The sequence below is a fragment of the Dioscorea cayenensis genome, chromosome 16, assembly GCF_009730915.1.
Source record: "Dioscorea cayenensis subsp. rotundata cultivar TDr96_F1 chromosome 16, TDr96_F1_v2_PseudoChromosome.rev07_lg8_w22 25.fasta, whole genome shotgun sequence".
NCBI classification, from domain to species: Eukaryota; Viridiplantae; Streptophyta; class Magnoliopsida; order Dioscoreales; family Dioscoreaceae; genus Dioscorea; species Dioscorea cayenensis.
In genome coordinates, this window is record NC_052486.1 from 18361468 (window position 1) to 18433556 (window position 72089).

General features: G+C 35.2%; 1 protein-coding gene and 1 non-coding gene across 2 annotated transcripts; both read left to right on the forward strand.

Annotated features, from left to right (window-relative positions):
* The first annotated feature begins 16500 nt into the window (after positions 1-16500).
* LOC120279691 lies at positions 16501-16607 on the forward strand. The gene has a single exon (XR_005541997.1). It is a non-coding gene; the product is annotated as a small nucleolar RNA R71 (small nucleolar RNA).
* A 26122-nt stretch (positions 16608-42729) lies between these two features.
* LOC120279111 (phosphoglucomutase, chloroplastic) lies at positions 42730-51289 on the forward strand. The gene is made up of 20 exons (XM_039285979.1): positions 42730-43103; positions 43188-43391; positions 43510-43562; positions 44481-44532; positions 44613-44681; positions 45021-45089; positions 46084-46206; positions 46297-46349; positions 47817-47895; positions 47972-48036; positions 48111-48178; positions 49020-49138; positions 49306-49380; positions 49499-49614; positions 49913-50054; positions 50185-50266; positions 50341-50387; positions 50523-50600; positions 50695-50800; positions 50881-51289. The coding sequence occupies exons 1-20, from the start codon at positions 42744-42746 to the stop codon at positions 50946-50948; spliced, it is 2028 nt and encodes a 675-aa protein (XP_039141913.1). The 5' UTR covers positions 42730-42743; the 3' UTR covers positions 50949-51289.
* Positions 51290-72089: the final 20800 nt, after the last annotated feature.

Genomic DNA, 72089 nt, shown 5'->3' on the forward strand with positions numbered 1-72089 from the left:
AACCGTTTTGAACCGGTCCGGTCCGGTTCCGGTTTGGATCGTTTGGACCGGTTTGGTCCGGTCCGGTCCGGTTCAGTCCCGGTTTTTATGAATTAAAATTAAATTAATAGAGTGACCATCTAGTATATAGAGTTAAAAATAAACAATCAGCTTCATTAGCAATAGAAAATTTACATATATATATATATATATATAATTATATATAGAGAGTTTAAGGTAAAAAGATTTAAACAGGGCAACATCAGATTACACTAAATCAATGGATGGAGCCTTTACTTGGGCAAACACTATAAAAAGTTCAAAACATATTTAGTTTTGCTGACTTGAAATGAACTGACAACATTAGAAAAGTTCTAAAAAAAATTCATGGCATGTCAAAAAAAAATAATTTGTACTAATTAGAAAAGTTTTAAAAAATTCATATACATTGTGTCAAAATGATCCTTCAGGGTACTTGTTATCATGGCAATTGGCAAATATAAACCAGAATGTAGGAAATCAATCTCTCGAGTTACTATCTTATCATTATAAAAGATAGCCACTCTTATCATTATTTTAAGTTAAAAGGAACTTTTATTAGAAAAAAATAAAATAAAAGAACCCGAGCAGAGTAATAAAAATCTGCTCCTAATAAGACTAAATAGGCCATTATGGTTCTAACTTCTAACAATTGACTGATAACACACTTTCTCTGGCCATCCTAAAAGTAAAAGTTGGTATTCATCAAACTAATCAAAACACAGCAACAGCCTCCTCAGATTATGCATGATATAGGGCTCTGGGAACAGATAATCACATGGTAAAAGGCCTCAACCATATCCATATATGTCAAATCACTAGAAAATGAAATGAGCTAGTTCGAAAGAACACTAAGTTATCCATTCCTGTAACTGGATTGTATGAACGGGCCTTAACCAATCCAGGATCAACGATTCTGATCCACCAAACGCTGCACAACAGGAATACAAGCTACCATTCATGGTATCTTCTCATTCTGAAACAAAACAGGCAAATGCATTTCATCAGAGTGGCACCGCAAATTTCTGAAATTGATTTACATATATGAGCTTGGTTTGCATTATAAATCCAACATAAACTTCCACAAATTACAATAAAATGCACACAAATCCACTCCGATAATGATAAATACTTTATAATCAAATCACATTTGCCACAACCACTTCGAGAACACTAATAAATCACAATCAGCAAGCGAAATAAATCTGGGTGAGAGCCTGTTCATGCAGTGAATCAATGATGCATTACGTTGTTAATTCGGAAGGAAGGAAAGTAGAAAAGGAGGAAGGCTACTGTAGAACTTTGCCACCAACATCAGGGAATAAGACCCAGCCAGGAAGAGGTTCAACCTCACCATTATCCTTCACCGAAATTGGGTACTTCACAATGTGTAACTTCAATGGAACAACTTCATCAACAGTATATAATGGCCAGTTCTCATCAGCTATCAAATTCACAAATTACACACATTTCAACTCCTCAGGTTCCTCAAAGCTAGGATCAAACTTCCCAAGATGCTCACTAGATAGACTAATCCAGGATCAACAACATATTTGACCAAACTTCCTGATTTCAAATATTTCGGGCCTTGACCAATCCAAGATCAACAACATATTTGATTCCATGGATTGTTACTGATGTCTCAGCAATGTTTGTAGCTAATATAACCTGCAAATTCATTAGATAGACTAATAAACCACAGAGAGAAGTAACATGATAAACATACCTGTGCAGAAAATTCTTCTGATTGCACAAGAAAATCTCGGATGTGATCCTTGAAAATACAATGAATTGATGAACTTCAATCCTTGATGAAAATTCATTAAATATGCTGATGAATCAAGCCCACACAACCACAAACTCATAATGCTGTAAAAATTCAAAAAGCATAGGCGAAGTCCACAAGAAAATAACTAGAAAAAAAAAAAGCAAACACAACAAGATTAATCTGAGTCCCCTTCACTATCATCCTCTTCAGAGATTATGGAAGGTAATCGTTTCCCAAGTGAATGTGAACCGGTTGACATTGCGTCCATTTCTGAAAATTGTTATAAACAGGAAGAAAAAACAAGTTTAAAAGTTTAGTAAACAAAATTATAAAATAAATAAGAATGAGGTTTGAAAATAACCTGCCAAAATTGTTTGAGAATGCAATAAGTTGTCCAACTCTTCTCTGCATTCTTCGTCCATAATAGGTGGAAGACGACTGGCAAGCAACCAATCACGTGAACACATCAACGCCTCAACCATCCTTGGATGTAAAGAACTCCTAAATGAATCAAGAATTCTACCACCACCAGAAAAGGCAGATTCAGAAGAAACTGTAGAAACTTGAACACTTAATAACTCCCGAGCTATGTGCGACAAGATTGGGTACTTGTGACCATTCAACCTCCACCAACTGAGAATATCAAATTGCCGAGTGTATGGTTCACAACTATCATTCAAGTATTTATCGACTTCATGCTTACTTGATGAAGAGTCTTCAGGATCTGCATATTCAGCAAAAAGATCTGATTCTTGTTCCTCAACTTCAACTGGAGCACTTTGTGTATTTTGCTTATCATTTGAGGACTGTGGATTTTCTTTGTTATACAAGCTGAACAAATCCTTAAGCAACTTCTCAATTTTTTGGCACAAAGCTTCAATATAATCTTGTGGTTTTCGACATTTAGCATAAAAATGTCTAAGTAATTTGAACTTGAACCTTGGATCAAGAACAAAAGCCACAAACAACACATCACTAATTTTCTCTGCATCCCCCCAATAGTTGTCAAACTTTTGCTTCATTCTAATAGCCATCATACAATGTGTGGGATTCTCATCTGGTTGATTTATCATCTTATCCAACTTTTGGGAAATATCAAATATTTCTGGAAGAAATAAGTTTGATGTTGTATATGATGACCCACTAAACTTTTTAGTAGCCATGTAAAAAGTCTTCAGAAACTCTGTATATTCCCTTGCATGCTCCCAATCATCATCAGTAGGTGGTTGTTGATCTTCTTCTATGAAATAATTATCATAATTCCCATCGCCAACCATCCCATCAAATGCCTTTTGGAATCTTATTGCTGTATCCAACATAAGATAGGTTGAATTCCACCTAGTGGCCACATCTAAACACAATAAGGCTTTTGTTTCAATTTTTCTCTTTCACAACATTCTTCAAATAAATCTTGTCTCACTGTTGAAGACCGAACAAATTTGCAAGCAAGCCTTATGGAAGAAACAGACTTCTCGATCTCCTTCAAACCTTCATTCACAATCAAATTCATGATGTGAGCACCACATCTTAAGTGTAGAAATTTTGGCTCCAAGACAATAGAACTTGTAGCATAACACAATTTCCTCCTCAAACTGTTTAGTGCTACATCATTAGACGATGCATTATCAACTGTGATAGAGCATAGTTTTTTGATCTTCCATTCCCGCATGCATGTCTCAAGCTCTCTACTAATGGTCTCCCCTTGTGATTTGGAACTTGAAAAAAAGTTGATGATTCTCTTATGCAAAAACCCAACCCTCGGTCAATAAAATGCTGTCTGTGACACACATGTAGTTGATATTCGAATGGATCTCCAAGTGTCTGTGGTCAAGGAAACTCTATGCTTCTTCATACTCTTACACAATTTTGTCTTCATGTCCAAGTGCAGTTGGTAACAATCTCTAGCCACAGTTGCCCGAGATGGTGGCTTAAACTTAGGTTGTAGCTTGAAACAAAATGCCTTGAATGCCACATTTTCAACATGCCTAAATGGTAGCTCCCCGCACACTATGTACTCGGCACAAGCCATTCTACAAACTTTAGGATCAAAATTCACGGTCACCAACTTACCATCAGTTCCATCTACCTTGTCAAAGGCTAGAGTTTTTTTGGCTTTTGCTATCATTATTTGGGTTCTTCGTGCACTTTCCTATATGCTTACGCAAAGTACTAGTGCCATTTTTGCTCTTATCACACTTATAATTCTTCTTGCAGTGTTTACATTCAACCCTATCAGTCCCTTCTATTTCTTTGAAATCTTCCCAAACATCGGACCGCAAAGAAGATTTCCTCTTTCTTGAAACAACACTTGACGCTGTCTCTGTTACATTTCTAGATGTAACTTGATTTTCTTCAGCCATCAAATTTGCTAAACCAATTATAAAACAATCAAGTTAGAAATTAGAAATTAGAAACCAACATAGTGGTACAGTGACCAGTCCAAAGAAGTAAAGTGGAAACATTGCAAATTTAATAGGATTAGTCAGAAATTCAGAATTATACAATATACATGATACCTAGAAATTAGAATGAGTAAATAATCTACCAAAACAATACCACATGTAGTTCCAAGTTTCCAACCAATTGCCTGCATTCCATTCTTTTCTTTAATAATTAAGAGAAGAAAAGATTATAGGAAAGAGAAAAGGTGATAAGGTCCAAGAGAATGCATTTTAAACTTTCAGTGAATATAGAAAACAATAAATCATAAACAGTAAACACTAAACAGTAAACAAAATCTGAAAATCAGTGAATCACCATCACTAAACACTAAACACAAACAGGAAGATCAAGCTTGGATCGATCACCAAAAAGGCAAAACCCCAAGTCCCCAACCTAAATTGCTTAACCAAAGCCAATCGGCCAAAAACACCAAACTAAACCAAAAAAAAAAACAAGCGGAAATCCTTGAATCATCCGTCGATTGTAACAATAACCCATTCAGTACTAAATCAATCATCGAGAAAAGAAAATAACACAATCAAGAGTCAAAAGATACCTTTCGATTGAAATCTTCAACTTTGAAGAAAGAGAGAGAGAGAGAGAGAGAGAGGTAGAGAAAGACCAGAGAGCAATCGCAGAGGAGAGTGAGAGGGATCACGGAGACTGGGAGAGGCCGGAGGCTGATTGGCGGAGCCGGAGATTCGAAGTCTCGGTCAGTCGGTCCATTGGTTTCGGAGGCAGAGAACTCTGAGAAATGAGAAGAGCTTTTACTTTTTAGTTTTTGCTCTCTGAGTCTGAGTTCTGAACCGGTGAAAACTGAAAAGTATAAATTTATAAAACCTAAAAAGTAAAAAGTAAAAAACCATATAACATAATAAACATATTTACAGATTTTAGATTTATAAATAAACCGGTCCGGTCCGGTTTGGACCGCGGTTCCGAAAACTGGAACCGGACCAGACCGGTTTGGAACCGGTTCTAAAACCGGACAGGACCGGTTAATAACGAAACCGGTTGGAACCGGACCGGCGGTTCAAATAAAACCGGTCCGGTCCGGTTTACGGTTTAACCGGTTTTTTTGAACAGCCCTAATTGTTAGGCAACCGGTAGTAGGCTAGAATTTTGAGTTAAAGCCGGGTTTTATTCATATGGTTTAGTAGTCTACACAGTTCAATGGATTAGCCGATGAAGATCCAAACAACCATATTGAGAACTTTCTTGAATTTTGCGACATGCTGGAAATCAATAGGGTTAGGTGTATCCTTAGGAATCTATTATACTTTTAGGAATCTCTAGAGTCTATTGCGGTCATATGTGGTGTGAGGTGTGAGATTGAGCAATTTCTCCACCAAAACCTCGTAGGGGACTGGTATCAGTGGCCTAGAGGCAGGGACCGATTATTCTTGGATTACCTCGACTCAATAAACTCGGTCTAGAAACATATGGTAAATCATGTGCTTCGTATTAGATTTTAGGGGGAGATTACCCGAGTACCTCATTTGTATTGATTGAAACTTCTCTTATTTTTACTTTTCCTTGTTTGCTTGCAATATTCATATTCTTGCGATTGAGTTCATTTTACCAAAACCTTGATTCTGACTAAATAACTTAGAAGTGGTTACTACTGATACTTTCGTTCCCTGTGGATTTGACTACCCGACTCATTGGATACTTTATTACTTCAACACCTATGCACTTGCGGTACATGCACACAAGAGGTGTGTCAAGAAAGTTAGAGGTGTTGCAGAAATTTTGGTTAAAAGGAGGAAGGAAATGAAGAAAAGAAGAGAAAAAGGCTTAAAGTTGATGGGATGGTTAGATGAGATGGGTTGAAAATGTGGCTTGTCTTAGAAGTTGAAAAAAGGTGCATTAGGTGTGGGATAAAAGTGATGATGGGGAGTATAAAGGTGCCTTTGTCTTGGGATGAACAAACAACGAAGGGAAAACAAAATTAGAAGAAATAAAACTTGGGTCATTCATTTTTTTTTTATTTCGTGATCCACGGGTGTGTTTCATTACATAGGGGATGGTTCTTCTTAAATTTCTATCCTCTATGATTTTCCAGGACTGACCTGACAACATCAAAATATACACCTATGTTTTTTAACACAACCCACCTGTGTTTCTTGCCAATTGTAAGTGCTGAGTGTATTATGATTGGCATCATTCAGTCTGTACATCAGAATAAGGGATAAGTTGAAGACAATATTGAAACAAACCTGGACCTGCACAAAATATTCATACTTGAATCAACTATCCTAAATAAAATCAATACACACAAACAATGAAACAAAACGGATAACTAAAATGGAAAAAAGGATAAGGCTTGGAATGTCTCCCAAGCAGAAGCTCATTTAAGGTCCTGAGCTCAACCTCTTTCATTCGTAAATTTAGCAAGTAGGATTAGAAAGGGCATAGGTTTTCCCTTTTCTCAATGGGTAATCCAGCAATGTAGTATTTCAATCTCTGTCCATTAACTTTGAAAGAACCTGTTGCTTCACTCCATACCTCAATAGCACCATAGGGGAAGACTTTAGACACTTGTAAAGGCCCTGAACACCTAGACCTTAATTTCCTGGGAAAAATCTTGAATCTAGTATAAAAAATAGGACCAAGTCCTCTTCTCGAAATTCTCTACTAAAAACCTGTTTGACATGCCATAACTTAGTTCTTTCCTTGTAAGCTTTTGCATTTTCATAAGCATCCAATCGCAGTTCATCGAGTTCTTGTAGTTGAAGTTTTCTCTTTTCTCCGGCTATTTTCATATCAAAATTAAGAGTCTTAATTGTCCAAAATGCCTTATGTTCCAACTCAACTAGCAAATGGCAAGCCTTTTTATAGACTAAGTGAAATGGGGTCATGCCAATAGGAGTCTTGTAGGCTGTCCAATATGCTTATAAGGTGTTATCAAGTTTCAATGCCCAATCTTTTCTTATCGTCGAAACAACTTTCTCGAGTATATTTGATAAGTGCTTGTGTATTAGTAATACGAAGCATTCTTTTTTTACATTGAGTATTACTTTTCTCAGATTTTGTCACTTATACATGTGTATTTATGTTCTTTTGTGCATTTAGGGTTGTGGAGACAATTATGGAAGAAAGAAACCAAAAGTAGACCGTGGATGCATTTGTTGATGAAATCTTGAAGTGAACAAACGTGACGACACAAGTTGTGATCAAAGACATGTGAGTGTGTGCCAACCTCTATTTTGCTCGATCGAACATACAAATTGCAGGGGCACAAAGGCAGTCACACTCATGTGTTCTGACTGTGCAATACAAGCAAGATATTCGTCAATGTGGTTTCAATGAAGATGTGACGCGATCTACCACATGAGTGTGTGCCCATTCATGTGACCTCGATGAAAGAGTGAAATCGGGAGCATTTTGGTGAAGTACTGTAGTAGTTTACTGTATAAATCAATGTAGCAATTACTGTTCATAGCTCATAGGAAATCAACTTCTGAAAAACCACCAGGCCGTATGAAAATTCCACACACCCGTGTGGATTCCCGATTCCAGCAGCTATAAATACCATGATTTCAGACGTTTTGAAGAATCTGTTACCCATCTTTTCCCCAACATTGGAGGCACTCGCAGCTAGGGTTTGCAGAGGCTTTGGCTAGGTCTTTGGAGTGGTTATATGACCTTCAACATCGCTTTCCTTCGGAAGATAGTTATTGGGGGAGCTTTTGTCGGCATTGATTCGGTGAGGTATACCCTAGGCTTGACGAGGGAATCCTTGGAGAAGGTGAAGCAACTCCACAAGACCATCGATACGGACTAAAAGAGGGTTTTATTTATGGATAGCATGCTTTTACTTTTAATTTCATTGTTGATTGTATCTTACTCCATGGAAAGCTAAACTCCTAGTGGGTGCTTGGACTTGTAAACCTTAGGATGATTTTGTTTCATTGACTCTTGTTTTGTTTCTTTAATTGATGTTTTAATTGAGTTCCAACCTTGAATGTTTATTGCATTGATTTTCCATTAGAGTGACACTAGGGTTGAGAATCTATCTTGGTAATCTTTGTGGATGAGTGACACACCATAAGTGTTAGACAAAGCAAGGTTGGCGAGGGTCAAGAGGGTGAGTCGAAGGTAGCGGAACATCCCCTTTCCCTTCCGATGTGATTTATCCTACCTCCAGTTTTAAGAGTTCTTTGTGGTCATGATAGAGTTAAGGGCTAAGAGACAAACTCCGCTGGGGCTTAGTTGCGCAAACGGTAGAGTGAAGCATTGAAGTAATCCTTAGTGCTGGGGCTTAATCGTGACTAGGGGTCTTTCGCCTGGACCAAAGGGTTAGATATATATTAGGGAATAGGATTTATCATTTGGAATCCCTAGAGCTTCAAGTAACCCTACACAGTGTGAGGCATCGAGAGTATCCCTTTCCGCCGGGGTATAGTGTAGGGTTATTCACAGTTGACCTTAGGTTTGGGACCGTGTATTTTAGGATTTCCACGGCTCATTAAACATCAGTTAGGAGACATAATGATTGGTCTTACACTTGAAACAATAGTCCTAGGGTAAGCAATGTCCGGGTGCTCCATCTTCTATCGACTGCCTCTCCTACTATTCTCTTGCGTCTCTTTCTTATTTTCTATATTTCTATTTGCATTGATATTGTTCACACCACTCTTGAATCATCTTCACCATAGTTAGATAGCAATTTTTGTGTTTCTGAGCACTATTCCCTGTGGATACGACTACCCACTCACAAGGGTACTTTATTACTTCGATAACCCGTGCACTTGCGATACACACATGCAAGGGGTGCGTCAAGATTCTTGATCTCTTAATGAATGCATTTCATGTAGATATTTTTATACCTGTTTTATGTATTTATCTTGTCTTTTAGCATTTATTTATTGTGATTTGATGCTACTTTGGGTATTTGTGCTTTAATGTGTAGGAAAATAGATCTTGGGAACTTTAGAAGAAGATTTGGAGCAAAAATTAGCAATGAAACACAACATTTTTAAGTTTCCAGGGCAGGCACGGCCTAAGCGCGGGTGTGCTTATTATGGTTATTCAAAAGATTCATCAGAAGAGAGAAGCAAAAATACTATATATAAATTTCTACAACAAAAGCACTTTAGCCAAACTACTGAAGCAAAGTACTATAGCACACTGGAAAAGAAGCACGGTTTCATAACTCAAAGCACAGTTATGCTTCTTGGAAACATGACCCAAGCATGCCGTGCTTAGGCCATACTTTTCACTGCCTGTAGATTTATTTTGTTATGCTAATTTCTATGAAAAGCACTACCTAAAAATGGCCATACTTATGCCGTGTTGAATCTGAAAATCACCTTTTAAGCTAAATCTAGGTTATTTTAAGGGGCATTCTTTTTCCTCCTCTTGGGGGCAACAGCTGGTCTTCTTTCCCTTTACTTTTCTTAAGTTGGAGATTGATCTAAGGTGCTAAAGCATGAGTGGAGCGGAGCTTAGCCTACGAGAACTTCATCGGAGCACCGTCGGAGTGGTTTGGGAAGCAAAAAGAGGAGTCTTTCATGGATTCTTTCTCTTGTTTACTTTAGTCTATTATAGATTTGTAAAACTACGAGGGGCTAGCCATTCTCCGGTGCCTTGGATCTATCAACTTAGAGTTTATTTGTATTTTGACTTTCTCTTTTGCAATGTCTACATAGTCTTATTGTTTGTTCCCATGTTAAACTTTGTGTTTCATAACTTCACGTGCATGATTTATGTAGTTGTGATTGCAAAATTTTACGTGTATTTGAGTGCCGTAGTTGTAATTGGTATTGTGTGATTGTAGAACTTGATGTATTTGAGTGCTGTAGAATTAACATTGCTTCTAGAGCACACATAGGAGCCATAGGATGTATTTGATAGTCATTGTGGAAGAGTCAATACATGTTTCTCTAGGAAATTAGTCTGGGGAACTGCTCTATCTTTGTATTTCTCACCTAATTTATTTTCAGCCCTTATCTGTCATCTTTGCTCCTTGTTTATGTTTTTAGTCATCATCTTTTCTCAAATCTTTGATCAGACTAGATATTAGAATAGAAATTAGTACTGAGAGTTCCAGTCCCTGTGGTTCGATAACCCTACCCTTCGGAGTACCACTTTATTACTTCTTACGACCTGTGCACTTGCGGAGCATATCATCTCCCTATATGAAATTTCAGCTTGCCCACTTATTTGAGGATGGTATGGCGTGGTTATCTTATGTGTCACACCATATTTCCTTAGTAAGATCTCAAATTGTCATTCAATGAAGTATGATCCCCCATTACTTATAACAGCCTTAGGAACTCCGAACCTTGGAAAAATATCAAAAAGTTAAATCACTATTTTGGCATCATTCGTTTGGGATGGAAGGGCTTCAACCAATTTGGAGATGCAGTCCATAGCCACAAGAATGAACATGTTACACGAAGATAGAAACGGCCCCATGTAATCTATTTGATAAGTGCTTGTGTATAAGTAATACGAAGTATATTTTTATTACATTGAGCATTAATTTTATCAGATTTTATAGCTCATTTGTGTGTATTTGTGTTCTTTTGTACATCTAGGGTTGTGGAGACAAATTTGGAAGAAAGGTAGCACAAGTAGATTGTGGACGTGATGGTTGATGAAGTTCTTGGATCGAACAAAGGTGAAGACACAAGTTGTGCTCAAAGGCATGTGGGTGTGTGCCAACCTCCATTGTGCTCAAGTGAATACACAAAATGGAGGGGCACAAAGGCAGTCACATTCACATGTTCCGACTTGTGTAATATTATTAAGAGCTTCGTCAATGTGGTTTCATTGAAGACATTGCGTGATCTACTGGATGGATATGTGCCCATTCATGTGGCCTCGATGAAAAGAGTGGATTCGGGAGCACTCCGGTGAAGTATTGTAGCAGTTCATGCGACATAAATAAAAATAAAAATAAAAATAAAAATATAAAAAAATAAAAAAATAAAAAAATAATGATAATAAATAAATAAATAAATTAAAAATTAAAAATTAAAAATTAAAAAAATTTAAAAAAAACCATTACCGGAGCTGTTATCGTTCACAGCGCGCAAGAAATGAAGATCTCGAAATCCTCACGGTCGTGTGGAAATTCCACACGTCCGTGTGGATGCTCGATTCCAGCCCTATAAATACCGCTTTGAGAGTTTTATTTGGGGATCTTCTTCCTATCTTTTGCCCATCTTCTGGGGAGAGCTCGGCTAGGGTTTGGAGAGGCTTTTGCTTGGTTCGAGGAGCGGTTCTACGGCATTCGACATCGAGTTCCTTTGGAAGAAAAATATTGGGGGAGCTTTCGTCGGCATTGATTCGAGGAGGTGTGCCCTAGGTTTGACAAGGGAACTTTTGGAGAAGATGAGGCAGCTCCGCAAGACCATCGATACGGACTACAAAGGGGTTTTATCTATAGATTGTATGCAATTACTTTCAATTTCATTGTTGATTGTGTATTTCTCCATGGAGATCTAAATCCCTAGTGGGTGGTTGGACTTGTAAATCCTAGGATAATTTTGTTTCATTGACTCTTATTATGTTTATTTAATTGATGTTTTGATTGAGTTTCGACCTTGAATGCTTGTTGAATTGATTTTCTCTTAGAGTGACACTAGGGTTGAGAATCTATCTTGGTAATCCTTGTGAATGAGTAACACTTCATTAGTGTTAGACAAAGCAAGGTTGAAGAGGGTCGATAGGGTGAGTCGAGAGGTAGCGGAACGTCCCCTTTCCCTTCCGATGTGATTTATCTTACCTCCACATTCCAAGAGTTCTTTACGGTCATGATCGAGTGAACTGCTAAAAGACAAACTCCACTGGGGCTTAATTGCACGAGCAATAGAGTGAATTGTTGAAGTAATCCTTAGTGTTGGGGCTTAATCGTGACTAGGGGTCTTTCGCCTAAACCAAAAGGTTAGATCTATATTAGGGAATAGGATTTATCACTTGGAATCCCTAGAGCTTCAAGTAACCCTACACAGTGTGAGGCGTTGAGAGTATCCCTTTCCGCATGAGCATTGTGTAAGGGTTAGTCATGGTTAACCATAGATTTATGACCGTGTGTCTTTGGATTTTTATGACTTATTAAACATCAGTTAGGAGGCATAATGATTAGTCTTGCACTTGAAACAATAGTCCTAGGTTGAGTAATGTCCGGGTACCAATCTTCCCATCGATTACCTCTCCTTATTCCTATTGCTCAATTTTCTCTTTTCTTTATTTTTATTTGCATTGATATTATTCACTCAAATCACGAAGTGGTACAATTGATAGCTAAATAGCATCACTACTTTCTTCCTAACAACTATTCTCTATAGATACGACTACCCACTCACCGGGATACTTTATTACTTCGACAACTCGTACACTTGCGATACACACACTCAAGGGGTGTGTCACTATTCCCCAAACATAAAAAATTTCTACCTCAAGGATATAGTTCAAAGGCATTTCATGCCTTCTTGAAATGTTCCCAGTTCTTTGACAAAGATTGCAAGCAAGCACATAAAAATCAAGCTCGAAGCACCTGGGCTGCAGTTTTTGAAGAACTAGTGTGACCACCATAAGATGAAGAATGGCAATGAAAGAGGATATTTTATGCCTCATCTTTAGGGATGCATCTTTCAAATATTCCATCAACACATCGCTTGTAAAGTAGTGGTTCATCCCAAAATTAATGTTTCAAGTTTACAAAAAAAATATTTCTTCTGCGGAAATTTCAGATCTAGTGCATGATTCCACAAGCCAGATAGTTTACAAAATCTACATACCATGGAGCTTTAATTGTAGAGATTTTCAGTAACTGTTCATCGGGAATGCATCATTAATGGGCATCACTTTTTCTCCACTCATATTCATATCTTGATGCAATCTTGAGAGATGGTCGGCTACCATGTTTTCTATGCCTTTTTTATCACGAATCTCAAGGTCGAATTATTGAAGAAGAAGAATCCATCTTATTAATCGTGGTTTCACATCCTTTTTGCTCAAAAGATATTTGATTGCAGCATGTCTGTGTATACTATCACTTTGCAACCAATGAGGTAGGATCTGAATTTATCAAAAGTGGAAACAACGGCAAGAAGTTCCTTTTCTGTAGTGGCATAGTTAACTTGGGCTTCATCTATTGCTTATCTTGCGTAATAAATCGCATTCAGTCTCTTTTCTTTCTATTGCCCTAGTACAGCTCCTATTGCATAGTCTCTTGTGTCGCACATGAGTTTGAATGGAAACTCCCAATCAAATGGCGGAATTATTGGTGTAGTAATCAATGCCTTCTTCAACCTATAGAATGCACCCAAATAGTCATGATTAAAGTTAAAAGGAACATTATTTACTAACAAATTAGTCAAGGGTTTAGTAATTTTGAAAAATCTTTTATATAGCGTCAGTAGAATCCCGCATGTCCTAAGAAGTTGGGCACTCCCTTGATTAATGTTGGGGGGCAACATTTTCACAATGACTTCAACCTTTTCTTTGTCGACTTTGATGCCACGGTTGGACACAATGTGTCCCAACACAATGCCGTTACGTACCATAAAATGGCACTTCTCCCAATTAATAACAGAATTTATCTCTTGACACTTGTGTAGCACCTTAGACAAATTAGCTAAGCATTCGTCAAAGGTTGTGCCATACACCAAAAAGTCATCCATGAAAATTTCCATGACTTTTCAATAAAATCTAAAAAAATGGCAGTCATGCAAAGTTGAAAGATGGTGGGGCATTACAAAGACCGAAAGGCATCCTCCTATAGGCAAAAGTTCCATATGGGCAAGTGAATGTGGTTTTGTGTTGGTCATTAGGATGGATAGGAATTTGGTAAAAATCAGAAAATCCATCTAAGTAACAAAAATGGGAGTGTTTTGCCAACCTCTCAAGTATTTGGTCTATAAAAGGGAGTGGGCAGTGATCTTTTCTTGTTGCTTTGTTCAATTTCCTATAATCAATGCACATCCTCCAACTCTTGACTATTCTAGTTAGAAGCAATTCATTGTTTTTGTTCTTCACAACTGTCATGCCTCCTTTTCTTGGAACTACTTGTACCGGGCCAACCCATTCACTATATGAAATTGGGTAAACCACACCAACATCAAGCAATTTGGGTACTTCTTTTCTAATAACTTCTTTCATATTAGGATTTCATCTTCTTTGGTGTTCAATGGAGGGTTTGTAATCAAATTCAAACAAAATTCTATGCATACAGACTGAAGGATGTATACCTTTCAAGTCATCAATCGTGTATCCTATGACCTTTTGACGTAATCTAAGTTCCTTTAGAAGTTTTTCAGATTTTGCACTATTTAAACTAGCATTTATTATCACAGGATAGGTAAAATTAGGTCCATGAAACTCATACCTGAGGGTGGATGGGAGAGGTTTTAATTCTATCTTTGGAGTTTTGCATTATTCTGGTTTGTGGACTACATAAATTGGTTCTAGGATTTTAATCTTAGCTTGTTGGTGCTGCAGAATTCCTTGGGTTGTAACAGTTACACATAATCTCCAATCTCGCCTTCATCATCATCTTCCAACTTATCTTGTACCAAACACAATTAGAGTGGATCTTTGGAGAAGTGCCTTGGCATCTCCTTTTTGATAGCTTATTCAATCAAATTGACCCTACAATAAGAACTTTCAACAAAGGAACACCTAACAGAATTAACCAAATCAAATTCTACTTTTTCTTCACCAATGGTTAAAGAAAGCTTGCCATTTTTTTTGTCAATAAGTGGCCCTACAGTAGTCAAGAAAGGTCTTCCAAGAATAATTGGAATTTTAGTGTCTTCATCCATTTCTAACACCACAAAATCAGTGGGTATAAAGAACTTACCAACCTTAATTGTAATGTCTTCAAAAATACCTATTGGGTGTTTAACGGATCAATCTACAAGTTACAAGGAAATTGTCGCCCACTTCAACTCACCCATTTCTAGCTTCTTACACACCGACAAAGGCATTAAGCTAACATTTGCACCAGGATCACATAAAGCCCTTTCAGAGCTTGCGATGCCAATTTCACATGGGATCGAGAAGCCGCCCGGATCCTTAAGTTTTGGAGGTAATTTGTTTTGGATTAAGGTACTGCATTCTTCCATCAATGCCACCATTTCATACTCCTCCAATTTCTGTTTGTTGGATAAAATGTCTTTCAAGAATTTTTCATATGATGGTATTTGTTGCAAGGCTTCCATGAAAGGAACATTGATATAAAGCTTCTTGAGAACCTCCAAAAACCTTCCAAATTGTTTGTCAAGCTTGGCTTTAGCTAATCTTTGCAGAAATGGTATAGGCGGTGTGTAAGGCTTTGGAGATGTGTATCTCAGTGCTTCATCTTTTTCTGAACTTGTATGATTTGGTTCAGCCATCTGGTGTGGTGTTTTATTTTCTTCAGCTAAGTTCACCCGAACATTTTCATTGTCATCATGCCTTGGCTTGGGATCCTCTAGTTGCTTGCCACTTCTTAGGATTATGGCCTTCGAATGTTGACTTGGATTAATTTCAGGTTTTCCAAAAAAGATGCCTTGGGATCTTAATGAACTTGCCTGTTGAGCAATTTGGCTTTATATCATTTTGTTGTGTGTCACTAAAGAATCGACCTTGGAAGTGAGTTGCCGAATTACTTCATTCATGACTTGAGTTTGTTACTTGAATTCTTCATTTTGTTTATCTTGTGTCACGACAAAATTATCCAATAAAGCCTCCAAATTCGATTTCTGGGCTGGTAATTGTTGAAAACTCTTTGCTGAAATCTTGGGGGATGTCTAGCAACATTTGGACTATTATTTTGATCAACTTGGGTCTGCTTGTTCTACTAAGAGAGGTTGAGATGGTTTCTCCAGCCGAGGTTGTAAGTATTAGAGAATGGATCATTTTGTGTCCTTTGGCTGAAATTATTAAGATAATTCTCTTGCTCCATTGATGGTTCTGATGAGGAAGATGCGATCAACTGATAATTTACAGCCAAGTGTCCTACGTAACCATAGATTTAACACATAACGTTGGCGACACACGCAGTATTCATGTTGAGTTTGTCAAACTTTTGAGCTAGTGCATCCACCTTGGCTACTATAAGGTTTAAGGCATCCACATCATGTCTACCTGCAGCTTTTGGAGTGGTGTTTCTCTCACTTGACCATTGGTGGTGATTGAGTGCTGTGTCTTCAATCAATTTATAAGCGTCATCCACACTTTTGTTCATCAAAGCTCCTCCCATTGCAGCATCAACTGAAATGCAAGCATTATAATTTAGTCCATTATAGAACATTTACACAATTAGCCATTTCACCAAGCCATGGTGAGGGCATAATCTCATAAACTCCTTGAACCTATCCCATGCTTTATAAAATCATTCACTATCTCTTTGAGAAAAACTAGTGATTTCATTCCTCAATTGAGCAGTCTTGCTTGGTGGGAAGTATTTAGAGAGAAAAATTGTAGTAGCTGGTCCCAAGTTGTGATAGATCCCTCTTGAAGTGAATGTAACCAAGCTCGAGCCTTGTCCTATAAGGAGAAAAGAAAAAGCCTTAGCTTAACTGCATCTTGTGGGACTCTATTGAGCTTAACGTTGTTACAATACTAAAGGAAAACAAAAATGTGGAGTTATGGATCTTTTATTAGTGAGCGTCTGAACAGATTCTGCTGAATTAATGACATGAGTGCTGGCTACAATTGGAAATTGTTTGCCTCAACTGGTGGTCTTACAATACTGGAATACAACCCTTAAGCACTTGGGGCTGCAAACTCTCTTATTGTTCTATTGTTGTTATCCATGTTGGATGCTCGTGAAGATTCTTGTACTCTCTTTCTCCTCTGATATTGAATTCTGAAATCTTTTACAAATTCCTTGTCCGACTCCTCTAAATTTTTGAAGCTTAGAGATGTTCGTAATCTTTAAACAAAAGTTAAAACAGTCAAAAAGATCAAACAAAAGGCCTACTCTAGCCGAATTACAATGAATTTGATATCCACACGCAAAATCCTCGGTAACGACGCCAAGAACTTGTTGCTTAATCGCAAGCGTACTGTTTTACCGAGTAATATTTAAGATATCAATCCTATGGAGACAATGGTATTGATTACCAATTAAATACAATTAGAGATTAGCTAGGCAAATATATAATATGAGTGTGAAGATGGTAAAATAAGGAATTGAAGTAAAAGAAATCTACAGAAATTTAAAAGTAAAGGAGGATTAGCTAGGAGGACAATCTCAGAAATTTCAATCCCTAGGATGGGTTTCGCCACAAAGTGTAGTGGAATGTATGTTTTGAATATCTCTCTTGAATCAAAAGATTTACGTTGAAGGCAATTGTCAAAAAGAATGCTTGCTATCCTCTTTCAAGGTACAACAAGAAGGTTAATCTAAACTAATGCTTATTTTCATGGTGGTTAGCCTAAATCAACCTTTAATCAGAGGACAATTCATTAAAACCTCAAGAAATCCAACCTAAAATCTCAAGTTTGGTTCTATAAGGGTCCAACATTCAAGGTTCACCTTTCAACAAACTTGGATCTCTAAAATCATACAAGTAAATTCTTTCACATCGACAAGTTACAAGAATTTATAACCAAATCAAAGCAAGATATTTTAAAATAAAAGAGTATTCCAAAACATAAACATTTATCCACAACCTTGGGCTAAAACTAATCTTAGGCTAAGAGTTTTACTCTTCCGTAACAAGATTACAAACTAAAAGATTAAACCGAAGCATTTTCATCTCAAAATACAAAGATCAAAAGCAAGAGAAAGCTCCATATTCTTTTCTATCCCCCAAAACTCCCTCTGAGGTTCCTCCCCTTTCGTCCCTGGCTTCTCTCCCTCTTTTCACTTCTTTTTTGCTTTGTTTTCCATGTCCAGTCTGGATTTTATTGTCTTTATGTTCCACAACACCTTTGCTACACAGGTGGGTCATGTTTCTTAATAGGCCTTGCCTTTTCCTGTTTCCTAATGTAATACCATGTACTGATTTTTGACCTCATACTCTTTTTAGATTTTTGTGCATGCATTAGGGGCAAAATGGTCATTTTGCACTAGTGGCATCCTTGCATGAGTGCACAGTAGGTTGTGTGTGAAAACCAGCTGAAAACTAGGGGCAAAATGATCTTTTGGACTCATTCTTTCAATTCAATTATAAAGGGCATTTTGGTAATTTCTCCTATTTAAAAAAAACCGAAAAATCTGAAATTGAATGGATAAAGAAGCAACGTGGCTTCTTTCTCTCCTTCCCTTATTCTTTCTTCTTTTCTTTTCCTTTTTCCTTCCTTCGGCCAAACATCAAAAGATTTTGGAAAAATTTCTTCGGCAAGCTATTTCGACAAATTAACGATTCTATTCTCTTCCTCTCATTCTCCGGAGCTTGGTAAGGCTTCGATTCAAGGTTTTCTCCTTGTATTTTCTTCGTATTTAATTTTTTTTGGAAATCCTTGAAACCCTAAAAATCAACCTTGGTTTGAGTTGTTTTTGGACTCAAATCGAAGCCCTTTATCTTGCGATTCATTTGTGTGTATTTGTGAAAAAAATTTCGCTATTTGGAGTTGTAAATCGTCGATAAACCATTGATTAAGGCCGGTTTTGCTGTAGCAAATTCGTGCGTTACTGTAGCACTTCCGAAAACACTGTAGCCCGAAAACCTTAGCCTTTTCTTTTATTTCTTTGGTCCAAATCAAAGCCCTTCTTCCATGGAATTCATTATACTTGTTTTACCTTGATTTGAGGTTGTTTGGGTTCAAAATGACGTCGTTATCCCCTAACACCCTAGAGTTACATGTTTGACATGTAACCTTGCATTCGCATGCATTTTAGTTTCCGTTTTTGTGTTCATTGGTTCTTGGATTCTTTGTGTGACTCTAGGTGGCAATGCTTTCTCCCAGGGGAAGGAAATTGCCGACATGTGAGCACGTGTCAAGGCGAGACGACGGGTTCAATGAATGGTTTAATTGTTATTTGCATAGATTTAATAAGAGTATGATAGTATTTCTTTATATGCTTTATATCATGAATTTAATGCTAAACCAGATTTCATTTGCTATATATGGATATTTTGAGTATGGAGTTATTTTTGCAAAAATTACTCCAATATACTTATACATATGTATTTGAAAGATACATGTTTACATGTATATGTATATGTGTTTACATACAAAGGGAATATGGATTGATGTATATTTCCATATTTAAGCATCGTATGCATGATTCCTAAAGTTGAAATCGGAAAGAATTGCACTATGGCATTCGGATTTTGATGGTGACAGTGGACTTTAGTCCAACATTGCAGTGTGGGGTTCCACGGTCCGGCCTAATGGGAGGCGGCGTGGTCAACCTTGAGTTTACCCTAGTCAAGAGGTGCGCGGAGTCATTGACAGGGAGTTCTTATATGAGAAACCTGCGGTCACCACACGGGAATCTCTGTGGCTAACACCAAGGAAGGCAGTATTGTGAATTTTAAAAGTTTTAAAACACCTTGGTGGTCCTGTAGCTAGTCGCGGCCACGATTAGCTTGGGAATTGTTTAAGGTCAACCTGTATATTGAGCGGTGCTCAATGTGTTGGAAAATGTTATTTACCTAGACTACTTTGGAACTATTGTGTTAACTGTTAATCTGTTGAATACCTGGATCTACTTTTATATGTTATTATTATTATTGTGGTAATTACTATTTGGAATGCTTTACTACTCTGTTATATCTACGGATCTACTAGGCTTGACTTTTGTGTATTGTTCCTATATTTATATTTTCTGGTTGTATTTGGAAACCTATCTGGTTCTGTAGTGGAGATTGTCTCTCTCTTCTATACATTGTGGTAGCGGGTTTGTTTTGGGCTTTACGATGACTAGGAGGGAAAATGTTGTAGGGTCCACTCCTTGTTGTCGTGGCGATTGCCACGTGCCTGGCTAGGGTCGGGGCGTGACAATTTTAGTGGTATCAGAGCTAGAGGTTTAGGCTAATCTTAGTCTAAATCCTAAACTTGTTGATTTCGCTACTAATTAGTGGATCCAATTACTGATTTGCATTTAGCATAAATGCATATAGGAGTTAAGTTTGGAATTTGTTTTTCTTGTTCCTTTCAGCTAGAATGCCAGCACAACGTCCATGTGCGCATCGAGGAGTTGGTATTCCTTTTGAGGAACCTCCTCCTGTCCAACCTCCTTCTCCCTTTAGGCAAGAGGTCAGTTAAGAACATGATCCTGTTGTAGCAGCATGAGTGCATGCTCCAGGTATCCCAGACCCTGAGCCTAATATTGCAACTCTAGGAGTAGTACCACCCCCGGAAGCTCTTCAAGTCTTTAAGGCATATTGGGATGCCCAAGATCGTCAACCGACATACCAGGAGTACCGTGATTTCCTTGGTTATTGGAGTCTGTTAGGGGGACAGCCCCGTACTGAGCCAGTATTTGCACAACCACCACCCTCTCTAATTCTTTCAGTTCAACAAGCACCGATAGAAGACAACAAGATCAGTCAGTGCTTAACCTTATCAAAGTTACTGAAGGAAGTAGTTCAGTCGGTCTTGAGGGTTGAGAAATTGGTAATTGAAGGTAAGCGCCTTCGTGAGAATCTAGCCAAGAGAAGAAACTCAGATATTTTAAGGACATCCAAGCGTAGTAAGGGTGATGACACATTTTCAAATTTTACAGGATCTAGCTCGGTTAAACCGTTGTTCGGACAAGTGGGTAGTCAAAAGAGTACTACATCTGCGAGTAGCAGTTTTAGAGGAACGTCAACTTGAAATGTTCCTAGATGCCGGAACTGCAACAGATTTCATCCTAGTCTATGCTGGGAGCCACGCAGATGCTATCAGTGTGGGCAGACAGGCCACCTTAAGTCACCATGTCTAAAGTTAGGCTGTGGAGCACCAGGGTTGGCATCTCCTGCAAGACGACAGAGTCCATCTAAGGATGTATCACTTACTAGGTTTGCACCAATGGCTCCAACTAGATTAGTTGCTACTAGCAATATTACACCAGATGAAGCACAGCGACCACAGACCCGTTCTCAAACCAGAGTTTATGCAAGGACCAGTGGGGAAGCTGAGGACAGATCCAATGTTATTTCAAGTAATGTATCTATCTTTTGGCATGAGGTATATGTTTTGAGAGACCTAGGGTCAAAGAGATCTTTTGGTAGCACTGCATTTGCATGTCATGCTGATAGTGATCCAAACGCCCCTTGATGAAGAGATTGTTAGAAAGGTAGTTTTCTGAGGATGTTCTATCCAGGTGAAGGGTATAGATTTTGAGACAGATCTGATTCCATTGGAGATGCAAGATTTTGATGCCATACTTAGGATGGACTGGTTGAATAGGCATAAAGCCGCCATTGACTGTTTTCGGAAGGAAATTACCCTGCATACCTCTTATTGATCTAGTATGGTGCTTGAGGTTGAAAGAAAGGTTCTTTCGAGGTGTGTGATATCTTTTGTGAAAGCAAGGAAATTATTGTGTAAGGGATGTAAAGCATACCTGATCCATATAGTGGATAAAAGAATTGTTGCACCAAACTTCAATGATATTCCCATTGTTCAAGAGTTTGAGGATGTATTTCCTGATGAATTGCTTGGATTACCTCCAGATCGAGAGTTTGAGTTTGCTCTTGACTTGCTTCCAGGTACTGCTCCAATCTCTATTGCTCCGTATCTCATGGCATCAACAGAGCTTAAAGAGTTAAAAGTGCAGTTACAAGATTTAGTAGACAAATGGTTTGTATGGCAGAGTGTATCATCTTCGGGTGCACCAGTTCTCTTGTGAAGAAGAAAGATGGCTCTTTCGGATTATGTATAGATTATCGGCAATTGAACAAGGTGACAATCAAGAACAAGAATCCTTTACCCAGATGATTGGTTTGATTAGTTGCGTGGGGCAAGAGTGTTTTCGAAGATTGACCTTTGGTCGGGTTACCATCAGTTGAAGATTAAGGAGAGTGATGTGCCGAAGACAGCATTCCGTACGCAATGCAGGCATTATGAATTTTTGGTCATGCCATTCGAGTTGACTAATGTCCCAGCCGCTTTCATGGACTTGATGTGCAGAGTCTTTAGACCATATCTTGGCAAGTTTGTGATTATTTTCATCGACGATATTTGGATCTACTCAGTAACTAAAGAAGAGTATGCACAGTATTTGTGTACAGCATTGCAAATCCTTCGAGAAAAGAGGTTATAAGCGAAATTCTCCTAGTACGAGTTTTGGTCACAGGAAATGGTCCTTCATGGACATGTGGTACCTGGAAAAAAAAGGAATTTGTGTAGACCGGAGGAAGGTTGAAGTAATCATTAATTAGGGTGAGAAGAGTTCACAAGAGTGGAAAAGATGCCAAAATTCAGTGCCAGTGTTTATACTGCCTACTAGTGGCAAAGAGTTTGTAGTGTTCAGTGATGTTTCACGACAGGATCTCAGCTGTGTATTGATGCAAGATGGAGAGAGATGTTTGATTTAAACTGATCATAAGAGTTTAAAGTATTTGTTCACTCAGAAAGAGTTAAACTTGAGGCAGAGTAGATGGCTGGAGTTGATCAAGGATTATGATTTGGTGATTGACTATCCTCCAGTTCTTCGGGACATGGATGTCAAAATTAAGATTGAGCCAAAAGGGGTTCTGTTGGCAACTTTTGTGGTAAGACAATCGTTATTTGAGTAGATTCAAGAAACTCAGAGAGCAAATGAAGAGTTAATGAAAGAACTACAGAGGTTGGAAAAAGGTAAACCTAGTGAATTTGGGCTTCGCAGTAATGGTATCATTGTATTTTGGGGAAGGATTTGTATTCCAAAGGATACAGGACTTAGAAGTGCTATTTTAGAAGAAGCTCATTCCTCAGTCTAAGAAGTATATCAAAGAAGTACTAAGATGCATCGTATGATCATGGAGAATTCATGGTGATCTTGAATAAATTGCGAGATTGCAGAGTTGTAACATGATGCTTAGTGTGCCAGCAAGTAAAAGCGAAGCATCAACAACCAGCGGGATTATTAAAACCTTCGCCTGTCCGAGAGTGGAAATGGGAGCATATTACTATAGATTTTGTGGTTGGGTTGCAGCGTACTTTTCAGGGGCATGATGTTGTATAGGTCATTATGGACCATTTGTCGAAATCATCCCATTTTTTGGCCATTTATACCCAGTATTCCTTTTAAAGATTAGCGAGGCTATTTATAAGCGAAGTGGTTAAACTCTATGGAGTACTTGTTTCAATTGTGCCAGATCGTGACCCGAGGTTCACATCTCAGTTTTAGCCGAAGTTTCATCAGGCTTTGGGGACCACTATGAGACTCAGTATTGCATACCATCCTCAAACAGATGGCTGATCTGAGCGTACAATCCAGACACTTGAGGAGATCTTGAGGGCTTATGTTCTCGATTTCCAGGGAAGTTGGGACAAGCATTTACCTCTTATGGAATTTGCTTACAACAATAATCTGCATGCAAGTATTGGTATGGCTCCTTACGAAGCTTTGTATGATGGACATAAGCGCCAAACACCTCTTTGTTGGGGTGAAGTCGGTGAAAGAAAGCTACAAAGTGTGGAATTGATTGAAGAAACCACAGGAAAAGTGAAGGTGGTTCAAGACAGGTTAAAAGTGACCCAAGATCGATAAAAGAGCTATGTGGACAACAGGAGAAGAGATTTAGAGTTTCAAGTGGGTGATAGAGTTTTCCTAAAGGCATCACCTTGGAAAAGGGTAATATGTTTTCGTAGTAAGAGAAAGTTAAATCCTCTCTATATTGGGTCGTTCTTGATACTTGAAAGAATTGGGCTAGTGGCCTATAGACTAGAATTGTAGCCAGAGTTAGAGACGATCCATAATGTTTTCTATGTCTCATTGTTGAAGAAGTATGTACCAGATCTATCACATACACTTGAAACAACCCCAGTGGAACTTTGAGAATATTTGACATTGAAATGAGATCTGTTGTATTTTGACCGGATAGAAAAAGTGCTTTGAGGAAAGGTGGTGCTAGTAGTAGAGGTTCTTTAGAAAAGTGATCGGATTGAGGAGTTGAGCTGGGAACTTGAACGAGTCATGAAAGAGAAATATCTTGATTTGTTCAGTGAGTCTGGTGAGCAAAAATTTCGAGCACAAAATTTCTCTAAGGAGGGTAGAGTGTAATACCTTGTCCTGATTTTTGACCTCATGCTCTTTTTAGATTTTTGTGCATGCATTAGGGGAAAAATGGTCATTTTGCACTAGTGGCATCCTTGCATGAGTGCACAGTAGGTTGTGTGTGAAAACCAGCCGAAAACTAGGGGTAAAACGGTCTTTTGGACTCATTCTTTCAATTTTCTCTTATAAAGGGCATTTTGGTAATTTCTCCTATTTAAAAAAAAACTGAAATCTGAAATTGAATGGATAAAGAAGCAACGTGGCTTCTTTCTCTCCTTCCCTTATTCTTTCTTCTTTTCTTTTCATTTTTCCTTCCTTCGGCCGAACATCAAAAGATTTTGGAAAAATTTCTTCGGCAAGCTATTTCGGCGAATCAACGCTTCTATTATCTTCCTCTCATTCTCCTGAGCTTGGTAAGGCTTCGATTCAAGGTTTTCTCCTTGTATTTTCTTCGTATTTAATTTTTTTTGAAAATCCTTGAAACCCTAGAAATCAACCTTGGTTTGAGTTGTTTTTGGACTCAAATAGAAGTCCTTTATCTTGTGATTCATTTGTGTGTATGTTTGTGAAGAAATTTTGCTATTTGGAGTTGTAAATCGTCAATAAACCAATGATTAAGGCCGGTTTTACTATAGCAAATTCGCGTGTTACTGTAGTAATTCCGAAAACACTATAGCACCGAAAAACTTTGGCCTTTTCTTATACTTCTTTAGTCCAAATCGAAGCCTTTCTTCCATGGAATTAATTGGAACTTGTTTACCTTGATTTGAGGTTGTTTGGGTTCAAAATAACGTTGTTATCCCCTAACACCCTAGAGTTACATGTTTGACATGTAACCTTGCATTCGCATGCATTTTAGTTTCCGTTCTTGTGTTCATTGGTTCTTGGATTCTTTGTGTGACTCTAGGTGGCAAAGCTTTCTCCCAGGGGAAGGAAATTGCCGACCTGTGAGCACGTGTCAGGGCGAGACGACGGGTTCAGTGAGTGGTTTAATTGTTAATTGCATAGATTGAATAAGAGTATCATAATATTTCTTTATATGTTTTATATCATGAATTTGATGCTAAACCAGATTTTATTTGCTATATATGGATATTTTGAGTATGGAGTTATTTTGGCAAAGATTACTCCAGTATACTTATACATATGTATTTGAAAGATACATGTTTACATGTATATGTATATGTATTTACATACAAAGGGAATATGGATTGATGTATATTTCCATATTTAAGCATCGTATGCTTGATTCCTCGAGTTGGAATCGAAAAGAATTGTATTGTGGAATTCAGATTTTGATGGTGACCGTGGACTTTAGTCCAACACTGCAGTGTGGGGTTCCACGGTCCGGCCTAATGGGAGGCGGCGTGGTCAACCTTGAGTTTACCCTGGTCAAGAGGTGTGCGGAGCTATTGACAAGGAGTTCTTATATGAGAAATCCGGGGTCACCACACGGGAATCTCAGTGGCCAAAACCAAGGTAAGCAGTATTGTGAATTTTAAAAGTTTTAAAACACCTTGGTGGTGTTGTAGCTAGTCACGGCCACGATTAGCTTGGGAATTGTTTGAGGCCAGCCTGTATATTGAGCGGTGCTCAATGTATTGGAAATGTTATTTACCTAGACTACTTTGGAACTATTGTGTTAATTGTTAATCTGTTGAATACCTTGATCTACTTTTATATATTATTATTATTATTATGGTAATTACTATTTAGAATGCTTTACTACTCTGTTATATTTATGTTGTCACCACTCACTGGGTAACATCTGGTATTCAGTACTCTCTGTTCTTCTTCAGGTTGTGACGTTGGACTGGGTTATGCTGGGCAGGCAGTAGACTGACCTATCTTTTCTTCTTGTCTAGGTTAGTTTGTAGTGTGCATGTAAATTCTATGGATCCACTAGACTTGACTTTTGTGTATTGTTCCTATATTTGTATTTTCTGCTTGTATTTGGAACCCTGGCTGGTTCTGTAGTGGAGGTTGTCTTCCTCTTCAGTACATTTTGGTAGTGGGTTTGTTTTGAGCCTTACAATGACTAGAAGGGAGGATGTTGTAGGGTCCACTCCTTGTTGTCGTGGCAATTGCCATGTGCCCGGCTAGGGTCGGGGCGTGACACCTCAGCTGTCAATTTGTTCTAATTCTTTTCATGGGCCTCTTTTACTCCATCACCATCTCCCTAGATACAAGGAATGCTTAAAAAACTTTGGGCTAAAGAGAAGAATTGCACACAAAAGTTAAGAAGAATGCATGATTATATAACAGAAAATAGGGTCTAATACATGAAAATATACTTCAAAAGTTGGCTACAACAATGTCCATCCTTTTTCTTCCTTATAGTGATTGATTTTGTACAATTCAATCCTATGACACTCACGTTGTTCCCAGTTTCATCATTTTTCTTCATCTACTTCATAAGGAAAAAAAAAACAAAAAACAAAATTGACTATGTATAAATTTCATTTATAAGATTGAAAATTAAGTTTAGATCTTAAAAAGTTCATGACGAGCAACAACAAAAAATTTGGATCCTTGATTATGTGGTGTTTTCATATACAATTTGCTTACTTTTGCTTTTTTAGCCTTTTCCTATAAAAGAACAAGTTGAATACATTCTTGAAATCAAGAAATATAAAAACATATTTTTGATAATGATTAACAAGATAAATGTATGTACCTTAGTTTTATCATATTCCAATAATCACACAAATCCTCCCAATTCTCTTGAGTAATAAACTCATTAGGTTTCTTCTTTCTTGCATACTCATAGTTAGAAAAACTCAAATAGTACTTCTTCAAAGATTGATGATGATCTCTCATTCTATTTTTTTAATATGGTAACTACACAATCAGCTATCCTTGGATTTGTCTCAATGCCAATAACATTTAAATTCATCTAAAAAGTAAATTATTAAAACAACAATACATAAACTGTTTATCTTAGTTAATGTAAACCATTCTTATGCCGAGACGACCAAATGTTGTTTTTGTGTGCTCCTCTCAGTCAAGTTTCTTGATCGATCATGGACAAGGTAAATAAGTCTGAGCAATAATACCTAACTCATTTGATAGCTTTGTTGATTGAACCCCATCTAATGGTCTACCTTGATCTATGTCTATATAAATAGGAAGGTTATTATTTTGTTATTTTAACCAACTTTTGCAAATTACAACCTTGTGCCTCAGCTTTACAATTTTTTTTGTTGCACTAGAAGCTATAAAAAATTCAACATTTATAAATGATGCAATGTATAAAACAACAAAAATAAAACTCACATATTGCATAGGCTTCCAATATATTAAAAGCATCTATAAAATTATGGGCCTAACTGGGACCTCATATTTAAATAAACAACTGTAAGTAATCAATTTCCAACTTACATCCTAAATAGTAAATTTCCATCCGAAAGTTATCTAAGTCATATTGACTAAACCAATCATCTTTGAGCTGAAGAAAACAATAAATAAAAAATAACTCAATTTTAACAATGTGAATAATCTTAATTGCTACTATGTATAAATATGCACTTCATAATTAAAGGCTAACTTAATATATATGGTTAGCCATCTAAAGCGAAAATTGTGGGGGCATTTTGGACAAATAAATATAAGTAGTAGAGAACAAAGATACCACAATCCACACCATTTCTTTGTTGTGGAACCTGTCATTGTGACATTGTTAAAAGTTGCGCCATTATATTAAATAATGTAATGTTATATATAAAGATATATGCTAGAGAATTGTCACATTGGGATCAAGAAGAGGAATTTTGGATATAACTACTTTATTCTCATTTCTTGCCTCAGTTTGACAAATGTCCAATACGAATCTGACATAAGAATATGTGTGTGTGTGTGTGTGTGTGTGTGTGTGTGTGTGTAAATTGACAAATAAACTTGGCTGAATAATGAATTTTGTCATTTTTAATATTGTTAGCAACCACTCTGACTGCATACTCAACTAGGATTAACAATTCACAGTGTTATACCTACTCAAAGAAATTGGCAATATGGCCATGTGCAATATATTTTTTTCTTTGTTTTTTAAAGTCGTGTATGTTTATTGAAAAGTGGCACTAAATGTTTCTGTTAGTCAAACAAAGGAAGTCAAAGCAAAGCATTCAAACATGCCAATTAAGTTGAACACCGCACTGTGGAACCTTGATGTTACTACTAGCATGCTGATTACGCCTTCCTTGATAACTATTTTTTGCTTCTTCACAACTAAAACATGAAGCTATGCATAAAATGATCACAATGTAAAACATTAAGAACCCTTATTTGTGTAAATGAAAAGAAAGATGAAAAAAAGTGCATGCCTTCTTATATCTGGCTCCAACCTCTTTAGATCTACTTGATGGAGTGAATCTAATAGTAACATGAAATGCTTCTTAATGTTTGACTGCCTATTTTCACTAAAGTTGCAAAGGATAAGAGGGCTTCGATTCCCTCTTTAAATTAAAAACACACTCACACACAAACACACACACACATTGAATGAATTAATCCACACCAAGTGAAAAACAAAAAGGAAATTTTTTATATGAAAGAGAGTTCACCAACAAATAATGGGAATGAAAACATATTGCTTTTTAAGTATATTCTTCATTTTGATCTACTTGAGCACCTTTTTCTTTGTCACCTTTCTCTTATACATAAAATCTAGGTATAATACCCGAATTGGTCCCTCTACTTTTTTCTCTTCCCTTTTGGTCCCTTTACTTATAAATGCTCCCAAGTAGTCCCTCTACTCTTGAAAATCATTCTATTTAATCCCTTCTACTTTGAAATAGGCTAATTATTTGGCTGTATTTTTAAGAGTAGAGGGATAGATGGAAAGAGATTAAGGGTAGAGGGACTAAATTGGGTTATTTTCAAGAGTAGAGGGATTAGTGGGCCGTATTTCTGAGTAGAAGGACCAAAAGGGAAGAGAGAGAAAAGTAGAGGGACCAATTCGAGTATTATACCTAGATTTTATGTATAAGAGAAAGGTGACAAAGAAAAAGGTGCTCAAGTAGATCAAAATGAAGAATATACTTAAAATGAAATATGTTTTCATTCCCATTATTTAAAGTGAATGTTTATTAATTTAAAGAAGCTCAATAATTAAATACATGTTTGCTGCCTTTTTGTTTTTTGGTTAATAAGGTAAGTGTTGAATGAAACGATACTCTTAAACATTAAGAAAACACATTATGTGCTAATATAGTATATTAGAGTGTGAGATATGAATATTTTTTATGTTAATATAATTATCATAGTATATATCAACAATTGTAATTGAAAATCAGTTGGCAAGAAATGAATAATAATATGCAAACTATTGTAAAAATTATGCCAACTATTCATGTTACAAAAGTAAATAATTGCCCGGTGAAATTTTGTATTATTTGTGACAAAAAAGGTAGTTCACTTTAATTATTTCCTTTCATAAATTAATTTCACACAAAAAATATATAAAATATGTAATGTAATTATATTATAAAAACTAATATTAATAAGAGCTTAGACACTAATAGAAAACATCAATGTCAAATCATAAATCCCAGCTACATATGGCGGTTCTCTTTCTCAATCATACCTGTTATTCAAGCACGCGTGAATTTAACATAAAATAAACAGATAACAAGATCCTTGATGTAGTAAACCTTTGAATTGTGTGATATCTATATCAATATCAATATCAATTCTTGGATTTGGTGTTAAGTTGGTACTTTGATATAGTTTTATATTGTGTAATTGAAATTATAAGTTGTATTTCCATCGGTTTGGTTATTGCCGATTTCAGCATCACATAAATCTTCAATGTCAAGCTCTACTGACTCACTCTCAATCTTGCTTTATTCTTCTCAATCTCTTGATTCTCTCTCTCCTAACCAACATCTATACACATTTCCTGGATGGATTAAAACATATCTCCTATCCTCTCAAACTAACTCCATAACTGCTGCTCCGCATTATTAATTCACTATATATGTTTCTCTCGTGTTCTGATAACAAATTAACTTTATTAACTTATGCTTGGTTTTTATGTTTAGGTTGGTTTTTTGATATCTTAAATTGCAATTTGTTTATTATTTACTTATTGGAATCATGTTTGATTGTTTTCACATATTTTGAAAGAAATAGTGGGTTGATCCAATTGTTAGACTTCTTCATCTAAAGTGAGAAATCATTATGTTATTAAATTTTTATGATTATAGCGTATGTATAGTTCTCAAAGCAAGTATTTTACTATAGTTAATTTGCAATGTCTTCTTGCAAATCAACTTATTTAAATTGTATTACAACAAATTCTTCCATAGATTATTTAATGACTAGGCCCTGTCATGGTGAAGATGATGCTTTATTACCAGCTATTAATAAAGCAGAGACTACATGTAACAGAATGATATGGATGAAGATTAGAAGTTTTAAGAGAATATAAAGTAGAAAGAAAAAGAAGACCGAGCAACAGTAAGTTTGCTTCAACAGCTTCAATTATCGGGACCCTAAAAGAATATGATAAATAGTGAGAATTTCTTCAATCCTTACCACATCCTTTATTTAGCATTTATTAAAACTAATTACTATATATACATTCTCACTAACAACATGCATTGTATTGTAATTAACCTATTTGGTTTTCAAAGGAGAATGATGAAAAGTGTATGAATTTTGACCTTTGTTTGTTTAATTCTAGTTTTTTGGGACAACCAGTACAAGATAACATATTAATAGTTAATCTCGCATGCTTGGCATTACTTTTGTTATTTGAATTGCTAAACTCAACTAGTACTATATAATATTTTGTAGAGAAATCCCAAATGCTAGAGCTTTAAGATATCAAATTGAAGTATAGGGGAATCTTAATGAGCAACTCGAGGCAAGTGTCATGTTGCCATATGATCTTTTACATATATGTACATGATACTATTAGAATTGAAAATAAGTATTGAATAAAATTCATGAAAGAATTGTCTATTATTTTTCATGTTCAGATTTATACCAAAATTAAACTACTAAGGCACAAGAATTTATTTTATACTATTTAGTCCAATATTTTTATTTTCTAGTGTATTTCATAATATTGTGACATTTAATGTAGTTCACATATCTTCTTATGTTGATTTCTTTCCTTTTTTTTTTTCTGAAGTCTATAATCTTAAATAAATTTTGATTTCATATTCTTGGCAAACATGATTAGTGATTTGTTTTTTGCAAGTCTAAAAAAATGCAAATGAGAATTGAAGCACTATCAAATTATTTGCAAACAATACTACAAAAGGCACAAAAAATTGATTTTTGACATAAACAACAATGAAAATTTAAAAGCCATAAGATCTCAGCTCACAAACTTCAACTCAACTCTTTAAGAATTGATGGGGAATGTGAGCCAAATTCCAAGGCTGCCGAATTAAAGAAAAAGTCCTCTCTTGGTAGTATCAACAGGTCTCATAACTCAGCTTTCTAGCCTTACCAGGATAGTGTAGTAAAAGAAGCACATCATGCCGAATTAATTGTAAATAGTACTTTATTGTACCTGATATAAATGCAAACGAGAGCTAGATTTTGTTGTTATTTATTAATATATGGATATGTTGTTTATAAGTAGGGGTGAGCAAAACCGGGTGCCCGACCCGGTTTTCAAAACCGGATCGGGTACCCGGTTTTTCGGATCAGCAAAAGCTTGACCCGTATCCGACCCGGTTTAAATCGGGTACTAAAAATCGGGTACCCGGTTTAAACCGGATCGAATATCGGATATCCGGATCCAAATTTAAGTTTCATCTCCTCCATGGATTTTTTTTTTTATATAACAACATCAACATTCATTATGAGAAACTTGTAACTTATAAAGAGGATTAAAAACCTTACATTATTCTCCCCACAAAAAAAGTCAAAAAAACATAATAAAGAGTTTCACCAATCTTAGACATAAAGATTTGGAATTTTTTTCCTTTTTACTTTTTAATCCTAGAAGAGTTTAAATTTATTAATATGTATATATATAATATAACTATATATAAGTAACTCTTTAAGTATTTAAACGAGGGATTTTTATTTTTTTCTACTTACACCCTCGTAAAATTTTAAATTTATTAATATATATAATAATTTTAAATTTTATATGGTCTAAAAAGTAAAAAAGAAAAAAATTTATCTTCAATGGTTTAAATGAGGGATTTGGATTTTTTTTTTCTTTTTTACTTTTTAAACCATATAAAATTTAATTTATTATATATCTAATTATCTATCTATATATAATTATATATATAAACGAATATATTAAAAACCGGATCGGTATTCGGATACCCGGTTTTTAATTTCTCCCGACCCGTATCCGATCCAGTTTTCACCTTAAAAATTCGGACCGGGTACCCGACCCTCTTTTTTGGATCGGGTACCTAAAAAATTCGGGTAAAAAAACCGGATATCGGATCGGATCATCAGATTCGGATTTTTTTGCTCACCCCTTAAATATGTAACCTTTATTGTTCTCTATCAAACTTACCGTTATGTTCACTCTATAAAATAGATCATTAATGAGTTTGTTGTTATTGTTTTTTAATCTGAATTTCATTTTGATTATTGAAATTTTTTATTCATGTGCAAATATAAATGTGAATTGATTGATTATATCAAAAATTTGAGTAAAATTTGTTACGCATAAAGATGGAATTGACATGCCAAAATGACAAAATATAAGAAAAGAGCACTAATTTTCATGTATTCATAACCTTCCAAAATACCTTTATTTTTTGTCGTTATGTTTTTTTCTTTTCATGATTTTGTTTCCATTCTCATGCATTTGTAATTGAGCTATGTAATAGGTGCATCAATGAATAATGAAAGTTTATAATTTGTTTTTTCTTGGAATCAAATAAGCATGATTAGAGGAGCAATAATATGTGTTTGTATATATATATATATATAATGGGTTTTTATGCTTTATTATATTGCATGAATGTATCATAACTCTCATTTTATTATAACTAAGATTTCCACTCATTAATATAAAATTAATAAACATGTTTATAATTATTATAAAGTAACACACTCACTACTAATATGAGATTATCCACTATAAACCTTGATTATAGCTCTATGAATGCTCTTAGAGGATTCAATAGTTGGCTTTTTGATATAGGAAATGGAGCTCTTGTAACAATGAGTACAACTGATGGCTATGAAGGTAATTGGATAGCCATTCCGCAAAATCTACTAATTCGGAACCTTGGAGATCCTCTTGCATCCATTGTGAATGTAGTATATAGATCCTTTATAACCAACTTCATAGAAGAATCTTACCTTAGATCCCATGCATTCTGACACCTTATAATGAAAAAGTTGAAGACATCAACAACTTTGTGCTACAATCTATACCAAGATCTGAAAAAATATATCTATGCTCTGATTATATCTCAAACTCATCGACTTCAAGTTCAGACATTGAAGATCTTTATTCAATAGAGTTCCTAAATTCCCTCAAGCCACCAGGTATACACAACCATAAAACTAAGGTTAAAACTAGGATGCACCATTAGGTTGTTGAGAAATATAAGTCAACCTAATGGAATTTATAATGGTACTAGATTGATTTTAGCACAAACATGCCCAGATATCTTTGAAGCTAAGATTATCTCAGGGTCTCATTACTGTTCAAGACCGAAAACTTCCATATATATTGCATCGAAAAGAAATCTGTGTTAGTTGTTATATATTTACCAAAACCTGTTTTTACTCATGGACAACTATATGTAACAATGTCCCGAGTAACTTCCCCACAGGTATGAAAATCTTGATCCTTGATGATGATGTCAAGGCAACAAATAAAACTAAAAATATAAAAAAAATATATAGTGATAACCCCAATTTTATTCTTTAACTACCAATTTGGTGATGTCAATCTTCAAACAAGGTAAGAAGCTTTTAAAAGATACTATTATCAATTATAAATTTGATATAGCATATTTTTTCCCATTAACTGCTTGTCCTTTATTGCAATGGAATTCGCCATGCTCAAAAAAATAAAAATTAAAATTAAAAAACAAAAATTGATTCTCTGCTTTTCATAAGTTTCTAATCTTCTTCATTTAACGTATCATGATCATCATAATGATTCACAACCAATTTTTTGAACTTACACTACCAAGCTATTGATGTTAAAAATAATTTCTGAAATTTTCCATATTTAGTGAAAGGGGAAATCATTCATGATGTATTGCTTGACATTTTTATTGATTTATAATAACTCTCATCTAGACCCCTAGTTGTATCATTTATTTAATTGTAGTAATTTATCTTGATCTTTGAAACCTGATTTATTCACTTATGATTACTTACAAAACAACTATAATGTAATGTTTCAAAATTTAACAGGATGACACAATCCATGTACAAATAAGAGAGTTGGATGTAGAGAGGTATCACACACCAATCTGAAGGCGAACTTTTCAATAAAAACACCTTGATAAATCAAAATCTTGATGATCCCACTCCTTATCCCCACCATTATTATGACTTATTAACAAATAAGAAGCTTGTAGAACTAGCAAACTCTGACAAGCATTTGATAGGTAACATCACATCTTAATCATTTCCTACCTATAGCATCAATCATATCTCTCTAAGGGAAAAAATTACTATTGGCCACTTTTACACTAATCCCTTCAATTTATGTTATATTTACAAATGCAATCGGCATTCTGCTATCTATTAGACCATTTGTTACAGTCCAATTGACCAAATATAATATGACAACTCAAAAAAGAGATGCAATGGTAAAAAGACAAAGGTAAAACTTTAATTTAGCGTAACTATTTGGGAATGTTGTTCCAACAAATTAAATGCTGATGAATTAGCCTACATGTGTCCAAATTCGATATTAATTTATGCAAGAATAATAATTAGAACTTATCAAGGTCTACATCCTCTATTACTCCCACTAACGGACGCTTTCCTACTGGTGTTGGATTTGTGAAAATATGAATATATGAATATATAAGTATGCAAGTACACATTAAAATATTGTAATCAAGTCCGTAATACCGCAAGTGCACGGGCCATCAAGTAATACCTCGTGGATGAACACGAGAGTCATATTTCCCTAGGAACGGTGAGAGGCTCCTATTACTTCTTTTTCGCTCAATCAATAGCCTAACTGTTTAAGTTCTCTCTTTAGTCTAATCGTACAAATTATGGATACAATACAATTGGAGATGTCGTTAAGCACACTTGGAATGAGTGGGAGTATGTATGAAGGTTATCTTGATTTCTAATTATGATAGGCGTTAAGTATCAATTATGTTCTAGGATCGAATATGGAGAATTCAAAGACCACTAGCCCCAACAAGCCATGGCGACTAGGTCTAAATCACTAAAAACTTAAGATGAAAGTCCTCCACCGGTCACTCAGATGGAATCTAATCCTTCTCAGCCCCCTATGTTTGCCTTAAGTACAGAAACCCTACGAGAAGAAATCAATCAAACCCTAAGTCTAAGGGTCAATCAATCCCTAATCCGAAAACCTAGCTATGCCTAACCTCTTAGAACATGCATAGATTTATCATGGCATGGGTGTCATCAATGCGAGGGCATATCCTCCTCATCCACATCAACAAAGATAAACAATTAAAGCATGTAATGATTAAGAAAACTAGAATGATATATATTGATCAATCAAGATTCATAAACAATAACCGAGGGACCTAGATATACAATTCCCCTCGAAATAGGTTCTCATGGACCAAAGAAAGTAAAACATCAAAGTGCAACAAGAGCCACAAGACCAAATAATAAATAAATAAACGTTCAATGTGTTCCTAGACTAACTCCCTCCAATAGTTCTCTAAGGTTGGTGATTAGTGATGCCAAAGTTGCCCGGATGACGTGTGTCACGCGCGCCATCCTCCAATGATGATCATTGATCTTCTCTTGAGAAACTCGCCGGAATTCGCTGAAATATCGATGAAAATTGCCTTAAATGCTCTTGCTCTCTAGAAATATAGCCGCCATAACTCTTTGATAAAAGAATCTCCATGGATTTAGATAAGACTATGGTATTTATAGTAATCAGCTCCGCCACGGCCTTACCACGGGCGTTGTGATGTCCGTTGTGAGTAAGTTATTGCTTGGGCTCCAAGTCCCATCTTGTCATGGTCTTTGGGCGTTATGCGTCTTGATAACGGTCGTTATGGACTTTACAACGGTCGTTGTGAGGCTGTTATGGCTTCTTTGTTGCTGCCAGTAAGCTTATTCTACCACGGCTCGATCACGGTAGTGTTAAGTGTAGACAATGGGTGTGGTGAGTTCCTATAACGCCAGTTGTGAGTTGTGGTATAGCCTTGATTCAGCAACTTGCTTCATTTTGCTTCTAAACATCGTTAAATTTGCTTCTTTCTTCCTAACACAGAAATAAAGGTCGTTGTGAACAAAATAATGAAATTTCGTCCTAATGAGATGCTAAACAAGTACATTTTCATGCTAGATGCAATGTAAATGATATAAAAAATATGATCAATTTAGTACTTATCAGTTATCACCCACCCAAACATTTTTTTTTTACATTAATAACACCTGCTTTAACAATTTTCTTGCCATCTATTTCATTAAAAATACAATGTATTAATTACAAAGGACAACATCATATATATATATATATATATGTTTTCTTCTTTTCATATTGTGTTTAATCTACTTATATTTAAAGCCTTTTTATCAGAACAAAAAAAATAGCTACATGTTCTGATACAAAATTATACATAAATTTAGACATTATATAGACAACAATGTTGCAAAAGATGTAAGTCCAATATTTCTACAAATAGTAGTTGTACAGTATTATGCATGTGGGAAAATAATCAAAATATATCAAATTCATTTCTCTATGTTTTTGTTTTCCTTTTTAGGAATGCATTTGCCATAAAAATATTCAAAAATTTGTTAATGAGAATGTCCATTCTCCTATTCAAAATAATCAATCTACTAAAGCAACAATTGAATTACTTCTTGGTTTTGATCCAAACATCATCTAGGTAAATATCTTCCTTTAAAAAAATTACAATAATAATTTTCTCATTCTTACATCTTATAATTCAATCATATATATATATATATATTGAAATTCTTCCAGAAACTCAATTTCAGTGTGCCATCAAAATTGAAGATGTCGACATCTTCGGTCGTTGGTACTATATTGCTTGCAATGAATGCCAAAGAACTCTTGAAGAATGGGAAGGAAATTTTTCTTGCCAAATACATTGCCCAAAACCCCAAAATTAAGGTAATAACCACCTCTAAAATGCATATTCTCCTATGCCTACTCTCGCATTTAGTTTACATATATACTTACACACGTATGTGTTAATTTGCAAAATTTGCCTTCCATTAATTATTAAGGATGACACTGGAGAAATGCAGATAACTATTTTTCACATACAAGCTGAAATTCTCTCTCACACATCTTTCCTCATTGCCAACTGTTGAAGCAATCTCCAAGTCAAAAGTACCAAAAAATGTAACCCAATTGAAGGACAAGAGATACATTCTTACAGTAGGTCTCTCAAAAAAGAAGTCTAATAAAAGCCCTTCACTATTGGGTCAATGGTGCTAAACAACTAAAAGTAGATCATACTTCACCTTCAATATCATAGCACCATCTTCCGATAGAGCTATTTCCTAAAGAACCTCCACACACACACACACACAAATAAAATAAAATAAAATAAAATAAAAAATAAGAGACAAAAATTATAATTGAATAAATCATTCCTAAAATGTGCATCCTTTTATATTACTGCAAAAATAAACAATTCATTACATTTGTTTCTAAGGAAAAAGAAAAGATGCATCTAAGTCCTAAATCCATGAAGACAAAAACTACTAATTTATAAACAATTATTTACATAAACAATAGTTGTTATTATATATGAATCTTGCTATATTATATTATTGACAAAGTTAATAATATTTAATCACTTATGTTGATGTGAAAATTTTATATGTGCATTTATTTTAAAGCACAATCCCTGCTAAAATGTATTGTTATTAGTCCCTATCCATATTTAGTGACTTTAATTTATATAAAAAAATTATTTATATGTTTACAAGGAAAAAATATATGTGAATACTACTCATACTCCTTTTGCTTATCGAGGAGAACAACATGGAAGTGCTTATTAAAGATGATGGGCAAAAGGACTACATCAACTTTGTGTAATGTGCGCATGTCATCCTCCATCATTGTTAGGGCGTCTTTACCGAGAAGTCTTGATGGGCATAAGAAATGATAGCTGGTGAGTGATTGTGGCCTGCTTCTTTTAGGGATAGAGATTAAAGAGTCAAGAACAATCATGATAAACACGTCCAATGCATCATCGGGAACCATCATCTTTCCCCTTGAGTAGTGTGTAGATAGTCTCAGGTGGTGAATGACCACTCATTCTTCCATATGATGGTCATGTTGGGGAAGTGTAAAGAAAAAAACATAACATAATAAATGGAAAAGAAGAATATTAAGTGGATACCTAACTTAATCAGCGGAAATCTAATACAATAAGATGAACCTAAGCTAATAAGCAAAAACTTAGGCAATGAAGGGGAGACCGAATAGAATAAGCCGAATGTAGTAACATAAATGCTAACCTTCTTGAATAAGAGTATCTTTTTTGAATAAGTGGAAACATGGTGAAAGGTACTTGCTTGTCAATCTTGCAATTGAGATACATGCTTATTGTTGCATGGTCCAGCTTGTCTAGCCTCATGTAACCACAAGATTTATTTCCTTGTTTCCCATGCATGTATTTGAGGATCACAATGGCCTACAATTTGGTCTTTTGTGAAGCCCCTTTGAAAGCAAGATTTGATTTTTCCATGACGATGGTTGGGGCTCAATAGGGGCCATCCTTCAGTTTAGTGACTGTCGTTGATAGTTCAGTAGAAGTGATGGGTAGCTTAGTGAGGAAAATAGGTGGTTCAATTTTGGCGGTCTGTTGTTCTATAGTCGGTGATCATTGATACAATGTCTGTTGTCGGTGGTTCAGTGTTAGATGCTAATGCTACATTGTCAGTCACCATTGGCTTAACATTGCAGATCAGACCTACAGTGCTCTTAGTTGATGGTTCAATGTCATTTTTCTATGGTTCAATGAAAATATCCTCTGGGGTGGCCACATCATCTCTGGCTCTATTGTTTTGTTCAATTTCTTTTTTAGCAACATTATTTAGTGAGTTATTTCTTTGGTTGGATTTTTCGTTCTTCATTTTTATTAGTGATTTGATTATACTTCCAATTTCTGACATTTCATCTTTGTTGACAGTGGATGACACAGCTAGACTTTATTCAACTTCCTTCTTGTGTTGTCCTTATGGCAGTCTTCTTTGATGGGGCTTCGGGGCAAGTGGCATGCACAAATTGAGACCTGGTCATTAGGGTAGTTCGTGCAGTTGATATTCCTGGAGCTAGGGCATCGCATTGTGGGGAAAGAGGCAAGACGCTTGCAAGCAAGTTTCTTCACCTATTGGCCTACTTGGCGGACTACTTACGCAGGGGCTTCTAGATAGGGAGCGATTCTCGACCCAGCTTCCTTACAGTGTCCCTCTCCCCTTTGCTAAGGGGACGGGCACAGTGGTAGGTTTTTCATTTTCCATTTAGGACCATTGATCGTTCCTCTGCACAGCTCTTACAATGACTTCTTCCACTTGAGTGGTGGGAATAAGCTCGGAAAACTGTGGTGGAATAAATGTTATATGTTAGACAGAAACACATGCAAGTAAATACAATCCTCACATATTAAACACTAACCCTTGATAATAAGTGGGAACAACTAAAGTTAAACCAAAATCCATTATAATACATAAAAATGCTTTACATTAAATGACAACATTTCAAAAATAAAAAGAAACCCTGACAAACTATTGAATAAAGAGGAATACATCTTTGTCCTCGAGCTTAGAAAACTGTGGAGGAACAAATGTTATATGTTACATTGAAACACATGAAAATAAACACAGTATTAGAATATTAAACATTAACTCTTGGTAATAATTGGAAATGCCTATAGTTAAACCCAAAAAAATTATAATAAACAGAAGCATGCAATATTAAAAGGTACATTTAAAATTAAAAGGAAACCTTGATAAATCATCAACAATGGTACAATACCTTTTTGCCCTCGAGTGATGGCAATTGGGATCAAGAGATGCTTACTTTCTGAAGCTGTTCTCGACATAACATAAGATCCTTTGTGTCCTCTCAAAATGTATTTTCTTTCAGGTTCCAATTACCTCATAGGACCATTTATTAAGGGTGACAGTGCACCCTCTTAGTTTTCTAGCTTCCCTGAACACCTTGTCTACACTCAGGTGGCTGTCTGAGGGACATCATCCATAAGTCACTTGTGCTTGACCTGCGCCCACACATAGTGGTTCTTTGGAGGTAGGTCATTTGGGTAGTCTGCAACCTAGTTGGTATCGAACTTGAGGTGTTTGGGAACAACATCTTTCCCATGAGGTATATCTTTAGGAGCTTGCTAAAGTTTCCCTCTTCGCCTCATTTCTTTCAAACAAGTTGGAGAAGGTTTTTTTAATGGCATCTTTGTGTTTGTTATAGATTTTGGCGAGGTATTTGTCTTCAAATGTTGATTGTTTATTTTGCTTTTGGAAAACCACCTCGTCTCTATTGCAGTGGAGGCCAAGTATGAAAGCAATGTCTTCAGATTTAGAGGCAGTAGGCTCTCTCAAGTCTTAAATTTCTAATTGCGCTCATTGCACCTCTGCAACAGGACATCGAGCACTCCTCTCTCCTGCAAACCAAGTTTGATCTTCTTCAATGGGGCAAAGGGTGTCTTCTAGATGATTTCCCAAAACCTTTCACTCATATATTGTTTCAACTTGGCAAGAATTTCCACAATTGGAACCAAATAGCAGCTTTTGTGGACTAGATTGACCATCATATTTTCGTTACTTACAACAAGAGCCAAGGTATTATGCAGGATCCGATAATGCTTAAATATAAACTAATGTGAATAAATTGAAACTCCATATTTTAAATAAAAAATGTTTTCTTTAAGTGGTAGGTATCAATGGTAAAGAGAAAATAGGTTTCATGAATGCAACACATCATATGCGTGTATATCACATATACAACAGATTATCTCTCAGTACCCAGACGAAAGCAAAATGATATACAGTAGATAGGCGAGTATAACAAACCCATCCTCATATAATAAATTACAAAGTCAAAAACTCACATAAATGCAACAACGAGATATGCTTCTTCTAGAAATCTACCGACACTACAGACAGAAAACATAGAATGCATTCATGTAAATTTACATAGAAAGGCACATAAACAAACCCGCAAGTGGGTGCTACAACACAAAATTCTGATCGAGTATTGCAGACACAAAATCCAAAAACACACAAAAACCAGTATCCCTAGTTTCATGTTAGGATGCCCCAACAACCCGAGCAACTTAAAAATCACTCACCAATTTTTAAAATCTTTTATCACAAATGCATACAACACACGAAAATCAGGAAGAAATAAGAAAAAAAAAAAAATCAACATTGCAAACTTCGATCTTTTTCTATGGTTCCTAAACATGCCTTTGTACTTTAGCTTCCCCAACCTGCCTTAATCTTTAGGAAGCAACAATAAATGGCAAAGGTCTTCAGCAGACCAACAGCCGCAATACTAGTGGTGTTTAAAAATTATTATTTAAATTTAATAATAAAATATTTTTATAATTCTAAATTTAATTTATCAAATTAATTAATTAATTTTTATGAGAAATATTAGTGGTAATAAAGACAACATCATTCTATTTACATGATAATTATATCTTTTTATTACATCAAACTAAATAATGTAAAGATAATAAAAACATTTTCAATTATAGTAAATTAAACAAATAAAATAATTTTAAATATAATATTTTATTTATATTATATTTCCACTTACAAAAACCTAAACAATCTACAAGAAATTCATCAGTAAAAACAGTAGGATGAATATGATGAATATTCCTCTTTTCTTTCTCGTATCTTATGAGGGGATTATTTATTTTTTTTCAGTAATTAATTTATGCAAAAAAAAACAAGTCAGGAAGTATATCCAAACAACTTTATTGTATAAAAGGAATAATTTCAGTTTTTTCCTAAAATTGGAGACCGTTGCTTTTCAATAAATTAAATTAAGTGTTTATTTTTTTTGAATCAATCAAAATATTTTTGTCCTCTTCATAAGCAGCGGGTGTACTTATTATCTTTTGTCTAAACAACAATAATCAATCATATCCTTTTGTCCTTTCCTATCAAAATAATAATTATTATTAATAATATTTAAATTCAAAATTTCATTTTATTAAAACCAGTTCCTGAAAAATATCATCAAATTATTATTATTTTAAAAAAATAAAAAATAAAAATAGAAACTATGAACTCTCACTAATGAAGTCAGTGACGGGTGGTTCACGGGATCCGGAGCAGATAGAGAAATCGAACCGTGAACTGCGTGCCACGTGGCACTCGTCTTCTTTCCATCTTTCAAGCTTCGCGCCCGTCTCGAGGTTTCATCTTCGGATCCTTCTTCTCTCTCGAAGCTCCTCTGCTTCTCCGCCATCAATGGCGACCTCCAGCCTTCGATTGGGCAGCGTCCTATCCTCCCTGAAGCTCTCCTCCTCGTCCTCCATCACCCGATCCATCCCTGCTAATGTCCTCTCCGTTCCGATCACCCGGAGAAATCCTCGCATCGGCATCAAGGCTTGTTCTTCTCCTTCAACAGCGATCGCCGAGCCTGAAGGTCTCAAGGTTTGTTCGGCTGTGCTTGCTCTCTGGACTGAGAATTTTGGGGTTTTTGTTTCTGGGTTTTTGAATTTTTTTAGGGTTTATTAGATCACTTCGATACCTACTACTCCGGTGGAGGGGCAGAAGACTGGGACGAGTGGGTTGCGGAAGAAGGTGAAGGTTTTCAGGGAAGGGAATTACTTGGCGAACTGGATTCAGGCGGTTTTTAATTCTCTTTCTCCTGAGGATTACAAGAATGGTGTTCTGGTATTGGGTGGTGATGGCCGGTACTTTAATCGGGGGGCTGCGCAGGTGTTGCTGATTGTTTGGTTTTGCTGTGACGTGGTTTTTTGTTGGTATTGAATCCCTGTTGAGCTTAGTTTGTGTTTTCTTACTTGTTTGTCTGCTGTATTTTGGTTCTTTACTTCAGATCATTATAAAGATTGCTGCTGGGAATGGTGTTGGAAAAGTCCTTGTGGGAAGGTGAGCAAGTTGATGATTTTAGAAAGTTTCTAATTTGAAATTCTGGAGAACGCACTTGCTGTATGATATTGTGAGTTTTCTCTTTGTTTTTTATTATGAATATATATAAGTCGTGTCTATCATAAGAAAGGACTGGAATTTGGACGTCTGAAATTATTAAAATAGCAAAGCTGGGGCAGATGTATGTTAAGTCTTCTGCACAGTTTGATCTGATTTTTGGGTGTCTTCCTTACATCGGGGAAAAGAAATGGTAGATGTCCAAAATTTCTCATTTTGATGATAAGTCACTACAGTTTTATGTGCAAAAAGATTAAAAAAATAGATAAAAATCTTGAAGCATTTATTTAAATAAATAGCACATATTTTAACTGAAAGGACTTTGGTCTGTGTTTGTTCTGTGTTTGTCTTGCACCAACGCAATTAGGTTGCAATGCTTGAAGAGGGTTGAAGTATTTAGATTTATCATTTGCGAGTTTCTGATTCACAGTGTAGGCTTCTTTTTAAATACTTATGCTATAGCTTGGAATATAACTTGTTATATTTTTTTCGATGACTGTTTTTGTGAGTAATTTTGAAGATGAGAAATTTTTAGTTTTTTCTGCTCTTTGAAACTACCTTTTGATGGTTACAAGAAGACAGATTTAGTATTAGAATACCAAGCAAGTAAAACAGTTCATTGACAGGTTTGGCTTCATGAAGACATGCTTGTACAGTAATTATCAAGTAATTGCCTATGTGACAATGCGCTATTTACTGATATTTGATGTCAAGCACAATATTTTTAAAGCTGAAGACCTTCCTATAGTTTGTTTTGCATTATATTTGACAATGGATGCCACTTTGGTGTTTAACTTTTTGCCTAAATTTTTATACTTAGGCTTTAGAATTCCAAACCTCACTAGAGTGTTGCAATGACAGGGATGGCATAATGTCAACTCCTGCTGTTTCTGCTGTAATCCGTAAACAGAAGGCATGTATATTTATTCTCCTTTTCCTGTTGATTTATTTTAGAGCTATTCTTGTTATCTAATTTCATACATATTTTGGTAGGCTAATGGTGGCTTCATTATGAGTGCAAGTCACAATCCTGGTGGGCCAGAATATGATTGGGGTATTAAGGTAAATTGTTACTGATTTCACTCCACTTTTTCTATCTTTGTTTGATGATCATAGTTTTACTGACAGTGAAGTAATAATAAACATCAACTGCCTTGTGTGTTCCTTATCTTCTTTTTTATCCTAAACTATGTGTTGGCATGAGAGGTATGAATGGAAGGGAAGGGGGTGGAGGAAGGATGAGTAACTACTATTTTCCTATAATGTCTTTTTCAATTGATTTTCTTCCAGTCCAAATTCCCCTATTTGACTGATTTGGCTCCCTATTATTTTTATTGTCATCGCCATCCAAGTTTCATATCCCTCAACAACCTTGCAGGCTCTAATAGTGTTCACTTTCAGTTTAATTACAGCAGCGGACAACCAGCACCTGAGTCGATCACAGACAAAATTTATGGAAACACACTTTCTGTATGCTCCTCATACTCCAAGAATTTGATTTTTATAGTTTGCTTTGCTATTGATTTTTATTATTTGCTTGACATTATAAAATGCTTTTTTAGCTTTCTTGTGTACCACAGCTTTTGTGATGCTCTACTTTTCTTACTGTTTGGATCTTCTATTTATTAAATTAAACCATATAACTGACAGATTTTCCAAATTTTTTGTCAAAAGAAGCAATTCATGATAGAACTTATGGATAACTTTAGTAAGATTTGTATATGAAAATATTTCTAATGAATAACAAAACATTATGGGAAGTAGTAGAAAATCTGATTTCATAATGTAGATGATGCTAGTGTATGCATCCATGGGGAATCATGTTCCTAAAATCCTGTGTACTCATAGAACATAAACTGTGATTAACACAAATAATTTATACCTGACTAGCATGTTTCTTGGGCTCTACACTTTTCTAGTATATTACATTTATCTTGTATAGATAAGGGGAAAAATTGTTTGTATTATGTAGGTATACATATGAGATTTAATGGGAACATATAATTTAATATTCAATATTCGTTATTGTATTTGTTGTGCACAGATAATTTCTTGCACCTCTGGTTACAAGTAGTCTTGAGTTTCATAATGATGAGTCGTCTTTTGGGCTTTTATGTGATGCTAATTGCTAATTGGCCTGAGAATATGGAAGGCGCTTCTTGTTATATGTACAAGCTTCCTCCAATTCTTCTTATTCATTTTCTTCTATTGTATTAAAAACTGTGAATTATGTTCTGAGAAATGCTAGCAAAGTTCCTGCACTTTACAGTAATTACACTACTGTGTTAAGTCTGTCAAAAAATGGTTTGAACTTTTGATGTTGATTGTAAATCCTATGCCCTCCATATCATAATGAAAAGAAATATTTGGATGTTGTGCATTTTCTTTGACCCATTAAGTCTAACTTTAGATAGTTATGTAAAGCTATGATGCACACTGTATCTGATTACAACTATATCTGTAGGTCTCTGAGATAAAATTAGCTGATATTCCAGATATTGATCTTGCCTGTCTGGGAACTGCCAAGTTTGGAAGCTTCACTGTGGATGTGATAGACCCAGTTTCTGATTACTTGGAGCTGATGGAGGTAGTGTTCAATCTACCCAATGATTTTCTCAAAACATGATGCCTGTGAGCATACTCGTGTGATATGGCTTCTAAAATCTTGCATTTGCAGAATGTATTTGACTTCCAGCTTCTTAAAGATCTTATTTCTCGGCCGGACTTCAGGTATTTAACAAATAAATTTTCATTCCTGTTGTTTTAGTTCTCCAATCACAAAAAATTATACAGCATTCATTTCTACGACGTTTCTTTGATGTGGAAGAATATGACACTTTATCTTGTTCATCCTAGAATGATTGTCACCTATGTCTCCAACTTTCTCCTCTTGTATTAATGTTTTGCAAGCTTTTATTATTATTATTATTATTATTATTATTATTATTATTATTATTATTATTATTATTATAGTTTATTTTATTTTTTAAATGTTAATGTTCAATCATGATAGGTTTATTGCCTTTTGATATATGAAAATTAAAGCCATCCTGGGAACACTTGTATTCAGGCTTCAAGCTTTTGTCATCAACATTCCATAAATTGTTTCGGTATGCATGCATAAAAACTGGATTGGTGATTTTTCTTTCATTTTATTGTGTTTTTCTCAGATTTACTCCTATACATAGTTGATATATAGTTAGAGTCATTATGTTATAGTTCATCAATTATTCTTCTAAGCATTCTTGGTGGTTTTTAAAAAAGTTTTGTCTTGCAAGAAGAGCCAATAATTTTTCCTTGTTGATGGAGGATTCATCATGGTTTGATATGAAGCATTAAATACTATACAAAAAAAATGATATTATTTATTAACAAATAAACTATTAAAAATTTGCATGATTTGCTATGAAGAAGAATTGGAATCTTTTCATTGTTTTCTTTGGATTTAAAATGGTAAAAGGCCTGATTTAGATAGTTTATTTATTAATTTTTTTTACTGCTATTATGTTAGGTTGATTATTGTAAAATTAAGCAGAATATTAATCAAAAAGAATTTTGTGTTTGTCATAAATATTGTATATAGACGTGGGCTTGAATTTGTCAAACTATTTATAATTTGCACCAGCAAACAATGATTAAAATCTCATCATTACCATGCAAGCTACTGATGTACTAAATCATGCTTTTGGGCATCATTGAATTCAAATAAGATAAATATTATTTTTACAACAATGCAACATTACATCTTATTTACCTTTCAACTTATTCTTAAACTCAACCATGGGTAGGTTGATAATTATTATCAGTTACATTTATCTCTTTCATATTCCAAAATTTATTATTGCCTTGTTTTACAGCCTAATAATTGGCCTTTAAAGAAATTCTGTAAGACCATTCAACATTACTAGACAATTATAGTCTATTTTCTAATATATTATATTGATAATTGCAATTGTCTGTCTAAAATGGCATGCCTATAGAACTGCTGATTGCTAGCTCCCCCTAGAGGTCTTATACACACAGACACACACACAGATATATATACATATTTCCACTTTTGTAAATCAAGCATTCCAGTTCAGTACTTTATTGGAGTTGATAACTTTTTGATGGTCAGCATAGTCAGATGATGATCCCTTTATTTGTTTGAATGCTAATTCAGTGACACTAACAGTGTTGTTCAACTGATTTCTCTAGGTTTATATTCGACGCCATGCATGCAGTGACAGGTGCATATGCGAAGCCCATCTTTGTAGATAGACTTGGAGCAAGCCCGGTTTGATTTCAGCTTTCTTATGCCTAAAAAATAAAATTATCAGTCATGCAGCTCTTAAGTGTGCTCTGTTTTGCAGGATTGTATTTCAAATGGAATTCCTTTGGAGGATTTTGGACATGGTCACCCAGATCCTAATCTTACGTATGTGAGGTTCTCCAATATAAGAATTTTCTTCTATGTAATTGTTTATTATATAACAATCCAATTTGGAACAGGTACGCGAAAGACCTTGTTGGAAAAATGTATGCTGAGAATGCACCTGATTTTGGAGCGGCAAGTGATGGTATGATAGAGCACTGCTGTTGGAGCTGATTCAAAATTCACTGCATTAATGTCCTATTTTGAATGATCAACGTTCATTGAGTACCATGACCATTTATCTGGGAGTCTTCTTATAGCACTCAAAAAGCATTATTAGGAATTGGCTGATTTACTGAGTCTATTACGAATTTGGTGATACCGTGTATTAGGTAGAACACAGGAAAATCAAATGGCATCATACTAAACCCAACTTATTTACTTTACACACAATGTGCTAAAATTATGTTAACAGAACATTTCCTTGCAACATCTAATTGCATGTAACTAATTCGTTGCTTTGAGGAGAATGGCCCTATTTATCCTGGGTTGGCTTTTTCCCATTTGGTTATTAGTAGCTGCCTTATTGCACAATACACTATCACACAAAGTTATGTTGAAACTTGGACAAATTGATATTAGATGTTGGGAATTTACTATTAGGTAATAAACCAGGGTAAATGCTGTATCAAGGCTAAAGTTAACTGCAGCACTTCTGTTCTACGACCATGTTTGCAATTTAGCAAGTGGCATTTCTACCCAGTACTTTTAAATTAATGTTAGGAATGCATTTCGAGAAGTCATTCTCTGAATAATTCACATCAACAATAAACTTGATTTTCAAACATCTAATATTAGTGCAGTCTGTTGGTTAATGAACTCTCAGCATTAATTGTTTTGCTATTTTGGCACCATTATGTTGGCTTAGTGTGAAGTTATTAACAATTGTTTTCTATAGAGATCCCTCTAGATATAAATGAGATTGATTCTGTAAAAATGTATATTCTGAGACCATCTTGATCTTGAATAGTTTTACAATCATTTAGGTGATGGTGACCGAAATATGATTCTTGGAAGAGGCTTCTTCATCACACCATCAGACTCTGTTGCAATTATTGCAGCAAATGCACAAGCAGCAATTCCCTATTTCAAGAATGGCCCTAAGGTTAAAATAAAACTTATTTATTCATGAAGTGTCTTTCTTCTTCCCTTTTTATTTTATTTTATTATTTTGTTGGGTGCCTGCACAAAGCCAAAAAAAAAAAATGCCTTGCGATATCAACTATCAATCTTCATGTAGACAGACGTATTAATAATTGGTGGATCTTTCAGGGACTTGCTAGATCCATGCCAACAAGTGGGGCACTTGATCTTGTTGCAGCTAAATTGAAACTCCCCTTCTTTGAGGTATTTTTCCCTATCGGTGCTAAAAAGCTTTCTGGTGCGGCTTGAGGGAAGTTCCTTCAGATGATGACTCTTCATGAAATGTTGGATTTTCATTCACTAAGTTCTCTTCTGTAAACAGGTCCCCACTGGATGGAAATTCTTTGGAAATTTAATGGATGCTGGAAAGTTGTCTATCTGTGGGGAAGAAAGTTTCGGAACAGGTTCTGATCATGTACGTGAAAAGGATGGAATATGGTAAGTGATGGCATAAAAATGGTTACCATAAGTGTGTTGAATATTTTGACTCATTGAGTGCCCAGCATGCATTAAGTTGATTAACATTAGGATGGCATTCCTGTATTTCTGGTTCTTTTCTCTGTGATCTTTGGGTTTGCAGTCTATGTTCAATTTATTTTCCCTTAGTTTTTATTTAATGGGCCTCCCTTGTCATTAAATCTGGGATGGTTAGCATCATTGAATAGGGTGGCAATTTTAGCTTTTTTTGGTCTTATGAAGTGTGTAACAGACTGATATTAGTTGAAATCCTCATCAGGGCTGTACTTGCTTGGCTTTCAATCCTCGGATACCGCAACAAGGACAAGAAAATGGGAGAACAATTGATCTCAGTTGAGGACATTGCTATGGAACATTGGGCAACTTATGGACGGAATTTCTTTTCCAGATATGACTATGAGGTATGATTTTTCCTTCAAATTCAACCTAAAACTATAATTTATTTCTGCCTGTTTCCGGTGTGCACTTCGACTGAAAACTTTGCTTTAAGCTCTTCCCCTCATTTTAATATACAATATAACTCTTATTCAGGAATGCGAGTCTGGAGCAGCTAATCAAATGGTGGAGCATCTTAGAGACCTGATTTCCAAAAGCAAGCCTGATCAGAAATATGGTATGGATGCTTACTAAGTCCTCCTTCGCACAACTTCAGCAGCTTCTCATATGTTGACAATGAACTGATTGCAGGCAATTATACACTCCAATTTGCAGATGACTTCAGTTACACTGATCCGGTATTTCTCTCCATCACGCTATTTCTTTGTATATATAAGAATTTCGTAGAGAATTTCAGATACCTAAATTTGGAAACAATGGGTGCAATTTTGATGGAAAATGGCATGACATATAAATTGCTACATACACAATAGGTTGATGGCAGTGTTGCATCCAAGCAAGGTCTTCGATTTGTCTTCACAGATGGGTCAAGAATTATATTCCGACTATCAGTATGCTTTCTTCCAAATGCTTCACTATGTACTGCTCATTTATTTTCAATTTGAACAACTAGTTCACCATATATGTAATTATCATTTTTGCCAGGGGACTGGATCTGCGGGTGCGACCATTCGCGTTTATATTGAACAGTTTGAACCCGATGTTTCCAAACATAAAATGGATGCACAAACAGCATTAAAACCGTTAATAGGTCAGTGATCTTCTGTGATTTATATTAGATAAATTTTGACTGAATAAAATACTCAACAGAAATTTCTTTTGATCTTCCAGAATTGGCATTGACCATTTCCAAGCTGAAAGAATTCACTGGCAGGGAAAAGCCTACAGTAATTACATGATGTATGACGAGATTGGCACCGGTGAGCTTCTATTATTTCTTTCATTTATTTATAAGAATGGTAAGCCCCGAAACATTTGTGATGTATGATGAGATTCGCACTAGCGAGTTTCTATTATTTCCTTCTTTTATTTATAAAAAATGGCTAGCCCACAAAAAATTTTGAACAAAATAATAGTGTTTCATATGTTGGGGTTGCTCAATAATTCCTATCAAGTTCTTTGCAATGCCAGTGAGTCATTGGGAATAAACATGTTCAATGTACATAAGACATTAGCAGTTGTAAAATAACTGTTATGTTTTTCTTAATAAATGCATTTTTTTTTTTTCTCCCTAGCTTCAGAGGCTGGCTAGTCATTTAGCATTCTACAAGTTTGTTTATTTGATTTGTTGTCACTAGAAACCTTGCTGTACTAATTAATGTGTTTTATTTTTATTTTTGATTTTTCTTTATGTATTTCTCTGTATTTCTCTGTATTATGTAGTGTTGAATTAAGGTACGATGGTTTGTCTTTTTATCCCAATTTTGGTGATTTTGTAACTAAAGATTAGAGCAGAGATTTTGTTATATTTATTTCAATTTTTCCTCCCTTGTGCTATGACCTTTAAACAATCTTAATGCTAAGGGGTATGGGCTTAAGGGATTTTTTTTTTTCATATACTGGGTTAGAGATTTTTTTTATTTAATCAAAATTTGATTGAATTGATATTAATAAAAAGTAAACATTTTTCAATTCAAATGTTCTTTTTTTTTAATAGTAATAAGTCTTTATTAATATTAATATTATTAAAAAGTAATTATTAAATATCCTAACGTAAACAATTAAGTTTTTTTAAAAATAGGCTTATAAAATGTTTAGTTGAGGAAATAGTATGTGTCTTTCAACCAAACCTTCTCAAGTTTTTAGTCTCATTGTAGTTATGTGATCACCAAATGTAATATGGTCTCTGTTGCTACTTTTAGGGGGTGTTTGATGCTTTACCATATATCTGTTGTAATGGAATTTAATGTATGGGAAAGTGATTGATGGGAAAGTGATTATAGGGAAAGTAACATTCTTGTGTTTGGTATACATTGGAAAGTATGATTAAATTGATGGAAATGTAATATTTATGTATTTGATATAATAAAACATTCTTAGGAATGTTTTGATATAATGACAAAAATTCCCTCGTATCCTAAAAATTGTTACCTCAAATGTAGATACGGATTCTCATGCTGACAAAACATACAAAATTCAATTTTTTATGTTGACAAAGCATACATTGCATATATGTAGACATACATTATCCCCAGATTGTTAGTAGGAATGCAAGCATTATTACACTGGACACAATGACAATATTCATCATAATATGAATAGTTTTATCAACATGCCAACGACCTGCAGGTCTATTGGTGCACGGGTCGCTGATAGAGCTCTCACCGAGTGGTGAGAGTTTGATTCTCGGCTGAGGGCACATTTCTGGGAGTTGTGAATAGTGGTTGTGTACGAGTGGTTCCAGCGCCCACGTGAGCGCGGTCTCGTCCTCACTTGTTCCACCGAGGCTTGTGCACGTCCCTGGGTCTCTAGTTAGTTCGCCCCGCTCTTCCAAAAAGTTTTTATCAACATAAAAAATATTAACTTACATTAATCCAATCCAAAATGTGATGAATAAAAAATTATAACATTTAAACACTCCATGCACATTATAGAAATCATCCAAAATAACTTACATTATATCATAATAGCAATATCCAAAATAAAAGCCAATGTTCCAATAACGTGCTGGCCATTTAAAAAAAAAAAAAATTCACACTTGTCTAAACAAGTTAAAACATAACAAGCTTAAATTGTTCCTGTAAGAAGGCAACGGATATAAATGGCTTTGAACTCATCTGGAATGTTAAAGAAGTAATCAATTTTTTCACTATTAAAAGAGATAATGGATCCAGCTTTGATAACCTCTTCAACAGTCAATCCATCAATGGCAGATATGGTTGCATACAACTGAGCTTTCATCTCAGTTAATTTCTCAGCATCTTTAGTTTTTTGCACAACATCACTAGCTAGGGCCTCCAAGTAGGTAACCATTCTACTAAATTCAGTTGATGTACTCTCACACATCTTACTCATTTGTTGCATGTTACTGATAAAGGCATCATCAAAATTACCACTAGTAAAGGCAACACTACCTTTCTTAGTCTTAGCCTTTTTCCTATGAGTAGATGACTCAGTATTAGTGTCTTGATTCCTTCTAGTAGTGGTAGTGGATGACTAACTTGGAATTATTTGACTGACTGACATTGTTTCTTGGATGTGATCAAGATGAAACTCAGTGCTAGCAAACTCATACTCATCCTCACCAAAGTCCAACCCATTGAATGGTGCTTAAGCAGTTGTAGCCTCCTCTGCTTGCATATTCTCTACGCCTTCAGCTGATCCTTCTGCTCCAACTCCGGTTGCTCTATCTTTTCCAAACAGGCGACCCAATTGGTCAAAGTAAGGACATGGCTTATTTCTAAGTTTCGCAGCACCTGGGTAAGACTGCAATAAACATTACCAATTAAAAGTAACAATAACGTGTTCCAGTATAAATAATAAATCGAAACATAAAATATGCTAAATACAATACCAAAACAAAACAAAAAAACAAAACAAAAAATTTACCTTAAACCATCCATTCCATATTTCAATATCACAAGTCACACACTTGTTTACATCATCCCATCTGAACCCAAAAGCAGCATTACCTAACATCTCTGATATTTTCGTATATTAGCTCTTCAAAATCTTCAATCTTGATTGAATATGTGGAGTTCCCTTGATTTGACAGTTTGGTATCTTTTCTACCATTACCTTCTCAAGGTGAACCAAATAACAAGGTCTAAATGTGCCATTGTCTCCATTCCATCCACCTTTGTCTTTCAAATCTAAGAAACATTGTATAAGGATACAATCTTCATTAGCATTCCATTGTTGCGTGCTTCTCTTACCACTTTTTTGTAGAAGCATCCATATGCACAACCAAAAAGAAAAACACTAAAAAAAATGATGACATATAGAAATGTATATATTTATATACAATCATTTACTACAAACATCATATGAAATTGCTCAACATAATATCACAAGAAATTGCAAATAATCAACCCCCATATTCAATTATTTATTACAATATTACAGTTTTGATAATAAAGGATGTGAATATACAATTTAAACAAATTGTTCCTTGTCCTCAGCCACTCAATCCACATTTCTTGTGCCAAATTATCTCTCGAAGTAGTCTATGCATCTGAGGTCTCAATGTATTGAATAATTTTGACATCTTCAAATGCATCAGGGTCCATGAATCCCTTACTCAATTTAGCTTCTATAGAGTCAAGTGTCATCTCTTTTCGGATGTGATTATGCAACAAAGCACAAGGTGTAATGATTCTGCATTTGGTTTTCATTGGGTACCAAGATCTCTCCCTAAGTATATCCATCTCGTTTTAAGAAATCCAAAGCATCTTTCAATTACAGTCCTAGCAAAAGAGTGTTTGTAATTGAAGAATTCTTCTTTACTTTGCGGGTTGTGTTTTTGCCTCCATTCATTCAAATGGTATCATTGGCCTCTATATGGAGTTAGAAACCCTTCCCCATTTGTAAATCCAATATCATATAAGTAGAAAAATTCTACATTCAGAAAATTCATTTTTAGATAAACTGGACAATTACTTTATATGTGATTCTTTAAACCAACTAGTATTTTGCATATTACAGGTTTATTTACCTTTAGGCACTTTCAATCCATGTCTTCTAGAAATTGCATCTCAAAGAACCTTAGAGTCAGTTGCAGAATTTTTCCATCCAGGTAGGATATAAAATGAACTACATATCTTGTGAACAAACCCCTAAGACATTTGTGGCAATGTCACCCTTTCTATTCCACTATCTAGGCTTGTCATTATCTAATGCATTGACTTTGATGTAAGTTCCATTCAAAGCACCCAAACAATTCTATTATTCTAATTGAATTGTCAAACAAAAGTCACAAATTTAGTTTTATTTGAAGGATAACTTATTATATAAATAAATGTATATAATAAACTGATTTTTACCTTAAACAATTTCCATCTTACATCATTTGAATCGGCATGTACATGCTCTGGTTTCTTTAATAGTATTCCATGTAATTTGAGGATAGACTGCAATACAGTCCCAAACTGCCTACTCACAGTTTCACCACTCCTCACAAATTCCCTTTTAAGAACTCTATTCTTTGCATGGTGAGAAATAGCATACAAAAATATTCCTACCATTTCTTCAATATCCACGTTCTTTGTTGGTGAAAGTCCACCAATAATTTGAAACATGTTACAAAGCTTATAGAAAGCATTCCTATCCATCCTAGTGTTTTCGATACATTCTAAGTCCGAATCAATATCATCCTCCTAAAATTTAATTACCTAATAACATGCTTATTGTGATAAGAATATGACACTCTCTTGTGTTTTTTTGCATTATTTTAAGCCTGTAGTACAATACCATTAAAGAATAAATCGCGATGAACAAATTAAAGAACTCTAAACTCATTGCACATGTAACCATCATCAATGTCAAATCTTCATCATTGCAAGCGTCCATTTTGCCCTAACCAATAAATTAAAGCATAATTAATTAACAATATAATAAAGTATTAAACAAATAAATTACATAATATAATAACCATATTTAATTAAAGTGATATCTAACAAGGACAAAATTATACTTAAATTTATAACATTTTGAGAAGTCATGCATAGTTTGGCACTTCAATAATCAATAGACTTTTGAAAATCTCATGAATGCTAACAGAGTAGTGTTAATGCCTAAATGAAAACCTACAATTGGGTGCTATTGTATGGATGAAATATTACATTAACAGGTACCAAGCTTTTGAAAATCCCATGAATACCTACACAAAGATGCCATATAGATCATTCTCAACAGAACTTTATTATCTTAATGAACTTTATCATCTACAATTAATTCAAATTCAAGATTCAGATTTTTTATTGGATTCCATCTTATCAATTTTAGTTGTAAAAGCAATTCAAAAGATTGGGGCATATAATTAAGGAATCTTAGTAAATCACCATGATCAAAATCACAACAACCACCGATCAAGCACAAAACACCATGATCCAAATCACAACAAACACCATGAACCATATCACAACAAAACAAGATCCAGACAGCTGAGATACGATAGAAATCATGTACGAAGAGAGGAAATGGAGTTTTGTTTGCCGTTGACGTTTCTAGATAGAGAAAGAAGCTATATCACCTGAGAAGGAGATGCGCAGCCAAGGGGCCAAGGGTTTAGACAACTATTGATCCTCTCAGCAAGCTAAATTGGAACTAATGTCAAGGTTATTCTTGTCATTACAATATAAAATCACATTCCTTTGCCATGAGAAACTGGCTTTCCATCCATTAATTGAGGGAATTTCATTCCATTAATTTGAGGCAATGATTTTCTCATAGCCATGTAACTTTCCAGTGAAAAAGGCCAACCAAACACAGGAAAGGCTTTCCATTGATAAAGATTCCCTGGAGAGTGGTTACTTTTCCACCTACCAAACACTAACTTAAATGTGTCCCTCACAAGTGGTTTTCCACTCTCTTTACATGGTATTATCAAACAGACCAAAATGTGTTTAAAGAAGAAACATGGATTGTTGTATCTTAGTAAATGTAAAACAACAAGAGAAGTAGGATCATTATGAGAGAGCCTCACCATAGGCTGTGTTTAGGAATAGTTATCTAATTTTGCTTGATAATGGGAACGCCACCATAAATGTTAACATATTTTTAAAAAATGTGTAAAGTCCGTGAATATTAATATAATTAGAAAAAATATATATAAAAAGCTAATGTTAGGTTAGTCCAATGGTTAAGACATTAGTTTCCATGTGGATGGTCGTTGTTACTTGCAATCATATATCCCATGCAGGCCTTTATGTAATCCATGCAACCATTATTTTCCTTGATTTTCATTACAGGTGGACTCATGTTTGTTTATGGGGTAACATTGTTAACTATGATTTCATGTTATTAGTGTTTGCAGATTAGAAGTGTTTGTTGATGAAGCCATGTTGTTAACCACGTCTTCATATTAGTAGGGAGTGGTTATTTTCAGTTTTTTTTTTGAAAAATGCTTTAAAAATGGAAAGATTGATGAAATAGATTCATTAAAGTTTTTTCACCAAAAACTACTCTGCTATTGCCAGTATGTTACTCTCCTTGAGAGTTTTTTCATGGCTGGAACCATTCTTTAACGAGCCAAAGAACGAATGAGAGGTTGCTAAAAGCAAGCACCTAATAATATGCCATCAAAGTAGGGATCCAATAATGGCACCACCTACCGCAACCCAACACACTCACCATTGGAAGAGACTCTTCAAGAAACATGTTGTGATTTAATGGGTCTCTGGCTACTGAATCAACTGCACAGCCAAATTAGTTCACAAGATACCTTCCAATCAAAGTGATTATCAACTTAATGGAAAAATCAGCAGATAAAACATCAATCCAACAACAAATAAGCATCTATCCATCATTAGATCATTCAGATCAATCACAAATCAACAGATTATAACCAAATAACCACACAAACACCAAATGAAAAATATTAAGCTCAAAGAGCTATAGATCTAGTTAAATTGAATTAAAAAATAGTAAGATAGTATGGGAATCACTTTCCACCTGCTGCTAGTTGCTGGAGACAATCGCCGGAGAACCAGTAAACAGGCCAATAACCCTAAAACTTCTTTCTCATTCTCTATCTTTTATACTAACATCCTTCCTTCATAATTAATTGAATCTACTCTCTGACCAATTAGAAGCCATTCAATAAAATTAACTTCCTTTTTCCTGACCAATCCTAATATTTCCCCTGCCTCATCTTCAGGTGTAACATAGCCCGCGAGTCTAGAGTTCCTTTACCTTTTTCTTTTACTTTTATGCCCGGCTGATTAAGATTCATCCACGTTTGCTGCCTCATCATCCTCCATGCTCATTCTCATGTGCCCTCTTTTCAACTAACATAACTGCTTTCCATTCATGCCATTCACCACATTACCCCCCTTTCCCCCTCCTCAATTAAATGAAACCTTGTCCTCAAGGTATAATGATAAAAAATATTGTATGATATGATCCTCATAATCCTCATCTTCCCACGAAGTGTATTCATCATTCAACCCTTCCTGCTGAATCAAAAGCTGATGCACCGATTGTCCATTTTGAAGAATTGATCTTTGCTGTATCACTGAAATTGGTTACAATGTTGGTCCTTCTGCTGAAGTATGCAATACCAAAGTAAAATAATTTGCCAAATCTCCCGGATCACCTTCACATTTCTTCAATAATGACACATGAAACATAGGATGAATTCGTGCTCCAGGTGGTAATGTAAGTTGATAGGACACAACACCAATTCACTTGGCAACTTGAAAAGGACCAAAGTAATGCACACTAAGTTTCTGATTTTTTCTTAGTGCCACTGAATGCTACCGATAAGGTTGAAGTTTAACAAAAACCCATTGTCCCTCTGCAAATGAAATTTCCTTCAGTTACTTCAGCTAAATGCTTCATTTGAACTTGAGCCCTGATTAGATTCTTCTTTAATTGTTGTAGAACCTCATCATGTTGCTGCAAAAGAGAAGCAATGTTTGGAGGGTCCTTGTCATTAGAGTTATATGTGATCAGGGATGGAGGCTCTCTTCCATACACAATGTGAAAAGGTGACATTCCTATACTGGTGTGGAAGGATGTATTATACCAGAATTGTGCCCAAGGAAGTAATTATAGCCAATTTCTTGGATTTTCAGAGACAAAACACCTGAGATACATCTCAAAGCATTTATTTAATGCTTTATATTGACCATCAGACTGTGGGTGGTAAGCTGTAGACATAGACAGCGTTGTCCCCATGGCATGAAAAAGAGAATTCCAGAATCTACTCAGAAAGACCTTGTCTCTGTTAGTTACTATGGACTTTGGTATTCCATGTAATTTAACAATGTTCTGAATAAATGTTGCAGCTACTGAAGTACTTGAGAAATATGTCTTTATAGGAACAAAGTGCCTAAATTTCGCTAATCTATCAACAACCACCATTCCGACTGTAAAACCCTTTGCATTTGGAAGTCCAACTATGAAATCCATTGCTATGTCTTCCCGAGTCCTCTGTGGAATTGGAAGAGGTTGCAATAATCCCCTTGGATAAGTGTGATCACTCTTAGCTCGCTGACATGTTATACACTTCTTAACAAAGTCATGCACATCCTTTCATAGCCCTTCTAAAAGAATTATGATGCCCAACGAGCAAAAGTTCTGAGAGAACCTGAATGTCTACCAATTCTAGATGTATGATATTCTTGTAATAGTTTCTATCTAAAAGCATAATTTTCAGGTACTACAGTTTTCAAATAAAATTTGTTGTCATAGCTTTGGCTTTGCTGAATTGCTATAATTAAACTGGCAAAAAAGGTATCCTGTTGCTGTAGTTCTTGAATTTGGGACAACAAGGAATAATTCACTAATGATAGAGCCAATAAATGACACCTTGATAATGCATTTGCTGGAATATTTTCTCAACCCGGTTTGTACTCAATAGAAAAGTTACAACCTAGCAGTTTAGGTAGCCACTTTTGTTGTTCTCGTGTTTGTATGGTCTATTGGCACATGTTTTTTAAAGCTTCCTGGTCTGTTCTTATAATAAATTTGTGACCCGCCAAATAATGTCTAAATTTGTTGACAGCTTTAGTTACAACAACATTTTTCTCGCATAGCTATAATCAATTTCTTTGAAAAGTATGCTATTGGGTGCTTTTATTTGCTCAATATTTCCCATTTCCCACTCCTTGAAGCATTAGTTTCTAAGATGAATGTCTTGGAAAAATCTGGTAATCTAAGTAGTGGTGCTGAAACAATTTTAGTTTTCAGATTCTCAAATGCTTCTTGTTCTACTGTAAACCATTGAAATTTATCCTTTTAAAAAAGATCTATGAGTGGATGAGTTATACTGGCATAGTTCATGATGAATCTCCTATAATAACCACTCATCCCCAAAAATCACCTCAACTGCTTGATATTGGTTGATGATAGCCTTTGTGTGATAACTGCTACCTTTGATACTTCTATTTTAACCCCATTGGCAGAAACTGTATGCCCAAGGTATTCATTTTCCCTCATCCAAAAACTGCACTTTGACAATTTAGCATATAGTTGGTTGTCCAAGAGAGTGATTAGCACTATCTCCACATGCTTTAAATGGTTGTCCCAATCTCCACTGTAGATTAATATATCATCAAATAATATTAAAACATATTTGCACATAGCAAATTGGAAGATTCCATTCATTAGAGATTGGAAGGTAGCTGGGGCATCTGAAAGCCCAAAAAACATCACCACCCATTGGAAATGACCATGGTGAGTCCTAAAGGCTGTTTTGAATTTATTCTCCTTATGCAATAGCACTTGATGATAGCTAGATCTTAAATCTAACTTAGAAAAAAATTTAGCACCATTCAGCTCAGTTAATAGTTCATCAACATCTGGAATTGGATAAGCATCCTTCACTGTAATTACATTCAATGCTCTGTAATCTATACAAAATTGCCATGAGCTATCTTTATTTTTAACTACGATCACAGGAGAGGAAAATGGGTTATTGCTTAGTTTAGTCAACCTTTCTTGCAGCATCTGTTCCACCATCCTTTCAATTTTAGTTTTTTTGGCTATGTGGGTACCTGTAAGGTCTTCCTTTGACAAGCCCATAATTTGGTTGCAATGTAATCATATGATCACATAACCTGGATGGTAGCAAACCTTTAGTTATTTTAAAAACTCTCTAATATTTTTTGTAATATCTGCCTTAGAGTATTAGGCACCTCAACAGAAGTTTCTTCTATCAATGCAGAATCTGATCAAGTAAAAGCCTAATGTGAATTTCCCCCTGCCTATTCAACTGTCATTTGATAACATTCTGCAATTGATCTCACTGAATTTAATCTGAAAAATTGATGAACTTAAGTAGATTGCAGCCTTTTCTCCTTTTCACCACACAGAGTTACAAATTTTTGATACAAAAAAAACTGTAAAGACAATGCTCTATAATCCATGACATGAGCTCCAAATGTTTCCAGCCAAGCTGCTCCCATAATTACCTTAGCTCCAGCTATTGGAAGTAAATAAACAAGAAATGATAGGGTGTTGTCCTGAATTTTAATCTTCAGTTGCTCAATTTTGCCTTCTATCTACAAAGAGTTTCCATCACCTACTAAAACTCTAAACGGAGCAGTAGGTTGTACCACTAATTTCAAAAATTCTACCATCCTTTTTTGTATGAAAGTGTCATCACTCCCCCCCAACAAGTAATACTTTAATTGCTTGTCCTTTGATATAACCTGTAAATCTCATTGTGCCTGAAGCTGCAGCATTGTTCATGGTATTCAGAGATAATTTTAGGATGTCACTCTCTTCTTTGTCAGTTGAATTTTGCTCTAATTCTACTAAAAATTCATTGGAGTCTTGCTCTTTAGAATCAAGTGTCTCCTCATCCCACTACAATAGTAACAACCTTCTATTTTGACACTTATGTGATGGAGTAAATTTTTCATTACAATTGAAGCACAACCCCTTGGCTTTCCTATGATTTATCTCATTAAAATTGATTTTCCTTGTGGAATTATAAGGAGCTAGAGATATCTGTTGTGGATTTTGATAAGAATTTGGCCTAGGCAAAGCTTTAATCATAGGATGTGATACTTTAATAGGAGAAATATAAGGTAAGTAGCTCATTTTCTTGACTCCAGATCTGTTCACAGTTACATATTTTTCTTCAAAAACACTGACCAATTTTGCTGCCTTTGATAAAGAAGTAGGCTCCCAGAGAATTATTTATCTTTGAATTTCCTCCTTCAAGCCACTTATAAGACAAGACAACATTTTATCTGGAGCAATGCCATCAACTCTATTAGCTAATTCTGTGAAAGTTGTATTGTAATTATCAACTGAATCCTCTTGAGTCAACTTAAATAGAGCATACTCATGACTCTCTAGTATAGTTGGGCTATACCTATCTTCCAATGCCTCTACCAAAGCTGCCCAAGTTGTTACTTTCCCTTATTTCTCCATCATCTTAAAACCATGGTACCACAGGTCCATCAAAATGAATAGAAGATATTTCTAATCTACTTGCATCAGTGACACCATAATATTTGAAGAATCTTTCAACTTGAAAAATTCACTGTAATACATTTTCTTCTTCAAATCTTGGTAAATCGACTTTGACAGATCTAGCATAGAATGGTTGTGGCCTCCTATTCTGTTCCACATCTCTGATCTCCAAATGTCAAGCAGAATTAATTTCTTCAAGATCAACTGCCTCTAAAATCTGCTGATTTTCAATCATAGATGTAAAATTAATCATTGACTATTCGAACATCTTCATTCTCTCATCATTTTGCTATATGTCTACCATCATTCTGTCCTCTCTTTGAATTCTTTGTTCCATCACAATCATCATAGTATCCACCTTCAAAGCTAACTCTTTCATTCTAGTATTAACAAACATATTGATAGTTGAAATAGAAATTGAGAATCAATGAAAGCACTAAAATATCTTGTGAATTAATGGTCTCTGGGCTACTGAATCAACTGCATAGCCAAATTAATTCATAAGATGTCTTCCAATCAAACTGATTATCAACTTAATGGAAAAATCAACTGATATAACATCAATCCAGCAACAAATAAAGCATCAATCCATCATCTGATCATTTAGATCAATCACAAATCAATAGATCACAACCAAATAACCACACAAACACCAAATGAAAAATATTAGGCTCAAAGAGCTATAGATCCAGTTAAACTGAATTAAAAATAGTAAGATAGTATGCGAATCACTTCCTTCCTGTTGCCGGTTACTGGAGACGGTTGATGGAGAACTAATAAATAGGCCAATAACCCTTAAGCTTATTCACCCCTTCTTATTTCTCATTCTCAACTTTTATATGAACATCCTCTCTTCTTAACTGAATCCCCTCTCTGACCAATCAGAAGCCATCCAATATAACTAACTTCTTTTTCCCTGACCAATCCTAATTTTCCTCCTACCATGTATCCGGGTGTAACATAACCCGTGAGTCTAGAGTTCCTCCACCTTTTTCTTTTACTTTTCCTCCCGGCTAATGAAGATTCATCCACGTCTAATGCCTCATCATCCTCCATGCTTCTTTTCACATGCCCTCCTTTCAACTGACTTAGCTGCCTGCCATTTATGCCATTCACTACACAACACAACATCAAATGATGCAAATGCAATGAGAAATTCATGAGATGTTCATCCAATTACAAACTTAACTAGATGAGAAAAGTTTAAAACATCTTGGAACCAAAACTTCACAACATCACTCGAATACCAAGCAAGCACAAGAAACAAGTGTGCCTTGAGTAGTTCCCTTGGTATGATAACGGTGATGATCCCATCACTTGGATCAATGGACTGGATTAGTTCTTTGCATTCCACAAAACTCCTACACAAAAAAGTACCACTAGCTACTTACCATTTGGAGGGAGATGTTCATCTATGGTTTTAATCTTTAGAGTATGCGTCACATGGGAGGAATTCAAGCAAGTATTGAACGAACGTTATGGACCAACAATCCTAGATGACTACTACGGGGAGCTTAATGAGCTCATATAGGTGGGGACATTCTGTGAGTACCATTCATAATTCAATCTGTTGCTCGCTCGATCCAGTTTCCTAACAGAACAACAACAAATTAGTTGCTTCGTTAGCGAGCTTCGAGAGACCATCCAAGCCAATATTTATTCAGCAAAAACACAAACTCTTCCACTTGCTGTTTGTTTATAAGGAACACAATATTTGAATCAATTAAACATACCAAACTTAGAGGCCAACAAAAATCCCTTTTCTAAACCAAAAGCTAAATATTCAAATACCCAATCAAGCAACAACCTCAATACTCTAACACATACATCAACCCATTAAATGGCTCATGGCTACAGAAGCTCAAGAGTGCCAGAGCTAAAACTTATGTGATAATTGTGATGAAATATACACTCTAGGTTACTATTGAAAAAGGCTATTTCTTCTTGATTGCAGTGATGGAAACGAGGGAGGTGCTGAAGAGAAAGAAAAACCTAAAATTGAATCAGAGGTAGCTGAGACTTCTTTCCACGTTATTGCTGGATTTGCTGCTCCACAAACCATGTTGGTGACGGTCTAGATCGATGGTGTAATGCTCATGGCCTTGTTGGATACTGGGATTTCCCATAGTTTCTTTGATTGCACATGGGTTCTCATGACTTGGGTTAGAAATGGAGGAAGATGCTCGGCCGAACGTCATCGTGGCTAATGATGAGAAACTCCCATGCATGGGATGCCTTCCAAACACCCAAATTGAAATCCAAAGGAACCCATTTCAGGTGGAGTTTTTGGTGATTGATGTAGAGGGATGTGACATCATCCTTGTGGCACAATTCTTGACAACATTTTAAATGATCCTTTGGGATTTTGAATAACTAACGGTGACTTTCCAATGGCAAGAGTGATCTGTATCTCTTTTAGGCATAAAAACTCTAGCGTCTTGAGGAATCGACCAACAACAAATGAAGAATGACCTTTAGATCAATGGAGGGCATGGAACTTTGATGCAGTTAATTGCATGAATACAAGTTTGAAGTGTGATGTTCAGGAGGAGTTTGATGAACTAAAATAGGAAGGCCTAGATTTTAAGGTAAGGGTTAAGATATAACATCCAAAATTATCACAGTTTTTTGAAGAGTACTAGCAAATATTTTAGAAGCCAAATGGGATTCCATCAAATTGAGCTCACAACCAGAAGATTAATCTACAGCCAAGCAATGGTCTAATTTCTATACAAACATATCAGTACCTATATTGCCAAAATAAAGAAATAGAGAAATTAGTGGAACAAATGCTAAAGGATTAGATAATCAGATCCAATACTAGTCCTTACTCTTCACCGATGCTACTCATAAAAAATAAGGTTGGGTTATGGTAATTCTATGTAGACTACAGAGCCCTTAATCTGATCACCATCAAAGACATGTTTCCTATATAAGTGATTGACAAGCTATTGGATGAACTCCATGAAGCCAAATATTTTTCTAAACTAGATTTGAAAGTTGGATATCATCAAATCCTAATGCATCTTGTAAATGTGGAGAAGACAACATTTCACAGACATGATGGGCACTATGACTTTTTGGTAATGCCTTTTAGACTCTCTAATGTTCGCTCTACTTGTAAGGTATTAATGAATGACATTTTTTGGCCCTACTTGAGGAAATTTATCCTAGTATTTTTTATGATATCTTGATATATAGCTCTACATGGGGAATTCAATTGCAACATCTAAAAATTGTTTTCTCCATTCTAGAAAACCAATAGCTTTATGTCAAAAGAGAGGAATGTTGTTTTGGAACCATAGAAACACAATATCCAGGGCACATTATTAGAGAAGGGGAGGTAAGCATGGAGTCTAGTAAAATTGCTGCCATAAAGGATGGGCCCAAGACCACGTCGATATCATCTTTTTTAGAATTTCTTGGATTAATGGGAAATTATTGGCAATTTATAAAAAAAAATATAGGGAGATAACAACACCCTTAACTATTATGTTGAAAAAGGATAACTTCAAATGGTCTTCACAGGCGAAAAGTGCATTTTTGGAGCTCAAACACATGATGGTGCAAGGATCGATATTGGCTTTACTTGACTCTACCGAAACTTTCATTATTGAATGTGATGCTTCAAAATCAACTGTTGGTGCAATGCTCACTCAAGAAGGAAAACCAATAGCATTTTTTAGTCAAGCTTTAAAAAGGAATAATTCTGCATTATCCACCTATGACAAAGAAATGTTGGTGTTACTAATGACAATACAAAAATGGTGCCACTATTTCCATGGTAGAACATTTGCGGGTCTCACTGATTATAACTCAAATATCTATGTAGCTAAAGAATTACAACCATAACTCAACAAAGATGGCTTAGCAAGCTAATGGGGTATGACTTTATTATCAAATACAAGCAAGGGAAGGAAAACTCAGTTGCATAGGCTTTCTCTAGATGAGACGACCACCTCAAATGATGGCATTCTCTATATTAATTCCAACATGGCTACAAGCTATCTAAGAGGAAAATAAAAATCATGCAGAGATACCAAGATTGCACAAGTTGTTCCAAGAAGGAGAATTGTTGGACTATGGACATGCAAAGACGGGTTACTTTTCTATAAAGAACAAATTTACATGCTCCCAATTCTCCATTGATTATGGATGTCATACAAGGCTTCCACTCCGCCACCCATGAAAGGCTTCACAAAAGCCTCCAGCGCATACGGACATAGCTTTACTGGCTAGAAATGAAAACTCAAGTTTTGGAGGCCATTAAGGCATATTACATATAGGTGGTGTTTGTTTTGATGTATTTTAGGTTGCATGTAACTCCAAATATAGCAGTGGTTGTAATCCCTTGTTTGTTTCAAGGGATTTAGTTTTCAGTTTGACCAGCCAAATCCTTTGACCGGATGAGAATGAAGGATTTGGTTTTATACCCAAATCGCCAGTAAAACCAGATCTAGGATTTTCAAAGCCACCATATGTCCCTCATGGTTGCATAAAAGTGGGTAACCCCATCCCAGATCCATGTGTCTCTTCTCTCAACCTCACCTCCACTTCACCTGGTGATTGCCGCAAATCGACGCCATCTCTATTTAAATGCAATCAACCCCCTAGTTCTCTATCATCACTCACCTCTTCTTGATCTACATTGTTCTTCTTCCTCACATCCCTTTGCTTCATCAGTGAGTGTTAGGGATCGATATCATTTCAGTCTAAATCCAATTGGAAACCTTGGTTCTCCACCACCACTTTGGTCAAGTTTGATCTTAGTACCTCTCGTAGAGCAATCTATAACATCTCCTTCTTCTTCTCCTTCTTCTTCTTCTTCTTCTTCTTCTTCTTCTTCTTCTTTGACTTCTTCTTTCTTTATTTTTTTTGTTCCTTTTCCTTTCTTGTTCCTGTGATTTTTTTTTGGAAACATAATCTTATTGATGGAAGCATAAAGTAATCAATTGCATATCTACAAGAATGGAAGCTTACAAGAACTCCTTCATTGCTTTGCCCTCTTCATTTTTGTAAAATTTTTAATTTGATTTGTTCATTCTATAATAAATCTTATTGATATGAAGCTCTTATTTGCAAAGGTGTGGAAGAGCATTGCCTTATTTTTTTTTAATTCCTTTTATCATAATGAGTCCGGATTATTTAAAACTTTATGCTTATTAATATGCATTGCTAATATATTAACATTTAAATATAAAGTGTGATTATATAATTTGTTATAAAAGATCATAAGATTACAAGGTATTTATATTTATAAATAGCCTTTAACATGAATCCAGGAAAAATTATTAAAAAAAAAATTTCACATTTATATATCGTTATTATTTAATTATATATATAAGTAATTATGTATTTAATAATTAATAAAATATAATGATCACCCTAGATGGGGTAACCTTACCATGGGTATTCATATACTTTAGATGCATCAAACCAAACACATCATTTATAAATCCAGATTTACAAATCCCTTTTACTATACATCCAACCAAACACTAGAATTGTTTTTCTAGTATTTTCAAATACAAGGATTTGCAAATACATTGTAATTGAAAATCCACTATATTTTCAACTACGTCTATCCAAATGCGACCATAATAGAGAAGAAATAAAAAAGAACAAGGCACACCATCAGGGCTCCTCCAACGCTACCAATACCAACTATTGTATGAAGAATAATATCTACAAATTTCCATCACTGGCCTTCCAAATTCAAAACGTAAAACAACAATGATGGCAGTGGTGGATTAATTGTCAAAAATGGTGAGCTTTATCGCAATGGAAATATTATTCACTGGTAGCATTCATACTTAAACATATTATGAGAATGCCCTTAAACTATATGGTGTACCACAATCAATTGTGAGTGACCATGATCCTTTAATCACTAGTTTTTTGGAAGGAGCCATTTCAACTATAAGGAATCAAAATTTTGCTTCTCTTCATCCTATCACCTACAAACCAATGAACAAATCGAGGTAACCAACCAAGCCCTCGAAATCTATTTGCATTGTTTTACAGGAGAATATCCAAAGCAATGGACTCGATGGCTACCTTGGGCAGAGTTCTACTACAAAAATAGTTGGTACTCATCTACCAGATTCACTCCATTTAAGGTGGTCTAATTTTGAAGGCCGCCACTTTTGACATTTTATGAGCTTAGATTAGCAAGGGATGTTGAGGTGGACCAAGAACTACAATAATGATATCAAATACTTTGGCATCTACTACAACATCTCACCAAAACCAAAGATCAAATGAAAGCAACATATGATAGAGGAAGAAAGGAGTGGCATTTTGAAGAAAAAGACAGGGTATATCTTAAAATGCAAACTACAAGCAACATTCCTTAACCTGGGAGTGAAGACACAAGTTATCGACAAGGTACTATGGATCCTGTAAGATTATTAAGCGCCGGGATAGTAGCCAAAAATGGTTTTATTGGAGGACAGTAAAATTCACCCAGTGGTGCATATTTAATTGCTCAAAATGTAGCTCAAGAATCAGGCAATGGTGGAGACGTCTTTGCCAAAGATACAAGATAACACAAAAGAGATTTCTTGATGGGCTTGCGGACAAGACCATTTTTGAGGGTTTAAGGAATATGTTGTATGCTATAATATTTCCCATTTCACCTTTCATTAAATCTATGCAACCATGACTTTTCTTGATTTCCACTATGTTGTTACGAGATGACCATGTTTGTTAATGGGACCACATTGTTAACCACGATTTCATATTACTAGTGTTTGCATATTAGTAGTATTTGTTGATGAAGACACGTTGTTAGTTAAGCCTTCATATTATTAGGGAGTGGTTATTTTCAGTTTTCTTTGAAAAATGTATTAAAAGGAAAAGGATTGATGAAATAAATTCATTTTGCTTTTTCCACAAAAAACTAGTCAATTATCGTAGTACATCACCCTCCTTGAGAACTTCTTCACATTGGGAACCATTGCTCAATGAGGAAGAGACCGAGCGAGAGGTGGCTAGAAGTGGGCACCTAATAGTGCTCATTCATATCCTGCCCAAAGCATGATGGACATGGTCTTCTTCTATGCTTGGGCAATGTGACAGGGGAGGGTCTATGATATATTCAAAACAAACACTCACATGTCCTTGAAAATGGCTTATCCACTTTATTTTTAAAAAAGTGTAAAGAAAGATATATTGTATAAAATTGCAGAAAATAGTGTAAAGAAAGATATAGTGTATAAAATTGTAGAAAAATAGTTGGTGATATGTCATGCACTTAGTAGGGCGCTATTAAAGGAACAAATTTATTGCCACAATTCTTTATGTTATGGTGAGACTCCAAGTCACTATATATTCTATGAAATTGGTTAACTATGACATAAGTATGCCCAACCATTTAGCATGCAAAAGGAAGATCTATCATATTCCTTGTGTATAGAATTTTTGGTTTTCATCAATGCAAATCCATTCAATTTGACTTGAGAGAACCAAGACCATATTACCTTGTGAGAGGAATACAACTCTTCCTCAAGTTAATAAAATGAAAGGATATATTTATAATTTCATATTGTGTGTAGGCTTGACAACAAGAGGTGGAAGGTAAATGAAAGAATTTTTTTTGTTCAATTAGTGGAATAAAGGTTGATAAGTGTAAATATGTAAGAATATCATACTTTTATAGAAGAGAAAGAAGGAAAAAACAAGCCCTTATTTATAGAAAAATGTTTAGGGCACCTAATGTTAGACTATGATCAAGATAATTACAAGAAGATAAGGATAAGTACGAAGAATATGCGTAATCACCTCTATTGGCGGAGCTAGAAATCACAAACAAGGGGCAAATAAAACTTAGTGAATCCAAATTTAAATATATTCAAAATTACATAATAACACAAGTTAAATATTATACCTAGTTTCTTAAAAAAGTCTATTATATAAACAAGTACTACAAAAAATCAATAATAACAAATTCACAATTGACCTTTATGAGTTTTGATGTTTTGAAAGAAACAAATATTATTATCTACACAACCAAAGATATCTTTCTCAATGCATATCACCAAGCCAACAACTAAGAATTAATCATGACTTCTATTTAGGGATAATTTAGCTATCACTTACATCTCAAGGATTTTTATTTCGCTATTAGTCCTTGAACTTCATTTTTAAACTATCGACTTTTTTTTTAAGATACTATTTAGAGATTTACTTTTATATTCATTTTGATCTTTATTGTTTAAAAAATCCCTTTCCCCGTCACTATATAGATGAAATTCCCAAAATATCCTTTTTTAATTTAATTATAAAATATTTTATAAAATAGAAACTAAAGGGTTTAGTACTCAAAAAAAGGGGGCAATATACATATATTAAGCAAATATTACTATTAACCTTACTAAATGGGAAAGGAATTGACAAGGAAGGTCAAAGAAACAAGATGATTATACAAAATCCTTGGAGAAAAGTAGGCTGAAGCTTTTAAGAAGGAAGGTGAAAGGTATTGTTATATGACTACTAACCTTACTGAATTTGTTAAATGGGAAAAAGAACCTTTCTATAATAACCAAGGTAGTCAGACCCAACCAGGGCATCGACACGGCCAAGCCTAGGTGTTAGGGGTCAATGGGTTCGACCGAGTTGAACCGGGGTCAATAATAAAATATTTTAAAATATATAATAATATTTAATAATGATAAAAATAATATAACTTATATTTCATAATTAAAAAACACAATTAGTTTAATATGAGATTTAACATTTTAATTTTATATATTTTCTTTGATTTTAAAAATATCTGAAATTTATATTTAATATTTAAAATTTTAGTTTATATACTATCATTTATCATTGATTTTTGAAAAATATAAAATATTTAAAAAAACATCGTCTCCTTTCACCCTTGGTATACATCGAAACTCATAAAAAAAAAAGGCTCTCTCTCTCTCTCTCTCTCTCTCTCTCTCTCGTCTTCTTCCTGACTTCCTCTCGCCACCAGCTTGCTACTTCCTCTCCCTGCCATCTTGCTAGTTCTTCTTCCTAACTTCCTCTCACCGCCGCTTCGGGTGCTTTCTCGTCCTTCTCCCTAACTTCCTTTCGCCTCCTGCTTGCTCATCCTTCTCCCTCACTTCCTCTCGTCACTGGCGTTCCCTTTTTTTTTGAAAAATTTATTTTTTCCAACCCATTAATCTGGCTGGGTCAACTGGTTCCCAAGTAAACTAGCTGGGTCACTCGTTTTTTTGGCCAGGTTGCTTCAAAGGCGAATCAATGGGTGTAGCTAGACTGGCCTCATGGTTGGTTCTCGGCTTTTCAGGTCGAACCGGCCGGGCCGGTCCGGGTTTGACAACATTGATAATATTTTTAATTAAGCCAACTTACTTTCAATTAGCTGAGTTATCAATAAAAAAAAAGATGTATAGGGCAAGCTTAGATTGTGTGAGGTCAAATATTCTCCAAAGAAGTAATTGACACAATTCAGGAAAACTAATAAGCAACATGCAACATGCAACATTTATGTTTGTCAATTTGATCAAGAAGAAAATTTTTTCATTAGAAACCAAATAACACCACTGCATGGCATAGGTGGCTATTACCGCATTGATCCAAGAGCATGTGACGGTGCGACTGTGATGAGTTTCAAACACTTCATTTTTTTATTGCCATATTCTTGCAGTGTATATATATTTATCTACATTAGCAAGAATACATGGACAATGTATATAGGCTTGAGATAATTTTCAATGTATATCATAAAGAGTTCCAAACCATGTGAAATGAGGGATATTAGAACCCCTATAGTGGTCCATGTTTATGTTTTGATCTTACAATGCGAAGGCTTTCAATAGGGTGCCCAAATTCTACAAGGATTTTTAATGAAATAGATATAAGGGAAGATGGGAAGCAGAAAATTATGGTCTATATCAAAATGAAGGTCATAGTCATCAAAATTGTCATAATGTAGCTGGTCCAAGTAGTCG

What these genes read in the sequence shown, in the direction of transcription:
- LOC120279111 (XM_039285979.1), top strand. Translation starts at nt 42,744, where the DNA reads ATGAAGTCAGTGACGGGTGGTTCACGGGATCCGGAGCAGATAGAGAAA. An exon ending in TTTATGGAAACACACTTTCT is followed by an intron (nt 45,090 to 46,083) that starts GTATGCTCCTCA and finishes CTATATCTGTAG; the next exon opens with GTCTCTGAGATAAAATTAGC. An exon ending in ATAGACTTGGAGCAAGCCCG is followed by an intron (nt 47,896 to 47,971) that starts GTTTGATTTCAG and finishes TCTGTTTTGCAG; the next exon opens with GATTGTATTTCAAATGGAAT.